General features: G+C 39.2%; 1 protein-coding gene across 1 annotated transcript; it reads left to right on the top strand.

Moving 5' to 3' along the window:
- The first annotated feature begins 53,204 nt into the window (after positions 1-53,204).
- SP9 (Sp9 transcription factor) lies at positions 53,205-56,780 on the top strand. The gene is made up of 2 exons (XM_073633867.1): positions 53,205-53,389; positions 54,660-56,780. The coding sequence occupies exons 1-2, from the start codon at positions 53,369-53,371 to the stop codon at positions 55,938-55,940; spliced, it is 1,302 nt and encodes a 433-aa protein (XP_073489968.1). The 5' UTR covers positions 53,205-53,368; the 3' UTR covers positions 55,941-56,780.
- Positions 56,781-72,089: the final 15,309 nt, after the last annotated feature.

Genomic DNA, 72,089 nt, shown 5'->3' with positions numbered 1-72,089 from the left:
GTGGCAGGTGAAATAAAAAAAACTCTGATCTGGTCTCTAGTGATCCCAGGAGAGCTCCCCACACACAGAAAGGATTCAAACAAATGTGTCGTCCATCGCCCCCCCCCTACGTCGTCCCAACGGGGTGTGACTTCTTGCAAGCCTTTTTGATGCTGGTGCCTACCTGGAGGGGTGGGGATTGACGCATGAGGATCCCTGGATCAGTGCTTCCTTTTTGGAAATCTCTGGATATGTGACTTTTTGTTCGAAACTCACCCCCTGAGTGAATACATACCCTGAAGAAGACCACAACAGCACAGGTCAAAACGCGTCGGGGTATTCATTTGGATGTTCATTAATTAATTGACTTTGTGTTTTAAATGAATTGTACTAAACTCAGATGGAATATTCTGAGACATGTCCGTAACCAGAGTTTTGTATTTGTATAACAATTTTGATGAATGACTTGCAAGTTGTAGTTTGCACAATAAACGATTTTATTATACTTTTACTATATTCCCTTTATGAATACATCATAATTGCTGCTAAAAAACCCCCTGGGGGATTTTCCAATTTTTCTTTTACTGATCTGCACCCCTTTTCTCAGTCAGTGACACAGAAAGCATTGAACCAACTAGATCAGCTTGACAGGAAGGAAGCTAGCATTTTCAGAAGTAAAGGTAAGCAATTGTAGCCTACATGTATTCCTCAATATAGGTTTCACCAGGAACTAATGAACCCCTAATATAGCACTGATCTGTCATTATATGCACTTTAGTATGTTCATTATTAATGACACACAAAGTGCAATAGTAGTATCATCATTAATAATCTGAAATACACACACATAACACACATAATCTAACCCAAACTAAATGTTCCCCAGCTACAGGCCATGGCTTACTCCATAGACTGGCCATCACTGTGGTCAGAAACCCTTGTTGGGTGTACTTTCCCCTTACTTGATAACTTGGTCACCACCCCTTTAAAGCCACATGATGCATCTCTGCCAGGAGTCTTGAAGCTTCTTTAAAAAAAATCTTATCTTCGTATTAAAGTGATTCCTTTTTTTTTTTTTTTTTTTTTTTCAATACTAAAAATGTCATACTTACCTTTTTCTGTGAAATGGTTTTGCACAGAGTAGCCCCAAACCTCCTCTTCTGGGGTCTCAAGTTGGTGCTCCTGGCTCCTCCTCCCTTCCAAGTGCCCCCATAGCAAGCCACTTGCTATGGGGGCACTCGTGCGGGCTCGCTCCTGAGCCAGACTATGTGTGTTCATTGATACACACAGCATGGCTTTGCCCCGCCCCAACTCCCTCCTCACAGGATTTTATTGATAGCAGCAGGAGCCAATGTCTAGTGAGGAGTGCTGGATCGAGATTGGGCTCAGGTAAGTATTTAGGAGGAGCTCAGCGGCCTCCAATAACTTGGTTCTCACATGCTGCAGACCTCACTGCTATGTAAGTATTCTATATGGATTAGTTTATCCCCCTCTTCCTTATGTATATAGTCTCCCACTATGTGGGTACAACACTAGTCCACACTGGTTTACTCATATATATATTTTTTTTCTCTCTTTGTAGAATGTAGTGCATATGCCCCTGAAGAGTGGTTACTTTCACAATGCATCGGGCTTACTGGATGCACTCACCATATTATCTTTGAGTCTGTCATATTGGTTGTGGAATTTTAGTGTTTTTATACATAATGATAATGATAAGGATAATGATTCCATACCATGCCATGGTTGTGCTTCAATGCTCTCATTGCTTTTTTGCATAGTTATTTTGTAAACATTATGATCGATAAGTTATTTATATCTGCATGAATTGTGTATTATGTCATGCGTTTAAATAAAAACATGTTTTACAACATTGACTCATCTTTCAGCCACCAACGCTAACCCCATCCAAAGTCCCAAAATCCACCCTTTTTTTCTTGCATAGATACAGGGATGGAAAAATGTAATCCTACATGTCTCATTCAGAGTCCCAATTTTCCCCTTTTTGTTTTACACCCCCACATCCTATCCCCAATGGTCTATGGGGAGGGGTGACTTATCAGAATCTGGAAACCTCCTTTGGAATTAGGACCCCCTTTGATATCTGTTCCCCACCTAGATAAATTAATAAGGGGTATGTGGTACCCCGTGTTATCCATTCACAAAAAATGTAAATAGTAAATAAACCCCATAAAAAGAATAAACAATGTCCCTGATGTAAATCCAACATCAACAATGTAGATCCACCTCAACCATGATGACCTGTTGACTTGACAACCTGCCATGCCTGACAGTTTTTATCCACCACCACCACTACTACCACAATTGAAAAATCCCAGCTGGCTGCTGTATGAAAAACAAGCTGCCGGGATCCTGGGTTACATAGTTATGTAGTTGGTCTGGTTGAAAAAAGACAAGAGTCCATCTAGTTCAACCAATAAAGGGAGAAAAATCATACAATGTTTTATACACAATCCTATACCCATAGTTGATCCAGAGGAAGGCAAAAAACCCAGCTAAGCATGATTCAATTTGCTCCAACAGGGGAAAAATTCTTTCCTGATCCCCCAAGAGGCAATCGGATATTCCCTGGATCATCTTCACCTATAAGAAGGAAGGGGGGGTTGGAGGCGCCAACTCTAATGACACTGTCATATAATGTTAGTGTAATACATACACTTACTGGTTCACAGAATGGCGGTGTCCATCAAGGGTTGAGATGTCCTGGGATGTGCTGGTGCTGAGGTGCAGGCTTCAGTAGCAATCCTTCGGCCCTGGGGATGTTTACTCCTGGTTTGAAAGCTATTCCGCGGTGTCCATTGTGTGGAAGCTCCACGCTGACCACCCTGGAACGTGGAAGCGGAAGTGGCGTCAGCAGTGCATGGCCAGCATCCAGACACAGATTAGAGATTGCCTGTACAAGTTCTTTACTGTAAGAGCGATAAGGATGTGGAATTCTCTCCACAGGCAGTGGTTTCAGCGGGGAGCATCAATAATTTAGATAAGCACCTGAACGACCACAACATACAGGGATGTACAATGTAATACTGACATATAATCACACACATAGGTTGGACTTGATGGACTTGTGTTTTTTTTCAACCTCGCCAACTATGTAACTATGTAACCTGAGTCCAGTCACTTTACTGGGTATATGCGTTCCCAGTCGATGCCTTGTATGAGGAAACGTGTCGGGTGGCGCACTTGTTTTTGACGTCACCATGTACCAGCTGGCTGGCTTGAGCCCCGGCTGTTGGAATGTACTGTTCACCGTCTTTTTTGGATGTCAGTGCCTAAGAAGTTTTTCAATAAATTTTTTACTTGAATACTGCACCATGAACCCTCTCTTTTCTACCAAATTATTTATCCCACTATTGGAGATTTCATGGATAAGGATATCATTGTAGCTACAGGACAACTATACCTCTGGAGAGTTCGCTGTATTGCAAGGATCTCCGCATTGGATGAACCTGTGGAGGAATATTCCTGATCTGAGCGATTCTGTGATCCTGTGATGAGCTTGTTTGATCTCTATAATTTGAGATCCATCGAATCTGGTAAGCGGCGTTTGTTTTACTTTTTGGAAAGCCAGTAATTTCTTCAGTGTCCTGCAATATCGTTCACTATTGGAGCACCTTGTTTTGGACTTTTTGTGTTTTTTAAAGTGTACTGTTATCACAGATTAACATCACCCTTCCCTTTTATATTAATGGAGTTATATATATTGTTTGGTTGCGCACGTTTTCTTTTTATACACGTTATTAATATAGTAATATTCAGGCTACTTAAGTTGCAGCATCAATGTGTAATATTTTTTCTTTAGGGGTAGCGCAGATATTCCACTATACACATGCATATTCTTAGCCCCCAAGTGCATAACTTTACATTTATCAACATTAAACCTCATTTGCCACAGAGTTGCCCAATTAAACAGTGCATTAAAGTCGGCTTGTAAGTTGGAGACCATTCAGAGCAAGAATTATTAACCACTACTCTCTGCATTCTGTCTTTTAGCCAGTTTTCTATCCATTTACAAACTGATTTTTCCAAGCCTATAGACTTTACCTTACATATTAGCCATGTGTGGGGAACTGTGTCAAGCACTTTTGCAAAATCCACAGCCACCCCTTTGTCTAAGGGCTCATTTGCACTTGCTTCTGCTTCAACACACAATAATGGCTAGTTTACACTTGCTTCAAAACAAGGCTTCGGACGCGCTTTGTTAAAGCTCTCTGAATGCCCGTCAAAGCCTGTCACTAAATAAAATGGTTAGCTTACAGTCCTGGTTACACAGGCTTTTGCTTTGCTTCGGCTTCACTTCAAAAATTATACCCCATGTAGCTTTAGTGGTGCTTCAAAACATCTTCAAAGCCTCCATAGAACTCTATGGCAAAGCTTGGTTGAAGCCCCACTCCATAGAACTCTATGGCAAAGTTCGGTTGAAACCCCACGAAGCCTCATTGAAGCCCCACCGAAGCCCCACTGAAGCCTTATCGAAGCCTTATCGAAGCAGCAAGCAATATCCTGTGTAAACAGGACTATAAGCTAACCATTTTATTTAGTGACAGGTGCTTTGACTGGCGTTCAGAGAGCTTTAACAAAGCGTGTCCAAAACCATGTTTGGGGGGGCGGGGATTGGCACGCGGGGGGGTAAGCGATTTTTCGTTGGCAGTTTGTCAGTGCATTAATTCTATTATTACATTGTAGTAATGAATAAAATAGTACAACTCACCATAATGCAGAATTAGTAGGAGCCCTGCCACCAGATGTGGATTGTCACTTGCCACGTCACCTGCCATGTTGCCTGTCACCAGATGTGGATTGTCACTTGCCACGTCGCCTGCCACTTTGCCTGCCACCAGATGCGGAATGTCACTTGGCACATCACCTGCCACGTTGCCTGTCACTAGATTCAAAATGTCACTTGCCACGTCACCTGCCACGTTGCCTGTCACCAGATGTTGAATGTCACTTGCCACGTCACCTGCCATGTTGCCTCTCACCAGATTCGGAATGTCACTTGCCACATCACCTGCCACGTTGCCTGCCACAAGATGCAGAATGTCACTTGCCACGTCACCTGCCATGTTGCCTGTCACCAGATACGGACTGTCACTTGCCACGCTGCCTGCCACTGCATTGGCAAGATGGAGGCCTCCATCTTGCCATTGTCCTGACTGGCTGCAAGAGGGTCACGGACGTGGAGGCAGAAACTCCATGTTACCGGCTTCTATGTTGATTACTGTGCAAGGAATTTGAGTGCATGCACCATAAACACAGACAGTTCTGAGTTAGCAAAAAGCTAACAGAAGACACAAGGCATACCTTTGAATGATTCAAGCTTGTTTGACTCATTTGAACTTATATTTTATTGGGTTCAAACTTTCCGGTAAGCCTCCTCACAGTTGGCTGTGGTGTCTCTTCAGTCCAGATGTTTTCTGCATTTTTGATATACTTTAATACGAATTCGCATATTTGTTGAGGAATCTTATCCCATTATTTTACAAGATATATTTCTTGAGGACTTTTAGGACTTGATTATTTATTGATACACTTTTTATGTCCCCCCCCACACGTTTTGATGTGCTGATTTGAGGAACCTAATGGTCTTCACACTACATAATATATGGTTATTTGTCATATTAGCGCTACACTTATTCTGTTCTTTGTTCTATGCTTATATCCTATTGGCTGTGTTAGCTGCTTACTATTTGGGTAGCGCAGAATTATTTGTTATACTCTGTTTCCTATTATTTATAGCCTTTTTAACTTTGTCAATAAGCCACATGTGTTTTATTTTTAGCATTTTAAATGTGTTGCCCATGGGAATATATTTTGCAGTGTGTTCACATACAGGGGGTTATTTACGAAAGGCAAACCCACTTTGCACTACAAGTGCAAAGTGCACTTGAAATTGCACTGAAAGTGCTCTTGGAAGTGCAGTCGCTGTAAATCTGAGGGGTAGATCTGAAATGAGTGGAAGCTCTGCTGATTTTATCATCCAATCATGTGCAAGCTAAAATGCTGTTTTTTTGTTTTTCTTGCGTGTCCCCCTCGGATCTACAGCGACTGCACTTCCAAGTGCACTTTCAGTGCAATTTCAAGTGCACTTTGCACTTGTAGTTTGCACTTGTAGTGCAAAGTAGATTTGCCTTTCGTAAATAACCCCCTCAGTGTTTTTGAAGAATTCACATTTCTGTTCTGTGTTCATCAATGGCAATATTCCCTCCCAGTCTTATGCCGCGTACAGACGATCGGACATTCCGACAACAAAATCCTGGATTTATTTCCGACGGATGTTGGCTCAAACTTGTCTTGCATACACATGGTCGCACAAGTGTTGTCGGAAATTCCGATCGGCAAGAACGCGGTGACGTACAACACGTACGATGAGCCAAGAAAAATGAAGTTCAATAGCCAGTGCAGCTCTTCTGCTTGATTCCGAGAATGTGTGGAATTTTGTGTGTCGGAATTTTGTACATGATCGGAATTTAAGACAACGGATTTTGAGATTCAGCTCTCAAATTTTTGTTGTCGGAAATTCCAACAATAAATGTACAATGGAGCCTACACACAGTCGGAATTTCTGACAACAAGCTCACATCGAACATTTGTTGTTGGAAATTCCGACCGTGTGTACACAGCATAAGTCTTAGCGAGCAGCCCTCATCCTTGGAAAATTTGCTCTCTTAAAGATAAGTGTTTTTCTAAGGGTAATGTCATTGACGAAATATGGTCATGAACATATTTTGTAAAAGATGTCATCCAGGATCCCTGCTGGCTTGTTTACAAACACAATCCAGAGAGGGTCTGTCATTTAGAGTCAGTAGTGCTATTAGTAAATTTCCTGGTTTGTCTACAGACAGAAGCTGCCAGTTATCTATAATTTAGAGGCAGAGTTACAGGTAGAGTTACTACTGCCTCTAAATGACAGATTCTTGGTCACTCTTTGTAAACAAAAAAATCTCACTTTCAGAGGAGTACATCCTACTGCATCCACAACGTTAGATGCAGATTTAAGACATTCCTAAAGCATGTCATTTAAGGGATTTGTGTATAATATTGCTCTTTAAGCTGCATTAAAAGACCCTCTTCCTACTGAACAGTGGTTATTAAAACTTTTTTTTGCATTGTTTAAAGGTTCCCTATGACAGTGTCCAACTACCATGCACCTTTTTAACAAAAGCTTTCTTGAGGTGATTGTAGCCGTGTTAGTGCACTTGTGACAGAGACAATTGAGTACTGTCCATGATACTTTTTTTTATTTGCACTAACATACAATTTTGCAGGACAAGCTCTAATTTTTTTTCCATTCCCTCAGAGATTGTGGGGTTTTTTTACATTTTAATTTTTTTTTTTAACATTCTGCTAAAACTTTTGTGAATCAGTGCTGCTGGGACATTGAAGAAGGGGACATACCCCGAAAGCTGGTCTGAAAAAATTGTATGTTAATAAGTTTTCAATTTGGCCTTGAAAAAAGCCATAAAAAAATAAACACAATTCGGCTCCCATAGACCTCAGTGGGGTTCAGTTCTATGTTTGGGTTTAGCAGAAATTTTGATGGATTCTTTGAACCTTCTACATACCAGACTTAGCCTGGTTCATTGCCTAAAGCAATAGAGACTGTTCACTTAACAAAGTGAATGTTCTCATAGCTAAGTGAATAAGATGAAGTTGGTTCAAATATGGCTTCCCTAATGTTTGACACAGATCAGCCCCCTGCTGCTGCCTCTCTCACTTTATTACAATGTTGCAGTCTGATCACTGGGGTAGAGGGGACCTAGGAAATGATTCCTCATGTCTACAGTATATTGATGACACTGGTTGCAGCCTTGACACAATCATGTGCCTGGTGCTAAAGGACTGCTTTCTTAGTAACAAAAGGTAGAGTTTTTTTGTTTTTTTTTTTAATTTACACTGTTGCTGTATATTGTCACAATACAGTAATTTATATGCAGACTTTTACAATTACTGAGAGGTCCTCTTTGCACACAGTAATCCTTATGATAACTATATGGTTGTTTTACTAATGGAAGACTGTTCAATGATTGCTATAGGTTACTGCATGTTGCACCAATTTATTAAAAACTGTGTTTATATTACTACAAAGAATCAAAATAGAAGTAAATCTTTAAAGTGTAACTAAATGCAAAAGTTGTTTTTTTTTAGATGGGGATAGGGTGGCGAGGGGTTAGAACCATTTTCAGATGAACAGGAATAAAGAATCTTCTAACAGGGGAACTTTCCCCACATTGGAAAGATATCCTTTCACTTCCCATTGAGTCTGCCAGACAAGAAGTGAAGAGAAATCTCCCTAATGACTCACAGAAGACAAAAATGAAGGACCCCTTGAAAGCAGCCAGAGCAGGTCTGAAAAGGTTCACACTATGGCTTTACAGTGTACAGGCAAAGGTTTGTCATAAATATACAAAGAAGTATTTGCATGGCTGTGTCCTGCTTGTAAGCAAGTTGGGTCTGGATCTATGGGGACGAATCTTTAAAATGGCTCATAGGCAAGGGGTTATCAAAGGTCATGACAGACATGTAATAATGCCAAAAATAAATACTGTACAGTGATAAGGGGGTACTCCTTTTATTGTGACTTTGAGGGCAACATGTAAAAAAACAATCCTTTAAGTTACAGTACATGCTTGTGAGATGCCTTTAACCTGTATGTGGTGTCACGGATCAGTACAATTCTCATAGACAGTGTCAGTGACGCTGTATTTTGGCATTGCAATTTGTTTGCATTTATAATATATTTTTTTTTTTTACTTTTGCATCATTGCTTGGCTACAATACAGCAGCAGCATCCTAACGCCTCGTAGCATTCATGATACACTGGGAAAAAAAAAAATATTTAGGTCATTCTGGCTGAAACATTTTTTTTTTTTTTTTTTTTTACCAGTGGCAATAGCCCTGAATTGAATGGTGGAACTAGCAGCCACGACACATCTAAAGTGCACTCCAAAATGAAAGCCCTAAATTTCATACCAGTCAGCCAGTAGCAGTTTCATAATATAGTTTGTGAGCTTCATTTTTTGCAGCACCACACTGTGTTGTCCTAAACTATAAAAAAAATCAAAGCAGAGTGATAAAAAAATTTCTAAATGACAACTCCACAGACTACAGCCGAGACAGTTTTTCCTAAAATAAAAATTAGAATATATTATTTTAGAGACATGAGCCACACATATAGGACACTGGAAAGCATGTAAGCAGCTTGATTAGGCTGCAAAGTAAGAGGAAAATATAAGGCAGTTTTTATTGTGAAATAATGTTTTTTCTTTTTTTATATACTATCATTTCGGAGACAATAGCAAGAAATCTTGTGCAGTAGCTGCACAGTATGTAAGTAGGTTGGTTAGACTGCAAAATAATAGAGAGAAAGGGCAGTTTTTATCATGTACAGTAATAAAATTGTGGGTATATTAATTCAGAGGCAATAGCTGCACATACAGTCGCTGCACAGTATGTAAGCAGCTTGACTAGACTGGAATGTAAGAGGGAGAGACAAGGCAGTGTTTAATATGAAATAGCAGCAGAGGTGGCAGGAGCTGGTAAGCTGGTAATGGTGGCAGCAGCAGGCCAGTAAAGGTGGCAGTAGCTGGTAAACTAAGAGAGGCAGATACTAATAATGGTGACAGACTAGCAGAGGTGACAGGATCTGGTAATGGTAATCATACAAAAGAGGTGGCAGGCCCGCAGCAGTGGCAAGGGTTAAAAACGCCCTGGGGGATAGAGGAACAGACACTATTTTTACCCTATCCCCACTCTAAACTTTGGTGCTGTCCTTTTTCTCCATGAAGTGCCAGTTTGTAGACACTACATTGACATATTCGTGTATAATGTAGGGCTATTAACCCTGCACTATAAGTGACGGGGTAAGCATGCGACTGTGGCTGTAAGTGGCTTCGAGCGGAGGCTGTGGGGACCAGTCGCACTACTAGAAGGAGCCTGTATTTGAACTTATTCCAGCATCTCTGGACATAGCAAGTGTTTAACCCTTGCTGTGCAGGTGTGCCCAACTGCAAGGGTATTTTTTGATGTGCCTTGAGTTTGGCTTTAGGGCAGTGATGGAGCGGGTGGGGGGAAGGGATGGCCTTCTGGGCAAAAAAATGGTGGATGGATACCTACCAATTTGGTACAGCACAGGCTGTAAACACACAAATTAGGGCAGACTCCATGAGTCAGAATGGGAGCAGCTGTAAAGAGAGCAGTTTTGCCAAGCTGGCATTGAGATACTCAGCATGGGGGTGATTAGAGGACTTTTTTTTCTTCCACTCCAGCAGCTGCTTCAGGGGCACATGCTTGATAAAGGATGCTGCTGGAAATGGCAGGGTGGGGTTAGGAGACTTAGGGCGAGGTTCAAGCCTAAACTTAGCCTTCTCAGCATGGCCCCATGCTGACCCTCTTCCAGACTTCCCTTCCTGTTGCTATGCTTTAGCAGAAGCAGGATGATGGGAAGAGAGGTGAAAAGTTAGAAATGAGGAGGAGTGTGGACCTTTTGCTGCTGACTGGTATCATTTAGGTGACGCTCCCACCAAGCTTTGTGGTGCAGATTCATGTGTCGTAATGTGTTTTCTGTATTGCGTTGCATAAAAATGCACACATGCTGTAGTTTAATGTAACACACACCAACGCACTTGTATGGTGTAAATAGGGAACAAATAGATCAATTGTTTTAGTAGTATCCTTGCATTGGCCCTGCAGTGATCAGTTATGCAGATCAACGCAGCTCATCGCACCTGGTTTGAACGAGCCCTAAATGGAGAGATATTAAAACTCTTCTTTATGTCAGTTTTCTTTCAGGACTGAATTTCCTGTCTTCTGACGTCTCTAAACCATTATGCTTACAGGCCAGTAGTTATGTGAGCCCGGCACCTGACCAGATGTGGACTACGAAACCATAAACCCACCTAAGGAGACTGTGCTCTGTTTTTTTCTTTTTTTTTTCCCTTCGGTCTTAAAAGGCTCTGGAAAGTTGAGCTTAGATCCTATAAGTTTTTCCTTTAGAAGCAAAGTCAGGGGAATTAGCTGTGAGTAAATTGCAGCCTTCTCTGTAATTATCCACATACTGAACTATTTACAGTTGACTTGAGTTACCTTAAGTGTGGATCAGAATGGATGGCGGTATTGATTAAACGCAGCATCTATTTACCTTCACAATAAAGTGTTGTGATTAGTAAAATTCACTTGAAAAGGGGGAGCAAGGGCCAAAATTATGTGTGCCAGTTAATTTGCCTGGCAGTACAGCTGTATACAAATACAAGACCTTTTTGGAACTTAGCATGTACTTAACATGAAAACGCATGTGAGCCATTTCAGTGACTGGTAGTGGAACATACCGGTAAATTGTCATTGCTACCTCTCATGGAAAGCTAAGACACTTCATAGACTTACACACATGGATTCCATAGGATATCTCCCAAGTTTCTGCTATGGGAATGAGGAAATCCTGTTACGATTAAAAATTTTGTTTCACTTTTTCCATCAAACGTGAGAAAACCTCGCTATAGCGTTGATTTACTAAAGGCAAATAGACTGTGCACTTTGCAAGTGCAGGTGCATTCTGCAAGAGCTTTTGTTACAGAGCTTAGTAAATGAGGTGAAGCTTCACTGTGCCAAGAAACACCCAGTCACATGTAGGAAGAAAAAAAACAGCATTTTTTGCTTGCACATGATTGCATGATGGAAAGCAGCAGAGCTTCACCTTGTTTACTAAGCCTTTAGTAAAGCAACCCTTATGTGTTTGTTATGTGTTGCCATTCACACATAAGGAGCGTTTTAAGTGATTGTAAAGGTTTGTTGTTTATGTTTTAAAAATAGCAAACATGTCATACTTACCTGTTCTGTGCAAGGGTTTTGCAGAGAGCGGCCCTGATCCTCCTTTTTTGGGGTCTCCTGGCGGCGCTCCTGGCTCCTCCTCTTCGGCGTGTGCCCCCACGGACAGCGGATTTCCATGGGGGCACCTGTGTGGGCGCGCTCCAGAGTCCCGCAGTTGCGTCCATTGACACAGACAGCAAGACTCGGCCCCACCCCCGGCTCCCGTGTCACTGGATTTGATTGCCAGCAGCAATGGCTCCTGCTGCTAACAATCTATCCATTGAGGACCTGAGACAAAGGCTGAAGCTGCTAGGCTCGTGCTTGTCACTGGAACAGCTGCAGCACAGAGGGTTTTTCACCTAAATGCATAAATACATTAAGGTGAAAAACCCAGAGACTTTACAACTCCTTTTAGTTTTAGTGGTATTTTAGTTGACTAAAATCTCCAGTACATTTTAGTCGACTAAAATCTCCAGTACCCACCTGAACTTCTGCTTTCCTCGGAGCTCCACCTGTCTGTTAAAGCCCCATCCCCCTGACTATATTGGCAAACTGTATTGGCTGAGAGACGCAGGCTCCCTCTGTCTGCCTGCTGCCTGGGAGTTCTGGAAAAATGCCCTGCAAACCACAGAAGAGGAACTCCTCCATTGGATTCATGTCTGTCTAGATGTGACGTGGTGAGTCTTTCCCCTCCCAGCAAGGTAACAGTGCTTAGCACTGTGTAAAATAACAGCCTTCCCAGACCGTCCAGTTCTCTGCTCTGTGCGCTCCCTCACTCCCATTTACTTCCCCATCCCCACTTGCAGGTCATCTCCCCACCCCCAAAGTATAATCCACTTTTGCCCTGTGCACTCCATCACTCCCATTTACTTCATCCCCACTTGCAAGTCATCTTTCCATCCACAAAGTATAATGCACCCTGCCCTGTGCACTCCTTCACCTCCCCAACCCCTAAATATAATGCACCCTTCCCTGTGCACTCCCTCACCTCGCCATCCCCTAAGTATAATGCACCCTTCCCTGTGCACTCCCTCACCTCCCCATCCCCTAAGTATAATGCACCCTTCCCTGTGCACTCCCTCACCTCCCCATCCCCTAAGTATAATGCACCCTTCCCTGTGCACTCCCTCACCTCCCCATCCCCTAAGTATAATGCACCCTGCCCTGTGCACTCCCTCACCTCCCCATCCCCTAAGTATAATGCACCCTTCCCTGTGCACTCCCTCACCTCCCCATCCCCTAAGTATAATGCACCCTTCCCTGTGCACTCCCTCACCTCCCCATCCCCTAAGTATAATGCACCCTTCCCTGTGCACTCCCTCACCTCCCTATCCCCTAAGTATAATGCACCCTTCCCTGTGCACTCCCTCACCTCCCCATCCCCTAAGTATAATGCACCCTTCCCTGTGCACTCCCTCACCTCCCCATCCCCTAAGTATAATGCACCCTTCCCTGTGCACTCCCTCACCTCCCCATCCCCTAAGTATAATGCACCCTTCCCTGTGCACTCCCTCACCTCCCTATCCCCTAAGTATAATGCACCCTTCCCTGTGCACTCCCTCACCTCCCCATCCCCTAAGTATAATGCACCCTTCCCTGTGCACTCCCTCACCTCCCCATCCCCTAAGTATAATGCACCCTTCCCTGTGCACTCCCTCACCTCCCCATCCCCTAAGTATAATGCACCCTTCCCTGTGCACTCCCTCACTCCCATTTACTTCCCTATCCCCACTTGCAGCCTGGCATTACAACCAATAAATAAATAAAACATTTTTTTTTTTTTTTTTTTTATTTTAAAGTTGCACTTCTGTTTGTCAAAAAGCAATATTTTTATTTGTTTATGAAACTTGGTTTTATTTATAAAGATGTAATAAATCTCAACAGTTAAATCTGTGTCTGTAGTGCATGTTCAGACCTTAATACCATAAATAATAACATGTTCTTAGATTTTTTACTCCAGGAGTATGTAATAAGTTTAGAAATTCTAGAGAAATGCTTAAGTAATGCGTTACAATTTAACTAAACCCATTTGATTTTAGTAGACTAAAATGTACTGGAGATTTTAGTTGACTGAATGAAAATTGGAATTAGTTTTCGTCAGTTGGCTTAATTCTAATTTTATTTTCGTTTAGTTTTCATAATACAAAACATGCTGCTGACAAAAACTATGACGAAATAATTTTCATCGATGAATTTAACAATGGTAAAATGTAAGCAGCTAGCGATAAATTTCATCACTTTTTTTGCAAGAATCATTATTTACGGCCAGACTGCCAATTGCCCGAGTGTGGCTTGGGGCATTACCCCCCACTGTTCAAGAATGAACGGCTGCAGTTATTGCAGTGTTACCTTACAAGAAAATGTTGCACTCCCATAGAGGCTGCTCTCTACTAAATATCATAAAATATGGGATAACTGGCTGGAAAATACCTCCACGTGTGATGAGTCTGATAATGTCAATATTTAAAAGAACCTATCTATGCCCAATAATACCACAAATTGTTCCCATATACCATGTTTTGGACCGTTTCTGCCCATAAGGGCACTCAAAGTCTTGCTTTATATACACAATATTTCTTCTTGCTATTCTGATCATGCTGAGCCAATTTTAATGTATATAGCCTACAAATTCTTCTTTTTCACGAGTTGTTGCTCCAGCCCTACAGCTATTTATCAGTCGTCATGTTGGTTTTTCTTTATTTTTTTTATTTTTATTTTTTTAATTTCCTATGCTAAATATGGAAATTGTTATTGTCCCCTTTTGTTTCATGAAAATGCATATACCTTGTTGTATACCTGCTATTATGTGATATGCATGCTCTTCTCAAATAAAGAGATTTGTTTGTAAAAATAAAAAAAATGTAAGCACCTAAAAAAAATGTAAGTTATGCTATGTAAATGAGAGCATGTAACAAATATAAATTAGGTGATATTCCAGTTATGGGTGCAAAAGTGGAAATATGCTTTAAATATGTACGGTAAGTATACACCTCGCCATGCCCCCGGTTACGCGAATCATAAAGAATATGCAAAAAAAAAACCATTGGCTACATCCACTGATGCTTTGCTTTTACAACTACTCTTCTTTTGTACTAGAGTTTAAAATAGCCAATGAAATCATTTAGCTGAAGTTAAGGAGCTTAGTGCAATAAACACTTTTAATAGCTAAATAGGTTCTGTATTTATAGAGGTCTATGCATTAGACAAGAAAGGGAAAGCTAAAGGGGGCAGATGGATCAGTTACAAAAGAAGAATAAAAATACATTTTGTAAATGCAGCTGTTTGAAACACTTAGGCGCAGAGGAGGAGAGCGTAGTCATGTGACCTGTTAACCTCCCTGGCGGTATGATTATTTCGGATTTTAGGTGCTGAAAGCGGTACAATTATTTTGCATGGAAATTTGGCGTTTTATATTGTAGGTCTGTAAATCTTAACAATAACACACTTAAATCTGTCCAAACCAGAGTCTAGTAGATATCCCGGGTATGATAAAGTTTGAAACACAAAAACATAAATTATAATATAATAAATAAAAATAAATAATTAAAAAAAAAAAAATAGTAATAAAATAAATTTCCCCACAATTCACTATCGCTCAATTCTGCAAGTGTTCTAATTTACTATCGCTGTTTTCTAGCTGGTCTAAAGCCACTTTTGACATAAAGGGACACTTTTTGGTTGCTATGGACAATCTCCAGTTTCCAGGCAGAACGAACAGTATATATCATATAAAACTGCATGCAGGGCATGGGCCAAAGCACTGGGGACAAAAGGGATGTGAAAGCATTTCATACAGTACTGTAATCTGTAAGATTACAGTACTGTATGTGTTATGATTTTTACTATTTTTTGAATTTGCCGCCAGGCTCCGCCCCCGTGCGTCGCGCCGCTCGCAGGGAACGGAGCCTGGCACGGAGAGGCTTCGGAGGAGGACGGAGCCCTCGGACACTGCGGGTGACATCGCAGGATCCCGGGGACAAGGTAAGTAACGCCGCCCCAGGATCCTGCAATGCGATCCCGAGTGTGGCTCGGGGTTACCGCTAATGGTACTGAATTTTAACCCCGAGCCACACTCGGGAATACCGCCAGGGAGGCTACAGGTGCTCTCCTACTATCAATGCAGCACTGAGAACTGTGGGGCATCACAGGCTCCATGCCATGACCCAGTATAGAAATATTGTACCTTGCTGTACTGTAAGTGAGAATAGATACAGGTACTCGCTCTACAATAGCGGTGAGTATTTTGACACACCCAAGCTAAATCGCGCCATGTCGCCAATTGGAAGCATAACAAAGTCAATTTGGAATGGTACTCTAAAGCGGAGTTCCACCCAAAAATGGAACTTCCGCTTTTCGGAATCCTCCCCCCCTCTGGTGTCACTTTTGGCACCTTTCAGGGGGGGGAGAGAGCAGATACCTGTATAATCCAGGTATTTGCTCCCACTTCCGGGCATAGAGATCCGTGGATACCGGTGGATATATAGATATATGTCATATCTATGCCATATCTCCTCCGCCTCCTCAGTCCCCCCCCCGCTGTCTTCTGGGAGACACACAGGGCCCAGAAGACAGCAGAGACCTGTGGAATCGCGCAGCACGACTCGTGCATGCGCAGTAGGGAACCGGACTGTGAAGCCGCAAGGCTTCACTTCCTGATTTCCTTTCCGAAGATGGTGGCGCCTCTGACCGGGAGCTGAGGGACAGATCGGCTTCGGGTGCCGACATCGCGGGCGCCCTGGAAAGGTAAGTGTCCATATTTTAAAAGTCAGCAGCTGCAGTATTTGTAGCTGCTGACTTTAAAAAAAAATGTCGGCAGGACCTCCGCTTTAAAGGCACAGATATCAGTACAAAGTATAAAAAATCATACAAACTTTATTCAACAAATCACATTAAAATCATTATGCCACAGTAAAACAAGGTCCTGCCCCTTCCTGATAAGAATCAAAAACTTTGGGGAGTGGCCAATTTAATTGGAGAGTGAAAAATCTGTATTTAACAAAATCGATTTTGAGTGGAACTTTTAAGGAACAGATTATAAAAATAATACAAATTTTACTCAACAAATCTAATTAAAATGACATAAGAGAACTGGTATAATAGTGTTCATGGTACAACTTGGGTGCAAGTTTCTCATGTTCCAACAAATTTCGAGATATTCTCTTCTTCAGGCAAACTGAGAAAAATACATGCACTGAAAGTAAACCGAAGCATAGCATTACCATCGGCCGTTTCCCTGAAGAAGGGAATATCTTTTTATAATCTGTGTACTGATATTTCTTCCTTAACCTCCCTGGCAGTATGATTATGTCAGATTTTTGCGTCTCAAATCGGTACAATTATTTTGCATAGAAATTTGGCGTTTTATATTGTAGACCTGTAATTCTTAGCAATAACACACTTAAATCTGTCCAAACAAGAGTCTAGTAGATATCCCAGTTATGATAAAGTTTAAAACACAAAATCATAAATTATAATATAATAAATAAATATAAGTAATTATAAAAAATAATAATATAATAATAAAATAAATTTCCCCACGATTCACTATCGCTCAGTTCTGCAAGTGTTCTAATCTACTATCGCTGTTTTCTAGCTGGTCTAAAACCACTTTTGACGTAAAGGGACATTTTTTGGTTGCTATGGACAATCACCAGTTTCCAGGCAGAAAGAACAGTATATATAATATAAAACTGCATGCAGGGCACTGGACAAAGCACTAGGGGCAAAAGGGACGTGAAATAATTTCATACAGTAATGTAATCTGTAAGATTACAGAGTACTGTATGTATTATGATTTTTACATTTTTTTAATTTGCTGCCGGGCTCCGCCCCCGTGCGTTGCGAGGCTTCGGGCAGAGGACAGAGCCCGCGGACACAGTGGGGGACATTGCATTATCCTGGGGACAAGGTAAGTATACCGCACCAGGATCCTGCAATGCAATCCTGAGTGTGGCTCGGAGTTACCGCTAAAGCCCCTTTCACACTGGGGCGGTGGGGGCGTCGGCGGTAAAACAGCGTTATTTTTAGCGCTGCTTTAGCGGCGGTATTCGGCCGCTAGCGGTGCAGTTTTAACCCCCGCTGGCGGCCGAAAAAGGGTTAAAACCGCTCGCATAGCGGTATAGCCGCGCTGCTCCATTGATTTCAATGGGCAGGAGCGGTGAAGGAGCGGTGAATACACCGCTCCTTCACCGCTCCAAAGATGCTGTTTGCAGGAGTTTTTTCTCTCTCCTGCCAGCGCACCGCTTCAGTGTGAAAACCCTCAGGCTTTCACACTGAAGAAACAGCAGCGGCAGTTTTAGGTTGGTTTGCAGGCGGTATTTTTAGCGCAATAACGCCTGCAAACCGCCCCAGTGTGAAAGGGCTCTAATGGTATTGAAATTTAACCTCGAGCCACACCTGGGAAAACCACCAGGGAGGTTAAAAGTCTATCTCCAAATCAATTTGGTTAAATACAGATATTCACTCTCCATTTAAATTGGCCCCTTCCCATAGTTTTTGATTCTTAACAGGAAGGGGCAGGACCTTGTTTTATTGTGGCGTAGGCTCTATGTTTTGGACATTTGCTGGTGTGTATGTTGTACACACGTTGTGCTACTGTAGGTGTATTTTGCACATGTCTTACTGCTGATCCCTATTTAATGTACTTTATTTTACTGGGAGCTGCCCCATAAATGTAGTAATAGGTATTTTATATAATGTACCATACCCACAATGCACATAAGGAGTCTGAATCAAGACTCCATCACAGTGTAGCTGTGCAGTAGGGTCCAGGTGAATTTATTTTTCTATTGCTCTTAAAAGTGGTTGTAAACTCCATTCATGAAATTTGATCTAAGCACATATATCTGTAGTGTTTACTTATCTCTCTCCAAAGCTCTAAGTGTCGTTTCTCTCTGGTGTTCCATTCCTCTGTTATCAGCAGAGTCACTTCTGACAAGTTCTCAGACACATAGGATAACATGAGCTAAAAATTTGTGTCGGGAGGGAGCTTAGAGGGACATAAGCACTGATTATGTCTATTCAGACTACAGCTCTACATGTTCCTTCGTTCCTTTGGCTATGTGGAGGGGGGGGTGTCCCTTTCCTCCAATCAGCTCTCACACAGTGTAAATACAGCCTCTCTACCCACCCCTATGTACTGCTGAATAATGAAGAAAGTTTTTTAACACGTTCTGCACTTTTGAAAGGGTGTAGAAAGTGATAGACAGCAGATATACACGTAAAACTTATGTAGGAGCATTTGTTTCATCTCTGTGTATCATCTGAGGCTGTTCACTTCACTGGGTATATGTGAGGGCTTACAACCACTTTAAGAGTCCACTGTATTCCCATGACCTTCATACATAATGACCACAGTATGGTAACATCTTTTTGTAATTGTAGGCACTGATTATGCCAAGTGCAGCTCACGGCAGCTTTAGGAACAAAAGGCAGAGTATATGGGGATGTCTGAAGGCTTTTATTTCTGAATCGCCCAAAAGATAACAAATTATGTGCACAATAAAAAATATTAAAATTGCCATCTTTGTGAAAAAAAAAAAAATTAAAATTGCCGGATAATTTAAAGTTATAAAAATATGTGTAAACCTTGCGCAGCATGAGAGTGAATAATCAATTATGAGCTGCTATCCCCCAAACTAGATGAGAGTTCTAGTGCAAGTGAGAAAAGTGTATGGTGGGGGGCGCTGGGTCTATATTAACAGTGAACTAAGTTACATGTGCAATGTTATACTCAAACAAAATAATTGAATACACATCAATGTGCCATACAGAAATCCTAGATATATATGTAGCACCCTACCCCCGCAGGGGCGGCAATTTGTGTGTTATATCCGTAAATTATATTTACCTTTTAGCCCATTGCAGCCCATAGACACAGAAACAGTCCATATTGTAGTTTTCTCTTACTTTTATTGATACAACGTGAACTGGGATAGGAGAAGAGTTTTCTGAGATGCTCTTATACTGCTTTATAATTTCTTCCTTTGCCTGTTTCATGCAAAGACTTAGAACAATGTGGACCTACAAGAAATCACTCTCATTGATTTCTTTGTGGGGAAGACGGAAGTAGATTTACTAGAGAATATATGGTAAAGAGTCACTCTGAATAACTTCTTCACCTGCAGAACTTCTTAGAACAATCTGTATCTCTATTTGTAATTGGAGCTTTACCGCCACCTTTTTACCACTACTTCCCATCTGCATGGTACTTCCAAGTTGAGCTAAAGAAGAGATTACTCTGAATAATTCCTCCCGCCTGACTGATTGGAATCCCAGGGCATTGTTAAACCCAAAGTCACAGGCCATCACCACCTGTTTCGCTGACCTGCGTACCAACATCCCTCAGCCTCTGGTAGTACCCTTCCCCTGGGCTTTTACTCACTTGATCGATAGTCCATGTTCTACTCACAAACAATCGACTGCCCAGATGTAGTCCACTTAGTTGCTACTTCTTCCATAAGTATTTCTCTGTACCTTCTCTCCAATCTGGCACGCTCCCTTCCCAGTAGGGGCTTTCAGTGACACCCGCGACTACTTGCTGCCTGGTGTCATCAACTCCTCTCCTCCGCATGTCCCGGTCCCCCCTTTCCCCGTAGGGGGGGGGGCTCCGCTTGGCTCCCTGCAGGGGAACCTCTCCCTTGCTGCAAAAAGCTCCAAACTGTCATGTGACCCCAGCTTTTATGAGAGTCCCACCTCCTGCCAAACAAATTAATGATTGGCCAGAACTCACCTACAAGCTGCCTGTTACTCAGATTCCAAGTCCAACCTCTCTCCCAAAAATCATTTCATTGAAAGTAAGAGGAGGCATTTCTGGGTCCAAGCACAGGTGGTCACACCCTGCACTATACTAACACTCCCAGTTCTCAAAATAAATAACCAGGCCTGATATAATAGTACAAGCCTGCCTAAATTTTACCTGAAACTGTACTTTATCATTTAAACTCAGAAAAGGTCACCTACATGAAAGTAGGTGCCCGCCACATATATAAAAACTGAATACCAAAAGTGCATTATTATAAATGATTAGCAACCATGCAGTCCCTGCATGTATAAAAAAATATTTAAAAAATATTAATGTCCTTGTGGAAAAGCAATATGAAAATCCCCACAGAAAAAATGCATAAAAAATGCATAGAAAAGAGTCCACGTGCAATAGAAATAACGCCTCCTGAAGACAGGAATTGAAGCATATGTCGAGGCGTGCCTGGTTACGCAATATTCTATTCACATTTCGGTCCCTGTGGTTGTCGGCGGCTCTTGGTGAAGCGCACGCCAGCTACCATGCACAGAGCGGAGCCATTAGACTTGTTACGAGCAGCACAGCCTCAGTGCCGGGCGAGGGCACTTTCTAATGTAAGCAGCCATTTGGCTTTTTGTTTTTATCATTTTATCAATAAATAGGATTACACTTTTTTAGCGTTTCTTGTACCCTTCTTTATATTTCCTGACGTTCCACCAGGGGAGAAGAAAAGGTTATCTACAAGACTTATCCATACCACGGCAGCAAGCCATATCTTGCTAAAGGCTCTTATTGACCTCTTTTTAACTAAAAAGGTCAACATCTTCTGGTAAGCGGCCATCCACTTACAGAGTACATTGGGTGTATCATACAGCTGGTGAAGGTTGTCTATCCACACAGCGAAAAGTTCACATATATCGATTTGCATACTCCATTTCTTAATAGCGGAAGATTCACTTATATTGATTTGTATAATTATTTCTATTGCACGTGGACTCTTTTCTATACATTTTTTATGCATTTTTTTCTGTCGGGATTTTCATATTGCTTTTCCACAAGGACATTAATATTTTTTTATATTTTTTTATACATGCAGGGACTGCATGGTTGCTAATCATTTATAATAATGCACTTTTGGTATTCAGTTTTTGTATATATCTAGTATTTCTGTTCTGTTCAATTATTTTGTTTGAGTATAACATTGCACATGTAACTTAGTTCACTGTTAATATAGACCCAGCGCCCCCCACCATACACTTTTCTCAATTTAAAGTTATGGGCACATGGAAAACATTTAAAATCTTTCTTTATGGGATGCAATTCCACTATGAAGCAAGCTGTTAAAGCAACATTAAAAGTTTACCTGTCGTGAGAAAGATAATGGGGGTTGTCATTGCTGACCTGCTTCTGAAAATGCTGGTTGCCTGGCTATGTCTGATTTTCCTAATTTAAGTGATAGGACCAGAACAAACACACAGCATATGATAGTCAGAGGAAAGTCAGGAATCTCTTATGTCTTTATAAGTTTTAAATCGGTGACTAACATAACAATGATGAGAGTATTGAAGCTAACACGTCAGTGTAGCAGCAAAGTAAGATAAGGGCTACAACATGCTATAGGGACAACATTACAAGGCATGGCTATTATCCAATAGATAAACAAAATGTGTAAAGTGAATACAGACCAATAAAAATACACATAAAAAATATGTATGTACCAATAAAAAATAGATGTGAGAGACCCAATATCTGATACCAGGGTGAACCAGTCAAACTGAAAAGCTTATCTCAGTAACCAGGAACCAAAAGAGCATCCTGTGATATAAATCATGGGGCTTATGTCATACAAGTTATAGTCACCAAGCAACCAAAATACAATACCATATACACTGGTGTAGAGAATGGATGTTGTTAAAGCAGAAACCTATAACCTAAACAGCCAGTATGTTGTGGCCATTATGCAGTCACCCCAAAGTGGAGAGGTTTACTAAGGGCTCAGTATTAGGTAAAATGGCTTATTTAGTATTGTAAGAAGGAATGCACCAATTTCACTATCCATAGACACTCATTGGCAATGATCTTTTCTTGTGAATGCTAAACTGCTGAAATATGATTGTTACTGCATATAGCAGGGAAGTAACTGCAAAAAACATACAGTATGTAACAGTAAACTTTTATTCAAAGCTACACCAAACACTCTACTATTAGTACTATTATTATTCAAACTTCATTAACTATTTCAGGACAGTTGTCATTCTACTTTCCAACCAAAACTGTTATTTTTATTTGGTATTGCACCAACTTTTTAGTCTGTCCTAACATTTTATGCAGATTTCATGGAAATGTTTTTTAAATGTTTTCTTTTATTTGAAAGAAGCAGATCTGGATACATATTTTTATTTGGAATTTGTGGTTTAATTTGGAATAAAGTGGGAAAACATTTAGGAAAAAAATACTGTAATTTTTTCAGTGTTACATTTATATACTTAGCACAACTCCATATATTTACCCAAAATACAAATGTTAAAGTGACCAGAGAGCTCACATTGCTATGCACTCGCTATTACATTCTGCTGGGTTACACATACTGTGGCTCTCATTTTATGGTTACAACAACCCATTTATAGCATGGAGAATGTGGTGCCCCACAAAGTTCCTTCTACGTAATGCAGCAGAGAGTAATTGGAGGTGAGCCAGTCATGTGACTTTGATAGGTCATTTAAATGGTTTCTCCTCCCAGCTTTTTTCCCCCCTGTCTCCCATTCATTATTATTGTGCTCTGCTGGCTTTGGAATAACGCTGTGCTTTATCATTTTTTTTCAACATAGTGCAGTAATAAAACTCAAAATGAAAGTTCATTATTTAGTTTGAGCAAGCCTTTTTTGCCTTTTAATGGTACAACATACTGTTTGCATAAATAATTAGGAAAATACTAAAATAAGAATGAGCTACGTTTGTGCACAAACTGGTTAGACTGTACTGTTTTTGCAGGTCTGTAATTGTGTACACTTAACCCTCATAAACCCTCATAAAATAAACACAAAATGATTTTATTATTTTTTTTAATGTTATTTTATGTTATTATGTTATATAACTTTTGTTTCATTTTCCAGCACTGATCCTGCTCAGTCCACCAGCACTGCCATTTTAAAACAGGCCTGGGCCTGACAGCAGCTTCACCAACATGGAAGAATGTCTAAAGTGGTTAAGAGAGCAACATTTCCATCGAACCTAGTTGCCATGTAAAGATGCTATGAATACCACCATTACAATCTTCATTACTTTATTCACAAGAAACTATAGTGCTTTCGTGTTGTTTTTATGAATTGATATGTTTTTAAACTGAAGCCTACAATTAATATATATATATATATATATATATATATATATATATATATATATATATATATATACATATATATTATTCTTTTTATTATTATTATTATACAGGATTTATATAGTGCTGACAGTTCATGCATCGCTCTACAACTTGAGGGTAGACAAATACAATACACTTTAATACAGTAGGAAACCGAGGGCCCTGCTCGTTAGCTCGTTAGCGCTTACAATCTAATATCTAAAATATATAGTGTGTATATATATATATATACATATACAGTATTTAAAAAAATAACCTATAATTTGAAAATTTGAAAATAAATATTTAATACAGGGTTCACCCATGGCACTAGCTATAAAATGCACAGAGTCTCTCTCTGATTAAATCTTCATAGATCCATATATCAGGCCTATAGAGAACAGGCAGGAAGGAGAATGAGAGAGATGAGAGAGATTGCACTGAGAAATTTACTTGTATGTAGAATTTCAACTTGTGCTTTTGAGCTTTGTAAGGCTGGGTTCACACTTATGAACGCATGACAGGAGAGTGTGCCCGGCCCGCAATGGAGCCAGTTCAAAACAAAATCTCTGGGGCGACCACGGTCCGCATTCGGAAAGGGTCCTGTGCATCTTTGGTTTCAGATTCAGGTGCGAATTCAGGCAAAAATTCGGACCCGATTTGCACCTGAATTAGAGAATCCCTGCTGTGAGCCGCGGCCGCAGCATGTCTGAACCCAGCCTAAATGACTGTAATGGAACAGCTATGAATATACAGGTAATGGATCGAAAATGTAAATATAAAATATCCACAGTCAACGTATGTAATTTCTCTGGATGGGTTTCTTGATGGTGACAAGAGTGGACCATGCATGTGCAATGTACTTTGGCACAGTTGCTTTTAACCCCTTGGCGCCGGCTGCTGCTGGACCTTTAAGCTGTGTCGGGAGGCGGGACGGGGCTGTGACCACAGTGGTTGGCTGTCACGGCGGTCACATGATCTGAAAACGACAGATCGCAAGCACCGATTAGGAGTTTTAAGTGAACTGCCAGTCACTGTGCCTGTAGTGTGCAGGGTGCATGCTCTTCTCACAGCACTGTTGGCGCTAATGCACGCAAATATGTGGCCACTCGACGCCAAGGCCCGGCCGTTGAGAGGCTGGTTAATTCATTTGGAGGGCATGTGACAAGATGACAATACAAAAGAGCAATTGATAGACAGGGACAGTGCATTGTCATCCTATAATAGGAAGGGTCTGAACATAAATCATCATGGCAGAGTAATCAAGTATTCTTTGAAACTCCCTGGTGGTTTTCCAGAGTTTGGCTCGGGGTGAATTTTCAGTACCAAAAGCGGTAACCCCGAGCCACACTCGGGATCGCATTGCAGGATCCAGGTACAGTTACTTACCTTGTCCCCAGGATCCTGGGATGTCTCCCCGCTGTGTGTGCAAGCCGTCCTCCGATCGATTCATCACAGCGCCGAGCTCCGTTCCCTGCGAACATTGCAATGCACGGGGACGTTGAACGGCGCCAAATTCAAAAAGTGAAACACACACTATACATACAGTACACTGTAATCTTACTGATTACATTACTGTATCAAATAATTCCACATCCCTTTTGTCCCTAGTGGTTTGTCCAGTGCTCTGCATGCAGTTTTATATTATAAATACTGTTCTTTCTGCCTGGAAGCTTGAGAATATTCATAGCAACCAAAACCGTCCTTTTACAGCAAAAGTGGTTTTAGACCAACTAGAAAACAGTGGTAATAAATTAGAATCACTTGCAGAATTGAGCGATAGTGATTCGTGGGGAAATCCGTCATCAAATACTGAAAGTAATGACAGCGACAATTCTGCAACTGAGCAAATGTCAGTGTTTTTGATTTGATTACATTATTGAATAATTTTTATTATTATTATATTATTATTTGGTATAATTATTTATAGTTATTTATTATATTATAATTTATGATTTTGTGTTTCAAGCTTTATCATACCCGGGCTGTCTACTAGACTCTTGTTTGGACAGATGTAAGTGAGTTATTCCTAAGAATTACAGGCCTACAATACAAAATGCCAAAATTCCATGCAAAACATTGTACCGCTTTGAGCATCAAAAATCTGAAATAATCATACCGCCACAGAGGTTAATAAAAGCTGCAAATTTGAAAATATTGGAAATGACTTTTGAAATGAACATGTTAAAGATTATATAAAATGTTAGTGATTGTATTCACATAAACATTTACATAAATAAATGAAGAAAATGTATATAAAAATGTTTAACATTCCATTTCAATAGACACGTTGTTTAATACAAAAACACTATAAGAACTGGAACATATACTTTGGCTTGCAAATTATGTAAGTATCTACAATTCCATGACTAGCTAGAGAGCTTCAATTTTACCCAAACAAGCCTCCTATGAATAAACCTGCCGACTTTATTGGGAAACTTTGCTGTAAAGACCAAATATTCCAGTATGATGGAAAAAGCTTGAGAATAAAATCGTCCATAAATGTTTTGATTGGCCAAGCCATCAAAACAGTCCTTTCTCTGTGACGGGTAAAGAGCTGAAAAAGAATTTCATTGAAAAGGTAAAACCATGGCACAAAAAAATACTTGAATCAGCACGCCATTTGTAAAATGACATCATGAACCTTAAATGAGTGTCACAGCGGACATAACTGTTACTTATACCTAGAAATGCGCAGTACCCACAACAGCTTGGATTACAACTGATGATTACTTTAGCTCATAATGAAAGCTGAACCCGTGGTAGACGTCTGTCTTTGATTCTTGACTGAGGTAATGAAAACTAATTTAAGCTAAATCATAGTTCTAAGACCAGTTTCATCTATTTCTGACGCATTTGTTCTCTTATGATTCCATGGGATTCTGGGTACATTTCTTGCGATTCAGAACCAGCATTGTTAACTTCTTCTGATGTTAAATTTTCTGTTGTGACTTGATATTTGTCCTCTCTTAACTGTTTTACAGTGGTTGAAAGTAAAAGTAACCAAATGTGTCTAGGAGGTTTGGAGGGATCTGACATATTACAAATATATAATAGGTTATCTGGAACTGTAATGCAAAATGTTAGTTCATTCTCTTACTTTCCTCCTAGTGGAAATCTGACACATGGGCATAGTTATAAAACGATTGAGTACAGACAATCAGCTTACTCTTTTTTGAAGTCAGACCAGTTAAAAGATTAATTTTGATTGGTTGTCATTACATTCTTGCAGCTTGCACCTCATAACTGCTCTTTGTAAAAATTACTGTACCCCCAACTGGCATGTTAAATCTGAACTCCAGGCAAAAATGCTGAATATACAGATGAAATACATACAAGGGGGCCAAAGTATTTGTACTTCTAGTGTGTGACCAAGAAGATAAATTGGTCTATTGCTTTATCTGAATGTTGTGTATGGATCTATACAGACATGTGATTCCCTCCTAGAAAGAGGAGAGGGGGGGCATTCTGAACAAGGAGTTTGTTCACATAAATGGGAGAGAATCATTCCGGCATGACATGTAAAGTATTGGCAAAGAAATTCCCTAATAGAAATCACCCTAAACTTAACCATAGACTTTGGTTGGTCTTTGGATATTTGGCACCCCATTAAAACCATTTTGTTTCCAACAACTGGTACATGAATATACACGCTTATATCTCCCAGGGGTGCATGGTACTCCAATAAGTAGGAATCTTTTTTTTTTCTTATCGTGGGTTAGTCTAAGAAATCCTATCTGGCCAATATATTGTTCTGAGAAAATGATTGGCTAGGAGTGTCTGCTGTCATCCTGAGACATAAAGATCATCACCTTATATCAAACAAGTGACAACCCAATGCATTGTTTTGGCTTTACCCACTTATATGTAAAGTGCATCCGGAAATATTCACAGCACTTCACTTTTTCCACATTTTGTTATGTTACAGCCTTATTCCCAAATGTATTAAATTCATTATTTTCCTCAAAATTCTACAAACAATACCCCATAATGACAATGCGAAAGAAGTTTGTTTAAAATCTTTGCAAATTTATTAAAATGAAAAGAAATGAAGGAAAAACATGTACATAAGTATTCACAGCTTTTACCATGACACTCAAAATTGAGCTCAGGTGCATCCTATTTCCACTGATCATCCTTGAGATATTTCTACAACTTGATTGGAGTCCACCTGTGGTAAATTCAGTTGATTGGACATGATTTGGAAAGGCACACACCTGTCTATATAAGGTCCCACAGTTAACAGTGCATGTCAGAGCACAAATCAAGCCATGAAGTCCAAGGAATTGTCTGTAGACCCCTGAGACAGGATTGTATGAAGACACAGAACTGGGGAAGGGTACAGAATAAATTCTGCAGCATTGAAGGTCCCAGTGAGCACAATGGCCTCCATCATCCATAAATGGAAGAAGTTTTGAACCACCAAGACTCTTCCTAGAGTGATCGGGGAGAAAGGCCTTAGTCAGGGAGGTGACCAAAAACCCGATAGTCACTCTAAAAGAGCTTCAGCGCTTCTCTGTGGAGATAGGAGAACCTTCCAGCAGAACAACCATCTCTGCAGCACTCCACCAATCAGGCCTGTATGATAGAGTGACCAGATGAGGAAGCCACTCCTCAGTAAAAGGCACATGACAGCCCACCTGGAGTTTGCCAAAAGACACCTGAAGGACTCTCAGACCATGAGATACAAAATTCTCTGGTCCGATAAAACAAAGATTGAACTCTTTGGCCTGAATGGCAAGCGTCCTGTCTGGAGAAAAACAGGCACTGCTCATCACCTGGCCAATACCATCCCTACAGTAAAGCCCGGTGGTGGCAGCATAATGCTGTGGGGATGTTTTCCTGTGGCAGGAACTGGAAGACTAGTCAGAATAGAGGGAAAGATGAATGCAGCAATGTACAGAGGCATTCTCAATGAAAACCTGCTCCAGAGAGCTCAGGTTCATCTTCTAACAGGACAACGACCCTAAGCACACAGCCAAGATAACGAAGGAGTGGCTACTGGACAACTCTGTGAATATCCTTGAGTGGCCCAGCCAGAGCCCCGACTTGAACCCGATTGTACATCTGAGGAGAGATCTGAAAATGGCTGTGCACCGACACTCCCCATCCAACCTGATGGAGCTTGAGAGGTCCTGCAAAAAATAGGTGTGCCAAGCTTGTAGCATCATACTCAAAAAGACTTGAGGCTGTAACTGGTGCCAAAGGTGCTTCAACAAACTATTGAGCTAAGGCTGTGAACACTTATGTACATGTGATTTTTATTTTAATAAATTTGCAAAGGTTTCAAAGAAACTTATTTCACATTGTCATTATGATGTATTCGGTCAAATAATAAAAAAGTTGCGCTAATAATGTGATAAGAGCAGCAAAGTCAATGCCTTAAAACCTTACGAAAAATAAATAGAATATAAAACAAAGAAGTGATGTTATATATTCAAAAAAACAATATTTAAAAACGCAAAAAAAATGTCCATACAATCTGTGCACAATATACAAAAGGTGATTAAAACGTAATATTCCCAAAAAAAGTCCATATATTGAAAGTGTATTAAGCAAAAACAAAATCAATATCCCCAAGTAACAGGTGAAAAGATTCTTGTTGAAGTGAATGGGGTGCGTAGATGAAACCTCCACCTTCAAAAAATTCTGCCGCTTACCAGAGGATGTTGGTCCCTTATTATAGGGGACCTCACTAGGCAGACGGCTGTAACCCCAGCCCGGGATCTTAGAGACAGGCACTGGATAGCATCACATCCACAGGAACCCTCTCCATAGACCGCAACAGGATGATGTATTAGCGTGAAAAACACAAGATGCTCCACATAGCATAAAACCTTTACATTTATTGAATAAAAACAAGCCAAATGTACACTTACAAATGGCAGATATAAATCGGCAAAAGGAAAAGCCAGCCGGCTCCAGAACAGCCCGTAACTTCCGGGACTAGATGTGTCGTCAGGACGTAGCTCCTCCTCCCTATGATGTATTATTGGTAGAATTTTGAGGAAAATAATTAATTTAATACATTTTCAAGTAAGACTGTAACAAAACAAAATGTGGAAAAAGTGAATCGCAGTAAATAATTTCCGGATGCACTGTATGCTGTGCTATATACAATTGCTTTTACCAGTCTAACTCAGGTGTGTTGACTATAAGTGTAAGCTATAGGCAAAGGTTTCAAGTTAACAGCAAAACTTACTGTGGTTGATTTGCTAATGGAATAGAGGCTGTGCACTTAACAAAGCCAAAGTTTACTTTGCAAAGTAAATGTTCCTTGAGCTTAGTAAATAAGGTGAAGCATTGTTCACTTTGAACACTTAATCATGTGCAAGGAAAATAACAAACAAACAGGTTGTTTTATGACACATGATTGGGTTGTTGAAGTGAACGTAGCTTCACCTTATTTACTTCAAGGAACATTTACTTTCAAAATGTAACAGCTTCTACTCTTCAGTAAATCCACCGTACTACTTCAGTGTGAGCTCTCATGAGGCTCTTTGCCTTATTCACTAGGGGTGAAAACATGCTTGTTGACACCACTGCATGGGATATCTCTTCTTGAGACTACAAACATGGAAATTCAGCAAAGTCAAATGTGCCTACCAATGGTCATACCTAGCTCTAAAATCCAAATAATACAGCTGTAGCAGATTTTATTGTACTAGACAGTACACAATCTCAATGGAATCTGTATAGAAGCTGATAACTCTATCATGGAACTTAAAAAATACATGTACTGTTATAAAGATGCAATTTGCTAAAAAACAATAAATTGCACCACATCCCAAATTGCACATGTAAACACCAAAAATAAAGAAAAAAGGGGGATTTTTCTTTCTTATTATGAAAAGATATTAGGATATGGATTATATACATACATATCATATACCACATCATTGTAGAGAACCTCCGGTCATTGAAGATTGTCATACCTTTTATGTGATCAAACAATTAAATGATGTCATTATGATGTATTAACAGATGGAGGTCTAGTCTACTAGTAGGGATATATAGTGGGTTGAGCTTGTCACTCAGGTTAGGGGAAACTGCAAACATATACCTAACTGCTTGGTTTTATTCAAATTACATTTTTTGTACACAATAAAATGTACTAATTTTAAGATTTTTGAGTTTTAATCTCATTCCTGAGAATTATGGCATTCTAGAAGATCAATTTTTTCCTTTCTTTTTGGTGTTTACATGTGCAATTTGGGATGTGGTGCAATTTATTGTTGTTTATCAAATTGCATCTTTATAACAGTACATTTTTTTTTTAAGTTGCATAAGGAATAATATGTGTTCAGGATTCAATATATAAATAATACTTTTCTTTACTTTAGAGCAGCCTTTCTCCCCAGAGGAACTCTTGAAATATTTTCAGGTCTCAGGGAACCTCTGCTGGAAACAATTCATTGTGGGTCAGTAAGAAAGATTCTCCTTACATTAGTAGCCAGAGGGAAGAATGCCCCCCTTACAGTGGTCACAATGTTACCCTTACAAACAAATCAAAAGATCATTGGTTTTAATCAGCTGGCTTTGACAATTGGTTTTGGCCCCAGAGCTATGCAGGCACCATCAAATAGGAGGACAATCACCCACAGTGCAAGGAACCCCTAGCAACCTCTGGAAAAACCTTAGGGTTCCACTGAACCCTGATTGAGAATGGTTGCTTTAGAGTGTAAAATAATAAAAACATATCGAATCGAACACCCATTGACATTTATGCTACATTCTGCTTACATGAATCCATGAATATATGCCTGGAGTAACTCTTACAAAAAATGTCATAAACTTCATAAGGCATAGACCTCCTGCTCTCTAACTCCCTCATCACCCTCTCCAATGCTCGCCTCCAGGACTTTTCCAGAGCCTCTTCAATCCTATGGAACTCCCTACCCCAATCTGTCTGGTTATCTCTTAATCTGTTAGCTTTTAGACGATCCCTGAAAACCCTTTTCTTCAGAGAAGCCTATCTTACCCACACCTAACAACTTTATTTTCATTTTCTCCATCTGATCATCCCCCACAGCTATTACCTTTTTGTTCCACTTGGCCCTTCCTTCTAGATTGTAAGCTCTAATGAGCAGGGCCCTCTGATCCTTCTTGTATTGAATTGTATTGCAACTGTACTATCTGCACCCATGTTGTAAAGCGCTGCGCAAACTGTTGGCGCTATATAAATCCTGTATAATAATAATTAAGCATGTGTGCTCTTAGCTTTGCTGTTTAATGTGCATGCACATTTGTGTGTACACCAGAGATCTGTCTTCTGGCCATAGCTGACAGGAATGCATCTGTGGGACATGCATGGATGGTGGCAAATGGGCCAAAATGATTATACAGCATGGGAAACTACAAAGTCTTTCTCTACTGAAATAAACAGAGAGGAAATCCAGCATTCAAATATTATATATACTGAGATAGTTATTTTATAATGTGTAAGTGTACCATGTTATACTTTGATTGTATCCAGTTATTATAACAATATATGTGTGATGTTATATCAGTAACCTTCTGGATATTTAATTGTAATCAAATTTTTTAGCACATTTTACATTTTATCTTGCTCTGCTTCCACCATGATTTTAGAAAAGCCTGGTGCTGACATAATACTAAAATTGATGTTTCCTTTTTTTCCAAGTCTTTTATTGGTTAATAAAATAAGGAATTGTATAGGATGCCAGAGGTTGCAGCTTCTGGGGCCTTTCAAAAAGGTGTGTATATGTAATGACAGATCATGTGACACTTGGAATGCACACAGGTGGACATCATTTCACTAATTATGTGACTTCTGAAGGTAATTGGTTGCACCAGAGCTTTTTATGGGCTTCATAACAAAGGGGGTGAATACATACGCACATGCCAATTATCAGTTTTTAATTTCTGAAAAATAGTTTTATGTATATATTTTTCTAATTTTACTTCACCAACTTATACTATTGTGTTCTGATCCATCACATAGAATTCAGATTAAAAAAACATTGACCTAAAGCCTGTAATGTAACAAAATAGGAAAAAAGCCAAGGGGGGTGAATACTTTTGCAATGCACTGTAAGTTGCTGATCACCACCATTACTAATAAAAATAAATAAATAAATCCCATGGTTTGTAGACGCTATAACTTTTGCGCAAACCAATCAATATACGCTTATTGGAATTTTTTTAATTTTTTTTATTGGATGTGTATTATACAGAAAGTTAAAAAAATGTTTTTTTTCCAAAATTGTCGGTCTTTTTTGTTTTAAAGCGCAAAAAAATAAAAACCGAAGAGGTGATCGAATACCACAAAAAGAGCGTTCTATTTGTGGGGAAAAATTGACATACGTTTTATTAGGGTACAGTATTGCACGACCGCGCAATTGTCAGTTAAAGTAACGTTGTGCTGTGTCGCAAAAAATAGCCTGGTCATGAAGAGGGGTAAATCTTCCAGAGGTCAAATGGTTAACTACCAAAAAATTCTACTTCTGTTATCCAGTTCTGAGATTTAAACACCTTTGCCACACAGAACAGTCAAGTGGATGTCTTTTCCCCACCCCAAGCCTTCTGACTGGGCAGTGAAAGAGCAGCAGCAGACTTGCAAGGTCATCCCTCTGCTCGCTCCCCCTATCAGCATGTTCCTTGACAACACATTTACATGCAGCACACCTGATTGGCTCCCCAGTCTGAGTGATCCTGTATAAAAAAATGAAAATGAAAGTAAATCTCTACATTGTAACTAATCCCTTTATGCTGGAGATGCCCCTTTTCGAAGATATTCCAGTGACGACATAATTATTCCTAATTTCTTGGAGTAAACTGTGAAGTGGAATGCAGAAACAAATTGCGCAACACTACAATTTAGAGCAAAAGAATATTTAAATCACAACATAAAACAAACACAAGCTTGCCTTTATCAATAAGCTCATCTCTGCCCACTATGGTTTCCTCAGGTGAAATCTTGCATTCTAGTTTGTAGGCTGTTTGTTCTATCACTCCCCTTCCCTAAATCCCCAATATGAAATTCTACATTTGTATTCTCATCTGCATGTAGCATTAAACATGTAGCAATACGGGCTGTAGCACTACAATTAACCAGTGCTCAAGAACGTGCAAGAAAGAAAAGGCTGAAACATAAATATTGTCAGCATGCCAGTTATATGAAATTGCACGCACGTTTAACCATCTTAGAAAAAGACAATTTCTTCGACACAGTTCAGTTACTACACAAGGCAGGCACCAGGAATCAGTGCATGCTTGTACTAATAACTACCCCAAGTATCTGGACTGAATACCAACATCAGATGCATTTCAAAATGTATGAAAGGTACACTTCAGTCACAATTGACATGTAAGTGTATATCTGGGCAAAATAAAAGAAGCAGCATAGTACATCTCTGCAATATCAAACAATAAAAAACAAAGAAGAGAGCAGCGCCATCTAAGTGCAGCGTGATAAAAAACATTTTAATATAGGACTGACGATTTTAAACTCACAAGATTGTAGAGATTACAGTGCATGTGAAATGGTATAGGAAGTTCATCCATTCCTGGGGGAAGGCGGTCGGCTCGCAGGTGGAGAGGCAGCTGATGTTTCCAGCTGCGCTGTTGACTCCCAACGCTTCCTGATTCTCAGATTCGGCTCAGGGGTGGCTGGACACGTCACTTCTGGATAGTGAGAGAGTGGGGAGGAGCATGCGTTCGGAGCATATATGCTCCTTCATCAGGCAATGGTTGTGGCCATGTTTGGAGATGTTTTTATAGTCCATTCTCTGCAGTATCTGCACATGTCCTTTGTTCTGTTTCTAGAAAACTCCTCCAAGTGCAGGAAAATATCTATTGATCCCACCAGATCCAATAAGCTCCTAACTACTTGAGCTGAAACTCTTCTTTTGCTGAACCACCTGACATCTCCACCAATATTTAATAATAAACAATCACTGGTCCCCTAGAATTTTGTACCCCCCCCCAGTATAGTATTTAGACAAAACTCTTTGAGGTGTTAATTCAAACACATAGAACAAAACTCTCTAAAATGTTAAACTGTTTATTCAGAGTTTTTTACATTTTTTTTGTTCATTTTAGAACATCATAAAAAAATATATATATATGCTCTGCCTCCTCAAAGCTAATTTGGTACCTCATGTAACTACAAAGCCACTGGCATCATCATTAAATACATATTTTACACAGAGCCTGGGTTAACTACACCCCTAAACCATAACCATTCCTTGTCAATACAAATCTTAATTATTTTCCACTGGTGTCATTCTTGTCCTGTATGCTGGGTATATGTGTGGTTATATACAATGTCTTTCATGAATGCCTAGCAGCACTAGGGTTCAAATCCCAACCATGACGCTACCTGCCTGGAGTTTGCATGTTCTCCCTGTGCCTTCGTGGCTTTCCGCTGGATACTCTGGTTTCCTCTCACATTCCAAAGTCACGATGGTAGGTTAATTGGCTCCTGCCTAATTTGGCCTTAGTAGGTGAATGTATGATTATGAGTTGAGGACCTTAGATTGTAAACTCTTTGAGGGCAGGGAATAATGTGAATGTACAAAATATATATATGTAAAGCGCTGCATAAATTGATGGTGCTATATGAGTACCTGAAATAATTAATAAATAATTGTCCCCTTTGGGTCTCTATTGAGGCACTTTCCTGCCATCCCTTTGCCATGGGATCATTAATGTGGCTCCCTAGCCATCTACCCCCTCCTATACTATGTCCCTCTTTATCACATTTACAGGGGGTCCCCTACTTACAAACATCCGACTTACAAACGACTCCTACTTACAAACGGAGGGAGACAACAGGAAGTGAGAGGAAATCTACCCCTAGGAAGGGAAATTCACTCCTGTAAGAGTTAATATGGGAAAAAGGTGTCTCCACTGATGCTTTATCACCTATCCTTATTTCCCTAATAACCCCAAATTTTCAAAATCCAATTGTCATTGGGACAGAAAGTGAGGTGAAATCTTCTGAACAGGGGCACAGACAGCAAAACAAATGTTACAGGGGTGATAGCCCTTCCCTATGCTATCTACAAAACTTAAAAATAGATTTTTTGGCTGGAGCTACACTTAAAAAATGTACCTGTTCCGACTTACAAACAGATTCAACTTAAGAACAAACCTAAAGTCCCTATCTTGTTTGTAACCCGGGGACCCCCTGTATTAGCGGTCTGGGACAGAGCACGTCACCACACATCTTTATTGTCCCCACACACACCATTAGCTCCTATCTTTTGCAACCCAGTGTTTCCACCTGGGCTGGTACCAAGTACCAAGATCATTTCAGGGGTGGCTTAATAAGGGGTTATTAAGAATTGGTGATTATCTTAATGTAGACCAAGTATATGTCTCACAACACTTTAAGGATATGATGCAAATGCCTTCTAGTGAAATATTCCAATACAATCAAATTGTATCCTTTGGCAAATCTAAACTCAACTTACTAGTAGGGCCCCTTACACTTACGACTTTCAAATTATCTTGGCAGACAAGGTGTCTTCTGAGGGGATGTATATCTGTGGTTTATACCTCTCTCACTGAGCCAAATTCAAAACTTTCTTATATGAACCAATGGGAAAAGGGCCTGAACCTTACAATTGATCTGACTGAGTGGCAGGACATTGTTTACCATTTATCTAAAGTCTCTATCAATACGACTCTAATCAAAGCTAATTATAAAGCACTCCTGCACTGGTACCTGGTTCCGACTCAGGTAGCCAAAATGCATCCTTACGATTTGTTTTCGACGTTGTGGCCAGTTGGGGACGATGCTTCACATCTTGTGGCAATGCCCCCTCGTGACTAGGCTCTGGATCCAGATATTTAATCTTATAAGTTCGGTGACAGGGGTGAACATCCGCAGATTCCCATAGGCCCTTTTTCATAAACTATCTGAAGAAGTGCCCAGGAAGTCGGTGAAGTTAATCACAATTGCTAGGCATTGGAATCAGTTGGTTATTCCCCTTGATTACGTCAAGAGTAAACTCAATTGGATTATGGTCAATGACAAGCTTACTCATATACTTCATAACAACTCTAAAAAGTTTGATAAAATATGGGATTCGTTATATCTTGGTTCCCCAATGAGCTCCGGGCTGACCTTCTTCTTCTTTCCCTATTTTTGTTTCTTCTCCCTTTTTTTTCTTGCCCTCCTTTTCCCCTTTCCTCTGTTATCTACATTTAACATATATTCGATTGTCTTTAGGGCCTTATACAGTTGTGTGCCAAAGATAGTCTCAGGGAATAGTGTCGGGGGTCTCCCCGTAACTCCTTACTCATTATTTTTCTCCAACCTGCCCCCCCATTCCCCCGTACCATGCCTCTGTTTCTGTCTTCAATCATATATAGCTGCATTCCTGGTTACCGGTAGGAAATGTTCACTCTCTGATCCCTCGTAGATCAGGTTTACGTCTTTTTGTTTGTTTCCTGACAATGATGGAGTACAATCAACTTTGAAATATCAACCTGAAACCATTTATTGACTAATGTATGTCTTTTTCTTCAGGAGCTGGACTTTGCTTAGTTTCTTTATTCATACATCTATACATTCATACCTGTGTTTTGATATGATGACAACCCTGGAATTGGCTTTGTTCAAATGTTATTTCTGTTGCTACCAGACCTTTTCAATAAAAAATAATTGCAAGACCCACGTCTTCAGGTATCTGTAAAGACTATAGATAATAGTACTATTGAATGATAGATCAAGGATCGAAAAACTCCACCTCACCAAATCAACCTTCTGGGGGAGAGCAGTAGAATTTTACTGGTATGGTGACTTGGTTTTTGAGGATTCAATATTGCACTTATCCATGGCTGAAAAAACTCGAAGGAGTCCATATAATTTTTCTACCCTCCAATGATCAAAAATGGTTAATGATGAGCATTGGACCCAGATCCCTAATGAAAATAGGCTCAACTTATTAAGGAATCTTAAATTATGTGTTCAGAAACCACCTGAGATCCTGAGGATGTCAATTTTTGATGATGAAACCTGTTGGGTGGTACTTCGGGCTGATGTCACATCCTTGAACAGGAAGTGTGCAGTGGCCATCTTGGGTCAGGGCAACTTCCAAGTTTATTACAGGCTTGTGACAATTTCTTTTGTAAGTGCAGCACTTGTCTTTTGTTTTATTAATAAACATACATTCACTATGTGGGGCTTCTTTCCTTTGTATTATGTGGAGAACAACTGTTTTGAAATGCAATTTATGGGGCGAAGCTGAATACTTACCATAGAGCTAAAAAAAGATTTGTGGAGGAGCTGACAGCCATTTATTCCTAGTTTTATACACATAAGCCTTTTTGACTCACTTGTTAAAAACAAGGGGTCAACTCCATCCGGTGAGTGAGGTGTGAATCCATGTGAGATGTCTTTCATTGGAGGAACATTCCTTTGTGGAAGCACTTTTTTCTTTAAAGCACTATAGTATGTCACATTTATCATTGGAGTGATCGCAATCACATGAACGCTTGTTTTTGGACTTTTATATGTGGTAGTTTTGCACTTATATTATATGTGATATGTAGGCAGCGCTGTTAATTTTTGTTTTAATTTCACTATCTGATGTTCACTATAACACAATATAACAGCAGCACAAGGTGTATTTTAGTTTCACCATAGAGCGCAGGTATTCAAAGTTAACTTAGGCTTTAAAATAGCTTTATATTAATGTTTGAGTGTAGGTTAATTTTAAAAAGGATATTGTTCTGTGTAAGCCGACTTCTAGTTTATGATGTTGCTTTCTGTTCAGTTTAATTGTGGAGACATAAAAGTGGTTGAGAAACTGGTGAACATTTTATTTATGAGTCATTTTTTATGGCTATAAAAAAATATCTGAGCAACAAAACTGGTGGAAATGATTGTGATTATTACTATGTTTAAACAGAACCAGTGGGCATATGTAATAACTTGAATCATTCTCCACTATTCATTTTTGTTTTTTGTTTATATACTTTTATTATCTCCCTGTTACATCAGAATTATCAGGCTCATAGGCTCTCATAGGATCTCATGCCTGAGGTAAGCGCTAATAACAGAAATTTATAAAAGTGTCATATAGGTGCTGTCAGGGTTATAGGAAAGTAAACTAAAGGCTTTGTTAATTTACAGTTTTGCCCTCCTCTAGCTGCCTGGACAGAGTGTAAAAGATTAGCCCTGAGCTCAGGCAGGAGACGGACCAACCTCCATGGGCTGAAGATACATGTCACATTATTACTTGCCTACTTTAACAGCATTGCTCTGCCCCAGTCTGAAATGTTTTGAATCTCACTAATGAATTGCCACCACATGTGCCCTAAAAGGTAAATTTGGGGCTGGCGGGGAAAGAATTTAACGAAATAACATTACACACTGCTATTCCTAAAAGGTAGGCTGCTCTGTTATAACAAATTAATAAATTAAGGGTATAATGGGTAATATAAAAATGACAGTTCTTGATTTTTCCAAGTTCCCTGTGTTTTATTCCTTTTTGATTCTGTAAGTAGATTTGTTATATTTGCACTTCCTTTAACAGGCCAATCTGTCCAGCAAAAGTGACAGTTCTAGAGTTGGGAAAACAATATTATATTATTAGGGGTGCGCCGAACAGTTAACTTTTATGCATATTTTGTTTTGTTTTGATTTTTATAGAAAAAATATCTGTTGCTGCAACTTCTTAAAACGTGTTAGCTGTAGATAGGTAGTAGGTGTGTAGGTAGTAATGTGTTTGTCGAAAGCTGGGCATAGGCAGACAGTTTTTTTTTTCAGTTCAGCCAGTGAAGTGAGGTGGATGGAGGCATCCTCCCTGCTGGGACATTGTATTTTCACAGTGACACCAGCTGCAGGAAAAATACACTAATCAGTGGCTGCAGCTGCTGACCGACAAAAGTTTTCCACTTTGTCTGTTCAACATAGGTCAATCAAACAGTCACCTATTTAATAGGGAGGACCACAGGACCAGTCCCGGTTCATCTAGTGCCCAGGGCAAGGATGCAGAACTGAGCCCCTTCCCCCCATTGTTAATGCATGCCCTAGAATGGGTTTACTGCGCTGTATCCATTCTCTGTCCCCTTGCTCTGCTGTGCCCAGGGCAGCTTCCCCTCCTGCCCACCCCTTGTCCCGTCCCTGCGCACAACACAGATTGAAATTCAGCCAGTCCCTGCTGAACCAGCCCAATTTTGATCTGTCTATGCCCAGCTTAAGTCTACTCTGTCCCACAGGGTGACAACATTGCAGAATAAAAAGCAGTGCCACCTTATTAAAAGAAGTGGAAAAATAACAGATCCACTGACAGTATCAACAAGTAATAAAACAGTATTAGGGGGAGCAAGGACAAAAACTGCTGTGTTAATGCTAGGGACAGACTGCATCATATGTCATTTTTGATTTTGCCCATAGTTGCACTTTACGTTTCTCACAGACCATTGGTGTGAGCAGCCTATTGCATTAGGGTGTGCACCTCAAAGTTCCAACACATATGCATGTGTGACATTACTGGCCTCTTCCCCGCTCTCCATTCTGAAACAATGGCAGGAGGGGGGGGGGTGCAAGGGAGTGCACAGGGGGACTCGGGCAGCAGAAAGAAGAGGGATAGGGACAGGAGGGGTAGAATATATTGGTATCGATCCCCTGTATTTTCCTCTTGTGACTGCTGAATGTTGGCAAGAGGGAGAGGAGGAGAAGCCTACTTTCAGCTGCTGCAGGAAAAAAATACAGATTGGTTCTACTAAATTCCACCACCGCCACTCCTCCTGTCCAGGTTCTGGGTTTAACTGTCATCTGCCTACAATCGACAGGTGGAACGCAGTTCACGGGTTGCTAACCCCAGGATTAGAGTGTGCCCAGACAGACCTGGCACACCCCTTGTCACAGACCCAGTTTGTCAAGAAAGGAATTTACTACAACCCTGGATATTTTGCAAGATTATAAAGCTACATCTGTATTTTTCTGATAATTCCTTTTTATTGTAAACATGGTAGTAATGATGCTGAAGCATCAGCCACTGGACTCTGATTGCCCCCCTAGCCACGAGCCTGCCACTATAAATAACCACAAACCATGCCAAAAAGATGCAGAAACAGAGCAAATACTTTCAAGAAACAGACTTGACTGGCAGGAGGACCACAAAAATCTGTTTCACAATATGTTCAAAACACTGGTCTCCGCATTGTACACGTGCCAATAAAATTCAGCCTACAATACAACATATACATAAGAAAGGGGGTTCAGAGCAGCCATGCCTGAAAAGCCAGCCTCCCCATCTGCAGATCACTTTTGAGGCTGTATGACGATATAAATCTGCAGCTCTTATTTCACATAGTAATGGCTCGCCTCTTCAGTATTACAATAGATGTCACTGAGGATTTTCCTAGCCAGAGTCATATAAATCACCTCCATTGTTTAAGGTACATTGATCATTCTAATGACTTGTAATAGGCTCATAATTGCTGCTAAAGACTTACTGCAAGCTTGCAATTGAATGTGAAATGCTTTATGATCAGAAGCAATTAAACTTAATCTTGAGATCCAGTGATCATCTGACAGATAAACACATACAAGGACTTCAATCTTTTGTCTGATTTACTATTAGGAGAATCGGAAAACAGATTTGATCATGTTGGTTAAGATCACGTGAAAGCTTCTCATAACTGCTATTTTTTTTTTTTTACAGTAAATCTAAATGCAATCACTAAAATTTCACATAAGCTTTAACAGGTTAATATAATTTTTCAAACGTGTTTTTACGCTTTTTAAATCTGCAGTTCTCACTGGTGATCCTGCTACAAATGCCCATGTAAAGACACTTTCCTTATTATATTTCTGATCATAAAGCATTTCACATTCAATTGCTGTGTTAGGGCTTATTCACATTGGCGCAGAGGCCAGTACACTGTAAAAAAACAAAGAAAAAAAAAGCTGTATTTGGATCCATCAACATGAGCGGCCAGGGTACTGTGAAAGAAGGGCTGTAATTTTACCACCCCCAACCGCCCATCTGAACACAGGCATGCAGCCGCTCAGAGCTGTACTTTGTGGCTGTAGCAAAAATGAAGCAGCAGGTTGCATTTGGAGAGCATTACTGCCACTGAATGCGACCCGAGCAAGTCTATGGGGTTACTCCACTCCGCTCCACAACTGAGTGTAATGCATGTGATTGTGGCACACTGGTGTGGCATTTACAGGGTTAAATCAGGCAGTGAGGAGGTGAAATATCGTCTTGCCTGTCTGAAAGCTATCTACTGCAGGTTGCTTTTCAGAGGGGCAGGAAGAGCTGCACATGTGAACAAGCTCTTTCTGCACTGGAAACCACACATTTGATTATCTGCATATGTAGAGTTATTTTGAAAATTCGTTCATCTCTGTACACATGTAACAATCAAATATGCTGTTAGCAGCATAAAGCCACGGCCTGTTTATTGATCTGTACAGGCAGCTGTATGCTATACCTGTGACTAGATTTCACTTTGTATGGACCTCTGTGCCAGTGTGAATGAGCCCTAAAGCAAAGAGAACTCTGTAGAATACCACAGGCTCCATACTGATGCTGGCATTTTAGGCTAGGCTGAAAAATGCAGGCTGTACTAATATTACCTGCCCTCTGTTATACATGCACCCATGGTGAAGGCTACAAGCAACAATGCAAAAACACACTGAGCAGGCATCATCCACGCTAAGGACGTGTAGACAGAAAGTAATTCGATAAAAATTTTTTAAAAATGGCAATTTTTGTATGATATGCAATTCTTTAGTAAACTAACAGCTACATAATATAAGGAAAGGTGTAAAATAAATACTGCCCTTACACTAATTTACATGAGCTGCGACTAAAAAGTAGCAAACCATAAATCTAATAAAATTCAAAAAGTTGCGCTAAAAAACTGAGAGTGGCAACAAACAAGTGCCTAAAAAGCCTCATAAAAATATGAGGATAAGTAGTGGTCACTGAGCAAATATTTCAATGCTAGTCAGTGTATAAATGCACCATAATAAAAATAAAAAGATAAGGACACAGATAATGCTTCCTATGTCCGTGAAAAAAAAAAAAAAGAAAAAAAAAAAAAAAAAAACAAGAAACACTCAATAATGCGTGACTAGATGCAAACAACAAGTGAATGTCTCAAAACACTGAGGCAAAATATAATAATGTGGCAAATATATAACTACGGAAGCTATACCAAAACATAAATTGAATAATCAGTGTAGAGATAAACAAAATTAAAATTAAACCCAAAAAAAGTCCATGGCTGTACAGAAACGATAATGATTATAGTCCGTACATGCTTTGTAACACGCATGCAAAACACAATGATAAGTGTCCCCAAGTGCTGAGTGAATACTGGAACAAAAACTTGCTGTAGTGAAATAGGGTGGGTAGACAGACCTCCACCTCTCAAAAACTGCTGCCTCTTACCAGAAAAAATTGGTCTCTTAGTTATAGGAGACCTGAAAGGGCGGATGGCTACAACCCCAGCCAGGGATCTGTACAACAGGCACTTATCATCCGAATCCAGGAACTCTCTCCACCACTCACATCAACATGGATAGGATGTGGCCCCATGGAAGAAATAAAGTGCTCCACATAGCATAAAATCCAACGTTTTATTGAATTAAAAATGTAAAGATTGCACTTACAGAATCAGTAGCATAAAAAAGCGTATAAGAAAGCCGGCCGGCTCCAAGGCAACCCGTGTCTTCCGGGTATTCGAATCGCGGTGTCGTCGGGACATAGCTCCTCCTCCCTACGTAGTTTCGTCACAACAGGACCACGTCTTTTTATTTTTATTATGGTGCATTTATACACTGACTAGCATTGAAATATTTGCTCAGTGACCACTACTTATCCTCATATTTTTATGAGGCTTTTTAGGCACTTGTTTGTTGCCACTCTCAGTTTTTTAGCGCGACTTTTTGAATTTTATTACATAATATAAGGAAATATTAATATATCAAGAAAAAGAAAAGGAAGATTTGCAGGCCTAAGAAAACACATATTTTCAGTTACAATCAAAAAATAGTCTTTATTGATAATTCAAAAGTCTAAAGAATTTTAGAAAAGGCAAGAAATGTAAAATAATTTAAAAAGTGAACACATAAACATTCAAACTAGCTAAACATAGGGCCATGTGTGTGTGTGGATATATTATGTACTTATTCAGAAAATAAAAAGGATGCGTGTCCTGATCAAAAATGTTCATTTGAACCTGAAATGTCTATAACAGGGAATGCCCAATTCATAAAATTCTATAGTTCCCACTAGAGCTGCACAATTCTGGCTAAAATGAGAATCACGATTTTTTCGCTTAGAATAAAGATCACGATTTTCGTGACGTAACATCATCTTTCACATTACACAAAAAATTGGGCTAACTTTACTGTTTAGTTGTTTTTTAATTCATTGAAGTGTATCTTTTCCCCAAAAAAATTGTTTGAAAGACCGCTGAGCAAATACAGTGTGACATAAATATTGAAAATATTGCAGCTACTGCCATTTTTTTCTCTAGGGTCTCTGGTAAAAAAAAAAAAAAAAATATATATATATATATATATATATATATATATATATATATATATATATATATAATATTTGGAGGTTCTAAGTAATTTTCTAGCAAAAAAATACTGATTTTAACTTGTAAGCAACAAGGCTTAGTCTTTAAAGCAGCCCTTCAGTAATGTTTTCAACTTTCCATCTATTAAATCTTCTGCCCTTGTTGTTTTTACTTTGAATAGTAAAACATTTTTTTTTCTGCCAGTAAATACCTTTTACAGCCCACTTCCTCTTTCTTGTCTGGTCATTAGCCTAGGCTTGTGACATCATGCACATCTCTCTCTCTCTCTCTCTCTCTCTCTCTCTCTCTCTCTCTCTCTCATGAGAGTTTGCCAGGAAGGGAGGGGATGAGTCATAAGAAGGCCAATGAGAGCTGCAGGGCTGCAGAGCTGAAGGTGTGCCTCTGTGTGTCTGTGTAAATCCAGGAAGTGAACAGGCAGCAGCTTCAGCTGCCTACAGTTAAAATGGCTGCAGCCAGACTTAGTGGAGGGAGATTTCTGTATGATATTTGACAAGTACAGAATCATAGTATATATAAAATAATATGCAAAGTGGTTGGAGGGAAGCTTCAGAATGGCAAAGATGTTTTTTTTACAAATTATCTGAGCAGACTGCAGTTCCTCTTTAAGGCTACATGCACACTGGCTTAAAAAATGCTGCTTCTACAGGAGTTTTGTGTTCTGCCTATAGAAGCAGCTCAATGTTATCCTATGTGTCTATGCACATTGGGACGATTAAAGGCATATTTTGAGTTTAACGTTTAGAGGCAGAAAAATAAACCCTTCTGGTTCGCGTTTCTGATTGGAGCTTGGAGGCAGAAAAAACATTGTCTAAACTTTGTACAAAAAAATGCTCTATATGAGCGTTTTTTGCTCCCGAGAGAACAGACGTTTTTTTAAGCCCAGTGTGCATGGAGCCTAAGTGGTTAAACTGAACTAATTTACAGACCGAAGTTCATTCCTTTGATCTAAAAGAACTAAATGATACTTTGTTTATAGTTATCTCCCAGCACTGACAATGTTGTAATAAACTTGGCAGGTTGCCTTTTTTTTTTTTTTGACAGCTGTTAGCTGTGAGCAGAGAACTCTCTGCACTGAATCCAGAAAATGCAGGATGAAGATCGTGAGGGGGGGTTGAATCGAGATCGTTTTTTTTTAACGATTATTCGTGCAGCTCTAGTTTCCACATACAAGTTATAAACAAAAAGAATGGGTGCACCCACAATAAGTTCCCCATATAGTAATATATATCCTTTGGTTCTGTATATAGTACCATAAATTTCCTCAGTACACTTCTAAGAAATGGTCTCTATAGTTTTTAAAGCCCAAAATATTATGTAGACGTGAATGGAATGTATAAGTATTATTTATCTCCTCATTTAGTGGATATTTGTTTTAAAGTACCAGCCCCGCCCTTGTGGTTAAAAGTCAATGTAAAGCATAAATATATTTTATGTGATCAAACTCAAGACTTGTACTTTACTACATTACTGTGTACCATACCAGGCATCCGCAGGAGACCACAGTGGGTGGATTTACTAAAACTGGAGAGTGCAAAATTGGGTGCAGCTGTGTATGGTAGCCAATCAGCTTCTAATTTCAGCTTGTTCAATTAAGCTTTGACAATAAAACCTGGAGGCTGATTGGTCTCTATGCAGAGCTGCACCAGATTTTGCACTCTCCAGTTTTAGAAAAATAAAGCCCAGTATTTTCTTCTGCACCAAGTCTGCATTTTACAAGTCATTCATAAAATGTAAGCTGCAGTGTTGAACTGCAGGGTCCTTGGGGTACTCTGTGCATAATGCTGCAGAGAATACTCTATCATAGGAGGAGCTCTGTCCCATGACTTTGATAAATCATATGACCAGTCTCTTTTTTCCCTATTGATTAAAAGGAATAACGCTTCGGATTCTAAAATGAAAAGCACAATTTTAAAGCACAATGCTGTGCTTTATAAATATGTGTGTGTTTTAATTTGTTTTATTATTTAAAGCAGTGTTATAGACACAGTAGGGCCCTATCTATTCTTTATAAAAAGATCCTCCCTCTGCATTTCTTATGCGAGTACCTGCCTGGGGAAAATGCTAGGAGCCAGAGACAGGTGCTGGGAGTTAGAGACAGGCACTATGAAAGAAGCCATCTCTTTACAAGCTGTGGTGTCAGGTGGCTGTGTGTGTGTTCCATGGATGGGCACCCTGTCTGTACTATGTACAGTGGAACCTTGGTTAACGAGTAACGCAGTTAACGAGCGTTTTGAAAGACGAGCAACTTTTTTTAAAAAATCCTGACTCGGTTTTGCGAGTGTTGTCTTCCAAAACGAGCAGAATTTAGGCTAATGTGGTGTGCAGTACCGCATTTGGCCAGAGGTGGGGCGGCACCGGTGACATTCGGAACAGTTTGGAGCCATTCAGAAATACTCGGAACCACTCGGAAATACTCGGAAACACTCAGAAATACTCCATTCCCAAGTGTTTCCAAGCCTTTCCGAGGGTTTCCGAGTTCAGCCAAGCTGTCCCCGAGTTCTTCCGAGGCTCTCCGGCGCCCCCCAACCCACCTCTGGCCAAATGCAGTATTGCGTGCAATAGAAGTCAATGCGGAAGGAATTATGTTCATTTTCATTGTCTTCTATGGGGAAACTCGATTTGATATGCGAATGCTTTGGATTACAAGCATTCTCCTGGAACGGATTATGCTCATAATCCAAGGTTCCACTGTACTTTCTTCTATTAGGAACTGAATAATGTAAAGAAAGTGATATTTAATCTTTAAAGCAGTCTGATTAGACAGTGGAATGTAGTTATTGCAGGACTTAGCCTTAAGAGTTTGGAAAAGTAAGGCCTCAGTTACAAAGTGAAACTAAATTAGAGAAGGGCACAGAAGAGGCTTTTTTGTTTAATAACCATAACAGCAAGTGGTTTATGATTTCTGCTCCAATTAATTTTTCCTTTAAAATGTAAAAATGGAGTTCACTTTATGGGCTGTATATAATCATATTTTTACATGTAAATAAGTATTTCTCTATCTAATGGTTTTTGAGCTGCTTGTGACTTTCTGATCTTGCTGATTAGCAAGCATAGTCAGGTTGGGCATCTGCAGCACTGTACACTTCTAATAACTGTGAAAAAATAGATTTGCTATATTTAAATATAGTTGTATGAACATTAGGTGATCATCTTCCAGATCTTTGTATGCAAAAGGCATAGATTAGAAAAATTAAAAAACAAACTGGGGTAAAACTAGAGAGTGCAAAATCTGGTGTATAGCTCTGCATAGAAACCAATCAGCTTCCAAGTTTTTCTGTCAAAGCTTAACTGTACACGCTGAAATTAGAAGCTGATTGGCTACCATGCACAGCTGCACCAGATTTTGCACTCTCCAGTTTTAGTAAATCAACCCCACAATGTTACCTTTTGTATATTCCTAAACTAGACATACATAAGACACTACTTCTCTTTCAGTGGCTGGTGAGCCACATGCTGCTTTCATGTCTGCTAGTTCTGTGACAGCCTCTCAGTTAGTACTCCGTGTCAAAGTGAAACACTTTTACATTATACATGTCCCCAGTCAAAGAGATGATCTCTAATTTTTATCCAGTATTAATAAAATATTTACTATTAAGCAAGGCGTTTTGTTCTCAATAAATCACTAGCTGCAAAATATATTTTCTAATGGAAGTTAAAGCTGAAAAGGTTGCTGACCCCCTAGATTGAATACTTTGTATCTATGATGTGTTTTCAGACTGATCACAGATCTCTATGCAGAAAACATTGTTAGACATGTGTCTTCTATCAAGTCATAGGGTGTGTGTACTTGTTCTGAGATTGTACATGTACCGAGCAGTTCATGTACTTCTCTTGGTCCGGATATCGCAGGTAACAGTGCAGAGCTCCTCTCTAAAGTGAAGCCTATTCTCAGTGCATGGACTCCTAATTACTCTGTAATCTGTCCCATGTATACTAGTAACATTGTACTTCTCATTATTTAATCCACAACTGGGATTTAGGGAAATCGTTCACTGAAAGTTTGTTTAAATGTATGCAGTGAGTTAAAGCTGACATGATTGTTGTAAAAAAAAAAAAAAAAACTTCCAATAATTGCAGTCATTAAATTCATCAAATGCAGGAGGTGCATCATATACCTCTTAGATGACAGTGTATGCAAGCATGAGATTACACCAAGGAGGGCTGAAATTCACATATACTGTAACTACTTGGGAGGCAATACATGGAAGACGTACAGTATGTGGGAGGCATTGATCCAGTCTTTGTTCTATACAATATTTATCTGTCTGCCTATTTTTCTATCTCTTTAAAAATATATGTTTGAAATTAAATTCATATATAATGTAACTCCGAGGAGATACTATATGAAAGTGTTTAAAAAGCTGGTTATCCAATGTACAGTATATATAGTGATCAATTATCCTATATCTACCTATCTATCTGGTAATGTGTGCCAAGTTCGAGTGCCTCTTACATTTTTCTCTGTTTTTATCTATACATCTATTGGTCTGTATCTATCTATCTATCTATCTATCTATCTATCTATCTATCTATCTATCTATCTATCTATCTATCTATCTATCTATCTATCTATCTGATTTTTTTTGCCAAGTTCGAGTGCCTCCTACATATTAATATGTTTCTATCTATCTATCTATCTATCTATCTATCTATCTATCTATCTATCTATCTATCTATCTATCTATCTTTCTTTCTATATATCGATCTAGTGTTTGTCAAGTTCAAGTGCCTCTTAAATAGGAACATTTGTTGCCAGTACTCCTTATGTGGACATGTTTTCCCACAATCACTTGAGTATTAAAGTGAATACCTCCAGCACCTGTGTCACAATTTTATTAGTTACCCTTCGAGTATATTTTCATAGTTCAGTTAACAATCATAAGTACTCATTAGCAGAAGCAACTATACTGGGCAAATACTAATAAATCAGATACTGATTAAATAGATAAATCAGTCATTTTTCTTATGATGTATATTTTTATAACACAGTATATATGTGTGTGTATGCATCTATCTTCTATCTATCTATCTATCTATCTATCTATCTATCTATCTATCTATCTATCTATCTATCTATCTGCAGTTTGTCTGTTATCAATGCATGTATTCCCTCTCCCTATCCCCCATCTTCATCTTTTCATCGCTTTCTATCTCTCTCTCTTTCCCCATACTTCTCACTTTCCCCCAATCCCCCTTTCTCTTTTTTTTCTCTCTCCCCCTTTCTCCGTCACTCTCTCTCTCTCTCATTCTCTCCTTTCCCCATTTCTCTCTCTCTCTCTCTCTCTCTCTCTCTCTCTCTCTCTCCATCACATCTTCCACTATCTCTCTATAGAAAACAATATGAATGTGGAATAATTACACCCTATGAACTGTTCACCTACTGCAGAATTATTGCGTTTGGTCGATACATCTAATGTGCACATATTATATATACGATTGGACAGACTGCGGTGTGCACATCCCTAGTGATATCTGCAGTGGATTCCCCATGTATCCCTTGCAGGCTTACACCCAGAAATGTCTATGGAGAAAGTTGTAGTCATTTACAAAACATTGACATTCAAACTCCCTCCAAACACAAATGAAGCACAGGGGCTGGCTTCCCTCCTCTAAGGTGTTATTTTATCAGCATCAGTTGATTTGATAATAACCAGTCGATTATATAAAATTTAAATGAAAGTATAATTATAACATATACTGGTGGGAGATGCCCTGCTGCTGGCAAATGGCAGGATGCTATTATTTTTTCAGAGATGTGCCTGAACGTTGGAGACTTGCCTTCTCTGTGTTGTCTGTAGCTGAAGATATTTTACTTATCTGCACATTGGACCTGTTTATTGATTAAACAGATTACCTCCTAATAGTCAACACACTCTGAGATCCAGACAGATGTACAGCCATGGACCACTGTAATTCTATAGGCATTGCTGCCTTAGTGGATGGGGTATTGTCGCACACTGCAATGTGTTGTTATTTCTGAAAAAAAATAAAATATATATATATATATATATATATATATATATATATATAGTGTTTATATGTATGTTTGTATATGGATATATATATACACACACAAACACACACACATTTAATAGTACATAACATGCATAAAATATTAATACAATTTGAAAAATATATATATCTATATTCCTTATGTACACAGTATTCTATCAAACACATACAATACAACAATACATATAATACATATTCATACAAACATATATATGGTACACATGCACATACAGTACACACACACAAACACACACATATATACAGTCTATCACACACATACATACACATATACACACATAAATAAACAAGCATATATAAATATACAGTATATTCTATTACACACATACAATACATATAATACATATTCATACAAACATATATATGGTACACATACACACACACATACATAGTCTATCACACACTAATACAATAATACACATTAATAGAGACATATATATGGTACATAATTACATCGGTCTCTCTTACTCCTTAATAGAAAGATAGATAGATAGATAGATAGATAGATAGATAGATAGATAGATAGATAGATAGATAGATAGATAGATAGATAGATAGATAGATAGATAGATAGATAGATAGATAGATAGATAGATAGATTATCTATCTATCATAATACAAAATTCATACAAACACAATTACATAAGTATGTGTCTACATTGTATGTCAAGTTTTAAATATTGTGTATGTGTGTTGGATTATATATATACTGTTAATCATCTTAAACACATCCACACCATAAGACAAAAAATACAAATCAAATCTGCCAATCTCTAATTTTATAGCCTAGGAGAGTCTACATTAATGCTGGTTTTAGGAGTAATGCCGAAACTATTAATAACACAAAAGCATTAAACAAGAGAATAATACGGATTTGGGATTAAAAAATGATCCCACTGGAGGTTTGTCGCCCTGTTTCCTCCCCTCGGTGAAGAATTTGTTTATGCAGAAGGGATGTTTAATAGCACTAATTGCATTGCAGTTAAATTGCCCTGATTGCAGAAAAGGAGGCAATTTGCGTCCTCCCCGTCTGGGCTCGCAAGAAATTGTTCCATATTCACCTCTTTACAGAGAAGTGGAGGTTTAAGGCACAGAAGTCTGCACAAATTACCACTCCGGCTGACTGCTAGCATTCAGCCACTATAATAGAAGTATTATTTGGTCGTTTTGAATAATGTAAAACGGTAGAGGCAAACCATTCTGTGCTAAATTGCATTTAACTTTTACCAAAAAAAAGATGATTGTCTACCAATGGGGCCTTTTGTCAATGGATATTGTCATTAAATGCCAGTGTTTTAAGTGGCAGCTCATCTGAGACACATCTTTGTTTTAAAAGTGAATCAGTCACAGAAAGGACCCCAATGTGATCAGTGTAAATAGCCGGCAGAGACCAGTCTACATTCAGCCCACAGTACACACTGGCATTTAAAGGGCACAGTGCGTTCCTCATGGACTGAGGAGAGTGTGTGTATAATGAATGGGATCATTATTGATTCGTGGATAGATCGTGCTGTACAGTTGTACCGTAGTTGAATTTAATGCTAGACATAAAATGATTCCAGTTCAGATAATCAGGGATTGAACTGCCCCATGGGATGTGTAGGAACGCCTCGATGACACCTCTATTAGCACATGGCATTAATATGGAGAGCTTCACCTGTTGTCGCCCCGGCAGATCACTCACCTCTGGTGGGTTTGTCAGGATTAGAGTGTGCCTCCTCCAGATGATCACAAGAGTTTGATGACAAATTCTGCATCTCTCTCATCTCCACTGAAACCAGCCATCAAAGGCAGCTGCAGGAGCGCTCCGCTTGGATACATGCGAATTTTTCCGCACCCCCCCCCAGCCTCTTGTGTGCGACAGATCACTCAATACACCGGCAGACACCACCGGGAGTGACAACCCTCACTATCGCAAAGAAACATATGAAAGCTGTAGTCACAATTAAAAAATAGTTAACAAAAATAAATGTGTGTCTATATATATATATATATATATATATATATATATATATATATATATATATATATATATATATATGTGTGTGTGTGATTTCTGCTATATATAAAAGTATAATACACATAATAAATTTTTATATTATCAATATACTATGGGGAATTAAAATAAACGAAAAAAATAGAGAATTGTTGGGGATGAGCTACCTGTGAGATCAGTAATGACAGCAATGTAGGCATCATGTTCTTTAAAAACGAAAATTGGGAGATGGCCAAATAATAATAACAATAATAATTTGTAGTTTGCCCAAAGGTGGTAGAAAATGAATGTGATTAGGATGTTAAAGAAAAACTGGAATTGACCAGTGTAATTAAGCAGACACTGTTATTTATTTTTGTGTATCAGAATCTGTTGGCATTTGGACAACCAAAAATGTTGTAGGAATTTGTGAGTTATTAGATGTATGCACAACAATCTGGGCATTCTTTTTTTTTTTTAAGGGGGCTTATTAACCCCCTGTAGGACAGAAAGCAATGAGATCTAAGTAGCTCCCTCCGGACAGGAGAAGGTTAATCCCATTTCACCATTTTTTTTCTTTTCCTCCCCGGACTCCTAGGCAATGGAGCTTCCAATTCCTCCCCTCCTTTGAACAGCCAGGCTTGTAAGAGCACTGATTTCTTGCACCACGTCGCCTCTCATTGGCTGCGACGCAGCTCCCAGTCGGCGTTCGAAGCCTTCTGATTGGCCGAGAGCGGCAGCCAGCGGTACTTCAAAGCAGGCGCTGCCAGCGCAAAGCCTGAGTCTAGTCCGCCGCAGACAGGAGGAGGATCCGCACTCCCAGCAACCCGTGCTAAGGAGCAGAAGGCAGAGGGCTGCCAGCTACTGACCCCGGGCAACTCATCCTTCTCCGCACCTGGGCAAGCGACGGGCTATGGCTACGTCTATACTTGGGGTAAGTTCAATCTGATCTTTAACTTATCCTACCCCCCCCCAAAAAAAGTTACAAATAGGAAAATAAAACTTTTCTCTACCAATAAGTCTGTAAATAGCATATAACCATTCTGGCAGCAGATCCTGTATTATTAATAATGCTACAAATAATAATATAGGTGAAGGATAGCCTTGACTTAACTTTATTCAGCATTTCCCCCCCTCCCAGGCAAGAGAAAGTTTATTGAATTTATTTTATTTCGTTAACAACAATGCAGCCTGAACGATATCATTTCTCCTAATCCCTGAACCATTACCACATCAATACAAGCAGCCAGCACTTATGTATTATTTGACTCTGCGGTTGCCTTGTGCTTCTCAAAAGCTCTGGCACACGATCCTGAGGACCTGCAATAAAATCAGGTCCCCCATCCTTCCATTTCAGGACTCCATAGGATGTGGCTCCCTGTCTGTCTGACATTATCTAATATCACAGGTCACTCATATCGCCTGCCAGGCTTCTGATAATGAGGGAAGGGTCTGCTGCTGTATACATAGCTAACGATGAACAATAAATAATCAGCATAAATTGGTATCCTCTTCTGGGGAAAAAAAAATCTTTGTAGTGTAAAATCTTTCATGTATCCCAGCAAAAACAAAACAAAAATAAAACAAACTCAAAACAAAAAAGAATAAAACAAAACAAGAACAAACTATTTTGTATATCAAAATTGACCTTGTAATTTGCTAAAAGTAAAAATCATAGTTTGTGTTCTTACAACTGTAATGACACAAATGACAAATATTGCAAATATTTCCAACAAATCACCCATAAAATTCGTATTAGGTAAACACTATACATCAAGGAAATTGAGTGTGTTAGCATCGCATAATGTTATTATATGTACAATGTATATTGGTGGGATGTTGGTATTTTATGACCAAAAGAAAGAAGAAGCAAAAGCAGTAATAAAAAATAAAATGTTTTTGGTACTTCAGTTATGCATAAGGGTGGCAGATGGTATGGGTTGGATTGAAGGCTTGTGCTAAGGGAAGGGTTAAGTTGTTTGTGTTTGGGGATGTTGGTTGCTCTCCTCCAGGTCTCTGGAACCCATGCTTACTCCTGGGTCTATGGCACTGGCTCAATGTGCACCTGGGCTAATTAGCAGGATAGCACCTGGTGTGGAGTAGTTGGCAGGGGCAGGCTGGAAGGGAAGTGGTGATGAAGCCAGGGATGGTGCCAGCTTGGATGAGGATGTATTATGATGATGTACTTGTTTGTGTCCCCCTAGGAAGAGCCAAGATTTGGGACAACTCCTCTGGCCATGCTGGCTGCCACCTGTAACAAGATTGGGAACACCAGCCCCCTGAGCAGCCTGCCAGAGTCCAGCGCCTTTGCTAAGGGAGGCTTCCACCCGTGGAAAAGGTCCTCATCCAGCTGCAGCCTGGGCTCCAGTCTTGGGGGATTCACAGTCGCCACCAGCAGGGCCTCTGGCGCTCTAACAGGAGGGGGTGCCACCGCCAATAGCGCCTTCTGCCTGGCCTCCACCTCCCCAACCTCCTCAGCCTTCAGCAGTGACTATAGTGGCCTCTTCTCCAATGCCTCTGGGGTGTCCCCGCAGGAAGCAGGCCAGTCCGCCTTCATTTCCAAAATGCATGGGGCAGCTGATGGACTGTACCCCCGCGTGGGCATGGCTCACCCGTATGAGTCCTGGTACAAGTCAGGCTTTCACTCCGAGGTGGCCAATGGGGCCTCAGCCTGGTGGGATGTGCACGCTGCCAGCCCCAGCACCTGGCTGGAGGTGCAGAACCCCCCAGCCGCCGCAGCTGCTCTGCAAGGGGCCCTACATTCTGGGGGGCCCCATGGCCAGCTCAGTGGCTACAGCCCGGACTTTAGCTCCCTTACCCACTCAGCCTTCAGCTCCACTGGGCTGGGTTCCAGCGCTGCCTCCCATCTGCTCTCCACCGGGCAGCACCTACTCTCCCAAGAGGGCTTCAAACCGGTACTGCCCTCTTACCCGGACTCTGGCACCTCTATGCTCTCGGGGGCCTCTGGACCAGGCAGCGGAGCTACAGGACGCTCCGCGCGCAGGTACTCCGGCAGAGCCACGTGCGATTGTCCGAATTGCCAGGAAGCGGAGCGGCTAGGTCCCGCGGGGGCGAGCCTTAGAAGGAAAGGTCTGCACAGCTGCCATATCCCCGGCTGCGGCAAAGTATACGGCAAGACGTCGCATCTGAAGGCTCACCTGCGCTGGCACACGGGGGAGCGACCCTTCGTTTGCAATTGGCTCTTCTGCGGTAAGAGGTTCACCCGCTCCGATGAGCTCCAGCGGCACCTCCGCACCCACACCGGAGAGAAGCGCTTCGCCTGCCCCGTCTGCAACAAGCGTTTCATGCGCAGCGACCATCTCAGCAAACATATCAAGACGCACAACGCAGGAGCCGGCGGAGGGGGCAAGAAGGGCAGCGATAGCGACACAGACGCCAGCAACCTAGAGACCCCCAGATCAGAATCCCCAGAACTCATCCTGGATGGGGTCCGGCCAGGGAAAGACTCAGGCAATGACTCCTAGGAAGCGGCCACTTTTTTTTTTTATTGTGGCGCAGACTGAGCCATCCCAGTGAAGGCAGCCACCTATGAGGCGCAGAGCGACTTTGGACTTGGGCGCAGTGCAGGTGATGCCACCTCTGGGGCAAGATGACTCCTGGGGGTGGGTGGTACACAGAGACTCTGGGTAGCACTGTGAAGGTGCAATAATTCCATGCTGAATTGCACTGGACTAGCTTGTGCTGGCAAAAAAATGGCAGATCATTCTGCAAACTTTTAGAGACGACAGCAATAGCATCAGTGGAGGAAAGTCACTGACTCAAATCTACTTTTTTTCCTGTCCTGGTTTTCACATTCTTACAGACAACACGGACCCATAATTATGCCCTACTGGATTATGACGTTCATAAGTGAGATCTATTCCAAATCGAATTCTTTATCCTTATTTAAAATAATAATACAGACATAAAGGTGAGAAGCACGACGTCAAAAAATAGGAATTCTCTGGACATTCTCTGTATTTCCATTAAGCTGTATAAATAAGTTCCCCAGAGTTTGTGTTTATTTTCCATTGCCCATGTAATAACTGTCATTATCGAAATAGTTTCTATTTGGTGGATTCCTGAAATTCAGGAGTTATTTTTTTCTTCTTTTTTTTTTAATTATTTTAATTTCCGATGCACTTTGTGAAAGTCAATATATATATGTAAAAGATATTTAATATGTTGATTTAAACATTTGACACAGACAGGTAAATTAAATTCAAGGAAAAAAAAAATAAATGCTTTTATCTGTACTATATATATAAAAAAAATAACCTTGATCATATTTTGATTTTCCTATTATTAAAGAAGTCTGATCAACATGTTTTTTTATTCTCGGCCTTTTTTATTTTAAATTGAAGAGAAACTGTAGTTTTTAAATTCTACAAGTCCTGAAACACATACATTTCTGTGTTTTTATAGTCGACAGACTATAGTAGTATTGAACCCAACATCTAAAACCTTGTAAAAACTGGATGGTATAGAGAATGGTATAGAGGTTCCATTATACACCTAAATATATCATTCTAAATGGTCACCATACATTCTAAATACACTAAATATATATATATATATATATATATATATATATATATATATATATATATATATATATATATATATATATATATATATAGAAAAAGAGAGAGAAAGAGAGGAGAAATAGATAGATAGATAGATAGATAGATAGATAGATAGATAGATAGATAGATGTATTTAGAAAAATGTTTCACAAACATCTTTCTTTCTTTCTTTCTTTCTTTCTTTCTTTCTTTCTTTCTTTCTTTTTTCTTTCTCTCTTTCTTTCTCTCTTTCTTTCTTTCCTTTCTTCTTTATTTATTTTCTTTCTTCCTTTCCTACTTTTTTAAATCTTACTTTACCTTCTCGATAGAAAATTATAGAATGTGTACTATTTAGAAATATATTTCAATAAAACATCTTTCTTTCTTTCTTTCTTTCTTTCTTTCTTTCTTTCTTTCTTTCTTTCTTTCTTTCTTTCTTTCTTTCTTTCTTTCTTTCTTTCTTTCTTTCTTTCCTTTCCTTTTTATTTTACTTATATTTATATTTTTTTCCTTCTTTCTTTTCTACTTTTTTTGTTCATCTTATCTGACTTCTACCTGACTTATTTTCTCTTTTTTTCATTCTTTCATAAATATGCTTAAATGTAATATACAGCATTCATAGCTATAGCTACACCTCTCTTATTCATCTTTGTTGTTCTATTTATATAATAACTATATATATATATAGATATATATTTATATATCTATATATATTTATATATATAATATATATAGATATATCTATATATATTTTTATATATATATAGATATATCTATATATATACACACAGACACATATATATATATATATATTCAGAAATCAATTATCTTGGACAGAGTGGGGGGAAATCTGTCTTTTTGCAGCCAGTCCCCAAGGACCAGATCACTACAATAAATACTCCACAGCCTACATTTCATGCCCAAATGAGAATCGTGTTCAATGTTATTAATTTTGACTCTGAACACACAGCAAGCCTCCTGTGTCTTGTACACCCTCATTAGGGATTCATGTCTTATCAAATATCTAATTAATCTGCTAGACATCATTTGTTCTGGCCAACTTTATCTGCGCTGGTCCAGGGGGAAAAGTGAGAATATTCTGCGGGACAAAAAGCTCCCTTGAAGATCGCCTTTAATTGTCTAAATTAACTGCGCGGAATTTGCATGTCAAACGCTGAGGGCCAAGCACACATGAAACCCAAAACCGATTTCGACGCTTCCAAAAACCAGCACTTGATTTGATAACTGCTCTGTTTAATGTTTAGGAAAGGCAACTGCTTTCACCCCCCCCCTTCTTTTCAAAGACAGTTGATATATGCAAATAGGGGTCTGCCAATGCTTATGGGTCCATGCGGTGAAATGGTCCTTGCTAGTTATTTGAATATCTCTGGCTCTGCTATTGAAAAGGTTCAAGGATACTGTGTTGCTTTTCTTTTGTGATTACCCATTGCAGCGTCTTAGGCTGGAGAAGGAGGAAAGGCAAAGAGAGAGAGAAGGGAGAGAAGAAAAAAAAAAAAAAGTCAGGAATAATTAAAGCCTGGGATCAGGCCTGGGAACACACTTGCAAGAGGAATCTCATTTAGACAGCTTCTTTCAAAATAAGGCACAGTTAAATTGACCAGAAGGCAATTATTGAAATGAAAATTATTTTAACTGCTCTTTGTCTTGCTTCTAGCGACGATGAGGCAGAATGGTGAATCAAAGTCATTTGGGGATTAGGAAAAAAAAAAAAAGATAAACTGAATGCTAGGACAGGGACAAGGGACCTTGGCAGTCATTATTTTTATAGAAACTGTTGATTTTTACGGCCACTCCGCACATCTGCACAGCTATATATTGTATGTGTGTGTTTTGATATATAAGATAGATAGATAGATAAAATAAAACGCTAAATTGAAGACCACTTGTAAGATGCACATCCACTGACATTTTCTTACACTTATTTACACTAGTGGTAGCAAGCTGTCAACTTACAAGTGGTCCTCAATTTAGCATTTTATTATCTATCTATCTATCTATCTATCTATCTATCTATCTATCTATCTATCTATCTATCTATAGATATAGATATATCTATATATAGATATAGATATATCTATATATAGATATAGATATATCTATATCTATATAGATATAGATATATCTATATCTATATATAGATATATCTATATCTATATAGATATAGATATATATCTATATCTACATAGATATAGATATATATAAATATAAAACAAAATGCTAAATTGAGGACCACTTGTAAAGTACACATCCATTGAATTTTTTTTACACTATTATTTACACTAGTGGCTAGAAAACTGTCATCTTACAAGTGGTCTTAAATGTATATATTTTATGCTATTACTATGAGTTATTATTATTATTATTATTATTATTATTATTATTATTATTATTATTATTTGTGCTTGTTAGCAAATCCTGAATGTGAAGTGTAATGCTTCACAGTAGTTTATTGGAGTGTATGGTGATTTTATAATGATATACATCAGTAATAGAAATTAAATAAGAAAGAAAGAAAGAAAGAAAGAAAGAAAGAAAGAAAGAAAGAAAGAAAGAAAGAAAGAAAGAAAGAAAATAACTAAGAAAAAAAGAAGGAAATAAAGAAAAAAATAAGTAACATAAGACGGAAGGAAACAAAGAAGGAAAATAAGTAAGATAAGTAAGATAACATGGAAATGAAAGAAAAGATAAAATGGAAAGAAAGAAAGAGAGAAAGAAAGAGAGAAAGAGGGGTGTGTGTCTGTGAAATATGTGTATAACTAGTGTACATGTATATAATTTTCTATCGAGAAAATAAGAAAGAAAGAGATGTGTGTCTGTGACATATATTTATAAATAGTACACATGTATATAATTTTCTATCGAGAAAAATGAAAGATACTATTTTCTAGGTAGATGTTTTGATACACATTTGATGTTTGCCCACTATCCACATTGCATTGGTCCCAGCATCACCAACCACTGTGGAGTTGTAGTCACTCTGGAATGTCATTGCTATGCTGGGTAGAGATTTGGTTTTAAATATGGTCCATGAAATGAGGAAATGAGTCAGGCCCGGCTGTGTGACAGGCCTACAGGGCTCAGTGCTCAGCTCACTGATCAAGGACCAGGGGGGCATTGCTATTGCCCTTTCAAGTCAAACACATGTCCATCACTGCAGCCTCCCCAGAAATGAGGAAGGGGTCTGGGCGTGTCAGGCAATAAATGGTTTCAGTAATCACCAGTAACTTACTCCATAAACAATTGTGCGGATAATACCTGTTAGGAGAGGGCAATGACCAGAAGCAAGAAAAGCTGGGGATCTGTAAGGAAAAAACAAATATGTATATATATATATATATATATATATATATATATATATATATATATATATATATATATATATATATATATATATATATATATATATATATATATTTTATACTGTTTGTTAGTGTGAGCTATAAGAACACATTTCTGTTAACCCCCCTGTTTAATGTAAGCAGTAGAATCAGAGTTCCTTTATGATGATTAAATAAAAGAACCCGATGCTATAAATCCTCGAACCCAAGCTTTGCTCCAGCGATTCCCAGGTTGACATGCAGAACACTTCCAGCAAGTATTTGCATTGCATTATACTCTGTTATTATTAGTGTACATATTGGTTAGACAACGGCACATTTCCTGATATCGCACGTGTCCCCATGGGAATGACATAATTCGCTGAATGTCACTTTATGCCTTTTCTGTGACATGAAGAAATAAAGACAGAGAAAAGTCTATTGCAATTGACTCAAGACAAAACACTGCTGCTTCCAGGCCCCTTTCCATTGCTTGCGCGACTCTTTAATGCCACCTAACGACTAGTTTGCGAATTACCTCCCTAAAAGCCAATATCTGTCTACTGAGACTTGCATTCCTAGCATTAAACCTCACTCGAGGTACCCATCATTTTATCTCAATTAAAGGAAATTCATAGAATCTACCATAGCAAAAAATCCTATGGCAATTATACAAAATAAAGTTTTTTTAAATTGTATTTTATTTTATTAAGCCTATTTCCCATTGATTCGGTAATATTTGCTTTGTAGACTTCTATCTTTTCTTTATACTAATCTTTATCGTGCTAATGATATCCCTAATCTATAAATCCATCCGTTGCCTTGCTATTAAACGTACCTTGAGCCTATTCAGTACCATGGACAGCGCCAAATATCAATCATTGCTGTTCAATAGCACCAAAGCTGACAAATATTATGGCGATGTATAGATTACAAAAATCCATTCAAATGCACTTACTTCCCTTCTATCCTAAGTTTAATAACTGTACCTGTCCATTCATGCCATATTTTATAAAAAATTAGATCTTTCTAATACCTAAAACCCCATTGCATTGTACAATACACACGATCTGCCGCACATGTTAATAGCTGATTGACATCGGTATGTGTGATTTATCATGCAATTTTTAGAATCTGGTGCTTTGCTAATAACTGTATAATGAATCGTAGTATACTAGTGATAGCATGATGTGTGTGGATATGAAAATTGAAAACAAGTAATAATTGTGCAAAAATAAAATACACGAAAAAAATGTCTTGTTTTAAATGTGAATTAGTTTAAAATGGTAATTATTAAAGAACAAAAAATAAACTAGAAATCCCAGTTTTCTTTGTACCTGAAGGCTCAGTCTGCTGTGCAGAGCTGTTAATTGCTGCTTGGATTGCAAGGCTGAAAGTCCCTGTCCATTTTTTGCTAGGAAGAAGCTGACTAGAAAATGTGAAATTGCTTTTCTGCCTAAAGCTGCCTTACCTGAATGTCATAATTACAGTAATTATGCACATTCAAATTATATGCTAATTAAATTAGAATCAAATCGCTCCAAATCGGAACCAAATGAGGTAGTAGTGAGGAATTAATCAATGACAACATAAATAAAGACTTTAATAGATATTTATTTCTAGCGATCTCAAGGCAAATTTTTAGGGATTTTTTTTGGAGGCAGCCATTCATTTCATATAAACAAATATTAAATGATCATAGCTTTCCTGGTAATCTGCACTCATCAAGTCAATAGAACAGCTCCTATTTGGATGAATGCAGATACAAAATTGTAACTTTGACATTTGTACATCAAGGCAGCTTGTAATAAATAGGGGGATTCCAGGAAATGGAATTATGAGGGGATGGTCGTGAGGAATGACAGATAATGGAAGGGGAGCAAGTGGGGTTTATAGTTCCAGCACATATGGAAAGCCAAAAATGATATAATCTGATAACCACTTTGGATTTTTTAAAATTGATTTTAAAGATAAATTAAAACCAAAGTCATTCTCTTTTTTCCTAAGATGAAAAATGGAACTGGTACAAAAAAACTGTAGCAAAGGGCAGTGGAGTTATTGCCCATCATAGCAATTCAAATTCTTTCATCTGAAAACTAAAACTTGATTGATTGCTATGTGCAACAAATTTAGTTTTCATAATCTACTCCTACTGAAAATTATTTGTAGGCTGGTGAAAGCCCTATTTTCACTCACCCTGTGTAAATTAACTTTAAGGTACTTGTCACTCAAGGCAATTTTAAACAGGTAAAGGCTATGAACTGAACAACAGATACAATGCAATCTGACTGTGTATGGAGGTAAAATGATTGCACCTGTCCACTATCAAGGACAATATTCAGCCTTAGGCTGGCCATACATTATACAATTCTCTTGTTCAATTTTCCTTTAGATTTACCAAAACTATATAATAGGAGGTCAAACCTAAACGCTTTCAATTTGTATGCAATTAGGCAGGCCCTTGTACTACATAGTTGAGTGTAAATGTAAAGGAAATTGAACAAGAAAATTGTATAATGTATGGCAAGCCTTATTGATCTCTGATTATTATGCAGAGAAACTTATTTCTGCTTGGGGAGTTCACAGCTCCTGGCCAGTGCATTCTGGATGGAAAAACAGGATCATTTGAAAAGACCTTGTATTTCCCTAACTGTATACCAGAATTGTCCTTTTGGCTCTAGACAAATTGAGATTGATTTACTAAAGGTGTTAAGAACCATAACTTAATAAATTGATCGAAGGTTCACTTCAATTATCCAGTCATGTAAGAGCAAATTCTCTTTTTGTTTTAGTTAATATGCACCTGATTTGGCATTTTAAGTAAAGCACAACTTATTAAGTAAGGTACAACTTATTGACTGAAGACTCTCAGCATATTTAGTACATCAGTATATTATGTCTAATTTAGTTTTGCTGCTTCCACTATGTTTTGAGAGGTAGCCACAACAAGCAAACCCCTATTACATGCAAGTTCTTCATCCCTTCATTCTGCTCCTTTGACAATTGGATTGTATCAGGTGTACATGCCTGGTGACAAACAAAAATATGTGTCAAGTCTAAGATAATTGAGCTGCTGTTTTTTCTCTTTCTGACTAATAGAAAAAAAAAAGCAAAAAAAAAAGCCTAAGACAAAGCAACAGAAAATAAGCATTTTGGAGGGGATGGAAGAATATTTCAGAGTCATCTTGTCAGCTGTAAAATATTCCTAACATCAAAACAAATTAGGTGTTTTAAGAAACACCAACATAGCTGTGACAGTGGCAGGGAAAGAGTGACATGGTGGCTCAGGCTGACCTGTCATACATGTATTTTCTATTATGAAAGGGACATGACTATGGGCTTGTTTGCAGGAGAATTTTCGGGGGCCTCTCGCCACTGGAGACAGTGTAATTATTTCAATGATAAGTCAATGTCACACAGTGCCAGGCAATGGTCTTGTGTGAGAGTTTAGAAGGCTGTAGTCTCACAGCAGGCATCATTTCATTGCTGGGAATTCCATTACATGGAGACAGGTATCTTATTGTCTTGACACTTGTTCCATTATTTAAACCTAATTATGGTAAATGGCTACATTAGATTATTAGATATGAACAAAAAAGATACATAAAACATCTCACAAAAGTGTCTATCCATTTTTAACAATTCTCTCATTTTAAACCAAGCTTACACAAGAATGTGTTTCTATGTGGTATTTTGATTTCACAGCACAGATTATCTAACCATGTTTATTAATTTGGCATTTTAGGTTAAAAAAAATCTTAAGAACATCGAAAAATGCTACTTGCATAATTGTATAATCCTTATGTTATGGAAAATATAGGTTTTCACAGATAAAAAAAAGTTACCGAAGAAGATCACTGTGCAATTACCCTCTACTGTTAAGTAATAAAAAATGGCTAAAGGATCGGTATCCAAGTTGTAATCTGAAGGAGAGGGAGAAATGTGAAAATGGAGAGGGGAAACATTTCAAGGAATTTAGAGAGAAAGTAATAAATATGCATACAGTACATGCAGGGAATGTATAAAAAAACATCATTTTTGAATGTCCCATTGATGTTGTGTTTATTCAATTTTCAGGAAGTGGAAGTTACAATAAAGTACCAGGTTGCTGGCTAACAGAGGGCTTGACCCCCCCCCCCTCCTTGCTGGCAGTGCCTATCCTTTCTTGTAATCTTTAGTTAACACACTGCTACCCCCCCCCCCCCCTCTCATTCCCTATTCCTAAATGTCACATGGATTGTAACTCTTAGCTTGGTTGTTAAAACATACTGCTGGTTGGTTACATGCCTTGTCAGTCCTGTTTTTTACACAGTTGAATTTGCTATACTAAGAAACTTTAATACTACCTATATCCATTTGAAAATAATAACTGTCAATTTGGAAAACTTGGTAATAAATATTGAAAAGAAAATGGCTGTCCTTCAATAATGTGTGCATAGACAAAGAAAAGGCTAATGAAAGATACCAGGGGAAGCTGTCTACTGAGGGCAGTAGTTCAGTCTGGGGCACTATTCATCCATATAAGGAGTTCTGCATAACATTGGGTGTGTGGGTGATACAAAAGAAGCCATTGCTCCAGTAAAAAAAGAGCAAATCAATAGTGGAGTCTGCCAAAATGCTTAGGAAAGACCCAGACATGCATTCTGTGGGTAAATGGGGCCAAGAGAGAGTCAATAGGCCAAAATTCATAGCAATATGCACAAAACAAGCACACATTCTCCAAAACACCATACCTAATAGCAAAGATTGGTGGTGCAAGCAGTGTGTTGTGGGGCCACTTTTTTATCAGTAATGATTGGGCAACATGTTCAAATAGAAGGAAAAATGACTGGTGGTAATACAAGGAATCACTTTAAGAAGACCTGTTTCAGTCAGTTTTAAAATTAAAAAAAAAAATCTTGGAAATAAGCCTTTAAATAATCTTTCAGTGGTGCGCCGATCTCAAACACAAGACCAAAGTAATATGAGTGTCTCAAGGCCAAAAAATGAATATATTACAATGTCAAAATCAGTCAAAGCCCTGATCTCAGCTCAGATGAGAATCTGTGACAGTATTTAGGTATTGCAACATACAAGTGTCATCTGACTAACCCCAACATACTGAGTCCTGGCACTCACAGCCAGAAAGAATGAGCCTTAATCAACAAAATTGGTACAGTACATACTTACCTCAAAAGACGTAAAGCTTTTTTTTTTAATTCCTGCAAAACCCAGTTCTTTAAAGAACAAAAGATTAAACTATTTTGCAAAGAGCATTTTTTATATTTTTCTTAAGATTTGTTTCCTATTGTGTGTCATTCTACAGTACGCAGTGGCATTTAATATTTTGAAATGTTGTTCAGTGAAATAAGTGTTGAATTTATTATTTAGTAAAACCAGTGATTTGGTGAGAAGTCTGAGTATGTTTGGAAGGCACTGGCTGCATAGTTCAGATGGGTATGATAGGTATCATCGCTGTCATGTTATTATGGCAGCCTATTAAAGCAGAGCTCAAGTCTAAGTAAAGATGTTTCAAGTGGGAAAGGTGGGTATAAAATAACCATTAACAATTTTACTTCAATTTTTCAATCAATAAGAGAAGATAAAACATAAATAAGCTCATCACCTAAATCAGAACACCAACATAAATTGTGGCCTGTGTCTGCTGTAAGTCAATGGGAGACATACTGTATCTAGGCTGGTACCTATCATTGCATTGTCATGGCTGATTCATAAAGCACAGCAAGAAGAGTTGTTTAATGGAGTAATTTTTACTGCTTTAAACCTGCTTGTCCATGACTTGCTGAATATAAAAATGGGGCACACAGAGGTCCTACTTTTCTGACTCCTCCACATGTGTATGATGACTAATATAGTCGTGGGCACCTCAGCAATTAATCAGTTAATTTTCACCAAAAGGTAGCTTTTTTAATTGCCTTAGATTATGTTATATAAATAACTAAAGCCCAACTCCAAAACATTTTTTTCATGATGATGAGAGTTAGAATGCCTGTTGCTGTCTATGCAGCCCACTGGGAAGAGTTCATCACACTTCCTGTCCAGTGACCACACAGGAAGTACTCAAGTATACAAACAGCAATACAAATTGGACAGAAGTTCTTATTCTTCCTCAGTTTATTTATAAGAAGTGGAGGGAAATCTCCCAAATAGGGAAACAAATAGCAACCCACCCCCCCAGAAAGTAACAGAAAAACGAATCTCTTAAAGTAGTCAATGTTCCCAGCCAGGTCTTAAGCAGTGCAGAGGGAACTAATCTCCTTAGGCATTCAAGAGTGGTGGCTGAGGTTCAGCTATTTGCTTGAGTATGGACTTGGTGTGCAAGGGTGTGAAATCTCCAAAAGCAAAAGTCCAGATCCACTTTTATTCAGACTCACATGTCATAAAATACAACACATCTCAGGTTCAGAGGGCCCCCCTTCCTCAGGGCTTGGTATTTTTCAAACAAATTAAACTGAACTGATAAGTTGCAGGGTTCCTAAAGGGGTAGTTAGTATGATCTCTCCAGATGCTGATTAAGCAATCATACTTTCCAGGGGGTCAGAGTGGAAGCAAACTGAATAAGTTGGCTTGGAATTCTGATTATACAGCCACTGACTCCTTGTTAAATTCCATTTCATCTGATTCATCAAGGCTATAAAATGCAGATTCATGGGAGCAACCGCTAAAAAAGTCCATTTGCCAAACCGTCAACAAAAAAAAGCTGTATTTCAGGGTCCAGTTGTCTAAACAGTGCTCACTGCTTTCGAAAATTTCCCTGTCTTCTGAAACATCTAGCTTTTGACAGGTTTTTGTAGCCACTTGGTTGTCATTGGCTTACCAATAGCCGTGGTCAATAACAAGCTTATTTTGCTTTGACTTTTAAATAGAATGTATAGTATAGATTTTACCTATATTTAATTATTATGGTCAGAAGGAGTTAGATACCGGTAGTTTGTATTTTCATTCCCTGCCAGATTTAACCTAATTTTTGAAATTTTTTCATGTTTTCTTTAGCTCATGTTCAAGGAAAAACTTGTTGTTTACAGAGCTCAACAGGTCAAACTGAAATTTATACATACTAGTGAATTAAAGCAGGACCTTATTGAAATCCTGCCTCTTTTCAGAGTTCCTGTAGGAAACTCTTTTAGATACAACCATAGTGCTCTGGAAATCCTTCATCATGGGTGCTCAGCATGGAATGTTTATATGTAAACGTTTTTTTTATATATTTGTGTGTATATGTTATATCTGTGAAATGTCTCGAAAATCAAACCAACTGCAACCACATACCTTACAAATATATTGGAAGCTGCATACCCGGATATGTGGTCTGCCTAACTTCCTCTCTGTCTGCTTGAGATATCAGCAGTAATTTTCAGACTTCCAAGGTAGGTCTGACTGACAAGTGGCTGTAAGGAACTTCTTGGCACTGAAATGTGATAAATAAGGCTTTTTGTATGAGACACACACAAAAAAAAAAAACCTGCAGAGAGTTTTGGAATCCCTATTCTGTGTCAAAAAGAAGTAAGCAAAATGGGTTCCCATGTCTCCAGAATAAAGAGAAAAAGAAGTGGGGAGGTTGGGTACATTACAGCAATGCCTGGATGAAACAATGATGTACTAAACATCTGGACAATGCTTCTCGTATGCATTTCAAAGATGATTTCTACTTTTGAATGGGATGTATCTTGAGACCAAGAAGCTACATTAGGTACATTCACATATACTGTGCTATGAGGAATTTTCACAGCAAGATTTAGTTTGTGATCTAGATATTTTACTGACAATACTCTGGATTTTCCTTTTACTGGTGTTAATCTGTATTCTTTAAATATAATTATATCAAAAGGATTGTCCAATAAATTAGCAATGCCTCAAATCACCTGCCACTCAGTATCATCTGAGTACCATTTATCATCACAGCTCACTTTGAAGCCCATAGTTCTGCCTCTGCAGGAAATGTAAAAATCTAAACCCTGTCATATCTGATATAATTTTAGTCTATCAGTTGTACCATAGACTTACCCAGCATGTTGTGAACTTAATATTCAGCCCATCCATTACCGGTCTATGCACCTTTCCCCCTCCCTAAACCTTGCTATTGGTCAGTGAGAGCTTAAGGTGTATGCACCCCTATTTAGGTATTTAACTTGTATACAGGTACACATTAAGTAAATATTTACCTGGTAAAGTTAGTGGCATCACGAGGGTTGGTGTCATCTGGTGCGGTAAAACATGGTGTCATCCCCACCCCCCAACTCCCTCCGCCTTCCCCCCTCCATCGGGCTCTCTTCTGTCAGGCACCCATCCCTCTCCCCCCCGTCGGGATATCTCTTGTCTAGCCTGCCACTGTGCCCTGCAGGGCGCTGCGCCAGCTAGTTTTGGGGCGGCATGGATTGGGATGACACCCCCTCTGGTGGATGTCACCTGGGTGCGGTCCACACCCTCTGCACCCTACTAGCGATGCCGCTAGGTAAAGTATGCTGTTGTTTTTTCATTTGTCTTGATAAAGTTTATTTTATTGATGTTCTGATTGAAAGGAATCTCTCTGGGCAGGCAGAAGAAATAGTCCAAAGAGCTGCTGTAATATTAAAGTGGAACTAAACTGTATCTGAGCACCACAAAGTAAAAACTCTATTTAATTAATTTTTAACATCCATCCATGTCTCCATGCTTTATTTGGTAATATATTTAATTGAAACCAAACCCCCTATCATTTCTAGGCATTGCCATCTTGAATAAAAAGAAGACAAAAGCGCACCAGCCTAGTGTATTAACTTTTAAAACATTTATTTGATAAAAAATAATAAAGGAAATAACTCACAGGCGATTGGTGGAGGAGGGACAACATAAAATCGCACCGGTATACAGTCTGCGATTTGGAATGAGCAGAACCTTCCAGGTGTCGTGGAGGAACGCACAGACGCTGCAATCCGCTAAGGCGTTTCGAGGGGAATGTCCCCTCTTCCTCAGAGCGCTCTGAGGAAGAGGGGACATTCCCCTCGAAACGCGTTAGCGGATTGCAGAGTCTGTGCGTTCCTCCACGACCCCTGGAAGGTTCTGCTCATTCCAAATCGCAGACTGTATACCGGTGCGATTTTATGTTGTGCCTCCTCCACCAATCGCCTGTGAGTTATTTCCTTTATTATTTTTTATCAAATAAATGTTTTAAAAGTTAATGCACTAGGCTGGTGCGCTTTTGTCTTCTTTTTATTTCGGTTTTCACTAGGATCCCCATCCTTGAGGGCAGCAAGGCCAGTGCTCAGCCTACTACATATGGTGATCCACCTGTGCGCAGGAGCTGCTTTTTTTTTTTTTCTCCATTGCCATCTTGAGTATGGGCAGATGATTCATTTAGCATTTGCTTCCTGGAATCCATCTGTCCTTAGCTCAGGTATGCATGCAGGAGGGCGTGTTTAGCTAAGAAGGCCCCTCCTCCAGATGAAAGAAAAAAAATGCCCATGAAGACTTTTAGAATATATAACATCATATTGGCTTAGGTCAGAAACCAGGAAGCAACTGAAGAAATGTAAAAACAAAGTTTAAAACAAGTAACTATAATATACCTTCCTATTTATTAACAAATGCTAGCAGCACAAGGATTAAGAATAGTCAATGTTGACAGTTTAGTTCCACGTCAAGAAGAGATTTTCCACTTTACTACTAAGGGCTTTACTTTTCTGACTTCAAGACTAAGCCCTACTTACCCATCATACCTCTGCCCAATGAGAGTGCTCTTGTTGACCAGCAAGTTACTCTCACTGAACAGGGCATGGTTTAGCTCATAAGAGAGAAGGAAAGCTCTTTGTAATAAAATTAAACTAATTTCAAAGGGATGTGCAAAGGTGCAGGCAGAAAAGGGTGCTCTGGCTAACAAACCTAATAGAAAAAAATTTGTGATGACTTAAAGCTCAACTCCGGCCCAACAAATGTAATTGAAATATTTTCCTCAATAGCTACAAAGAATAACATCCACTCTGTGTGCACCAAATGCCTTTTCAAACCCAGATATTACTTCGTAAAAGTAGCAGTGACATCATTACTGTGCTGCACTTAGAGCAGAGCTGTGGGAGGGGCATAGCAGCTCCACCCACTACAAGTTGTCAGCAGTAAACTAGAGGAGGGGGCCAAGACCAGTCCCCTTGCACATAGAGAGAGCAGCAGTGACCGCTCTTTATTACAGTAAGCTCCTGCACAGAGGCAAAGTTTCACACCGAGTCTGACGTAAGAATACACGTTCCTCTTTTATTTAGACAATATTTGCTTATACTGAAGTTGAGCTTTAAAATATGTGAAAGAAAACTTTTCTGTGTTGCCAATACAAACATCTACTGCTGCATCTTTCACCACCTAAGCGGGAAGCTTCTAGCGGTTATGTACTGTATGGTCAATACAATCAATATTCTTTTTTCCCAGAGCAGATTAGAAAAATGCCACGGAGAAGCAAACTGGCTGGTGACAGCAATACAGAGAGTTCTTCCTGCAGGAGACTTATATTTACCGAATCTCTTAACTATTGACCGCGGGAATTACTTGTTTGAATATGAAATGTATTTGTGGCTGGCTAAACAGGATGACAGCATTTCTGTGCAAGATAAGCACAGAGCCATATATACATGTTAGACACCATTACGTTGAGTTCATTTCCTTTGAAGCACTTATACGGGATTCACTGCTGGGCCTTTACTGGCTGCTGCTGATTTGCTGCAGAGGGTCATTATGTGGTTCAAATATGTCAGGTCAGTCTTAATTAAAGTGGGCCCGTCATTCATTTTTCCACACATAATATTGCTGTTGTGCTTGAGATATCATAATTGCGTTAAATATATATAACACAATTATAAATAATCTAATAAATATATTTCTAATTGTGTGGAATTTTTTTGGTGCTTTTGAGACCAAATATCAACTTTCTTTATAGAAAGTCAGATATCATAACACCTTATATGCACATACTTGTTCTCAGTATTGACTTAATCGATAGTAAAGCAGTGATGACAACCTTTTAAAGGAAACCAAAATTGAAAAAATATGTAGGCTGCCACAACTGACCTCTCCTACAGATGCTCAATGCCTGACTGCAATGCTGATTCCATAGCTTCAGTACTTCAGAGTCGCTGGCATATACAAGTATGCCAAAAAACTTTTTACACACTTGTTCCACCTCAGTGATTCAGAAAATACCGCAGTCATTGGAACTGCAGGAAAGCCATGGAACTAGCATAAGGACGTCTGCAAATGGCAGCCTATGCATTTCTTTGAGCATTGGTTAAAATAATATGTTACCCCAACATGTCATATTCCTGATATGGCAATCACCCCAAGTGCACCTGCAGCTTATGCATATCTTTGCAAATGTGGTCAAACCAAACCCCTTGGTTTTAACATGGTTGGTAAGGTTGGTTGGTCAGTGAGCTGGGAATTTTTCTTTGTTGTTTTTTGACATGCGCTTCCATGTGCTCCTTGCTGCAAAGGTCATTTATAGGTTGGGGTGATTTGTTTGTAGTGTTAGTTCATTAGTTAAGGGACACACTGGATACCTTCACTGCCATTGTGCTATTCAGGGCCGCGGATAAGGCAGTACAACCAGCCCTTCAGTACCAGTCACTATCAGCTCAGCAGGGGGGCCCGGGCAGCTTTACTGCTCATATCTTAGCTTCTGGTGCAGCAGGGCAGCGCAGAGCAGGACCACCACTACTGCTAGGCTTAAGGGCCCCAAATTACATTTAGCTGGGCCCCATTGGCTTGACAA

The sequence above is a fragment of the Aquarana catesbeiana genome, linkage group LG06, assembly GCF_042186555.1.
Source record: "Aquarana catesbeiana isolate 2022-GZ linkage group LG06, ASM4218655v1, whole genome shotgun sequence".
Classification (NCBI taxonomy): domain Eukaryota; kingdom Metazoa; phylum Chordata; class Amphibia; order Anura; family Ranidae; genus Aquarana; species Aquarana catesbeiana.
The sequence above is the reverse complement of the archived record's forward strand: the minus strand, read 5'-3'. Positions and strand labels throughout refer to the sequence as shown.

Coding starts and splice junctions, on each gene's coding strand:
- SP9 (XM_073633867.1), top strand. CDS start 53,369: ATGGCTACGTCTATACTTGGG. Junction 53,390..54,659: donor TGGCTACGTCTATACTTGGG/GTAAGTTCAATC, acceptor GTGTCCCCCTAG/GAAGAGCCAAGATTTGGGAC.